At 38.6% G+C, this 72,089-nt stretch overlaps 3 protein-coding genes across 26 annotated transcripts; all 3 read left to right on the plus strand.

The window, feature by feature from the left end:
• The first annotated feature begins 32,864 nt into the window (after nucleotides 1-32,864).
• LOC104228191 (uncharacterized) lies at nucleotides 32,865-44,557 on the plus strand. 24 transcript variants are annotated; one of them, XR_011402349.1, is made up of 10 exons: nucleotides 32,865-33,115; nucleotides 34,255-34,720; nucleotides 39,901-39,958; nucleotides 40,054-40,171; nucleotides 40,260-40,455; nucleotides 40,565-40,606; nucleotides 41,013-41,214; nucleotides 41,358-41,508; nucleotides 41,744-41,863; nucleotides 44,142-44,557. XR_011402349.1 is itself a non-coding variant. In XM_070156449.1 (10 exons), exon 2 carries the CDS (start codon nucleotides 37,597-37,599, stop codon nucleotides 39,154-39,156), a length of 1,560 nt encoding a protein of 519 aa, XP_070012550.1. In that variant the 5' UTR covers nucleotides 32,865-33,115; nucleotides 34,255-37,596; the 3' UTR covers nucleotides 39,157-39,237; nucleotides 39,901-39,958; nucleotides 40,054-40,171; nucleotides 40,260-40,455; nucleotides 40,565-40,606; nucleotides 41,013-41,214; nucleotides 41,358-41,508; nucleotides 41,744-41,863; nucleotides 44,142-44,557. The 24 variants fall into 24 exon arrangements, 19 of the variants coding, with proteins under 19 accessions (XP_070012550.1, XP_009778914.1, XP_070012555.1 ...); XR_011402348.1 differs by having other exon boundaries at nucleotides 34,255-34,527; nucleotides 34,637-34,720; nucleotides 39,901-40,171; XR_011402351.1 differs by having other exon boundaries at nucleotides 34,255-34,527.
• A 17,716-nt stretch (nucleotides 44,558-62,273) lies between these two features.
• On the plus strand, nucleotides 62,274-64,067 carry LOC138877854 (uncharacterized). The gene is made up of 2 exons (XM_070157499.1): nucleotides 62,274-62,481; nucleotides 63,643-64,067. Exons 1-2 carry the CDS (start codon nucleotides 62,274-62,276, stop codon nucleotides 64,065-64,067), a joined length of 633 nt encoding a protein of 210 aa, XP_070013600.1.
• A 746-nt stretch (nucleotides 64,068-64,813) lies between these two features.
• On the plus strand, nucleotides 64,814-65,413 carry LOC138877855 (uncharacterized). Its single transcript, XM_070157500.1, has 2 exons — nucleotides 64,814-65,092; nucleotides 65,261-65,413. The coding sequence occupies exons 1-2, from the start codon at nucleotides 64,814-64,816 to the stop codon at nucleotides 65,411-65,413; spliced, it is 432 nt and encodes a 143-aa protein (XP_070013601.1).
• The last annotated feature ends 6,676 nt before the right edge of the window (nucleotides 65,414-72,089 follow it).

A 72,089-nucleotide genomic window follows, 5' to 3' on the forward strand; every position in this document is an offset into this window, starting at 1 on the left:
ATAGTCTGCAAATGTGCTTTACGTGATTTTCTTCTTTCAGTCTTTATTTATGATTATTACTCACTGAGTTGGAGTACTCACTTTACTCCCTGCACCCTGTGTGCATATTCAGGCGTATCTAGTCCCGCTCTCGAGTACTGATCTTCCCAGCTCAGGTGGATCCGAGGAGTCTCTAGGTAGATGTCGGAATTCGCAGCCCAGAGCTTCTCCCTATCTTATTTCTCCATGTTTTAGTTACTGTATTAAACTATGTAGTTTTTCTCTGAGTATTCCAGATTGTTTAGATGCTCATGACTAGTGACACCCCGGTATCGGGCTGTGTTGGGTTGTATTCCGCAAATTATGTTATTATCTGCTTAAACTTCCGATTATTTTATCATGCTTAGACTATTTCTTACTGTTTAACTGTTAAATACCGAAATGGAAAGTGTCGGTTGGCCTTGTCTTCATGAGAGGCGCCATCATGACCGGGTCCGAGTTTAGGTTCGTGACATCTAGCCTCGCCCAGCTCGAACCAACCCACCGGGGATCTACACCGCTTACCATACAAAGCCTCATACGGTGCCATCTGAATGCTGGACTGATAACTATTGTTGTAGGCAAACTCCGCCAATGGTAAAAATTGATCCCAAGAAACTCCAAACTCTATCACACACGCACAGAGCATATCCTTAAGAATCTGAATAGTGTGTTCGGACTATCCGTCCATCTGGGGGTGAAATGTGGTGCCCAGCTCTACCCGAGTACCTAACTCATGCTGTACGGCCCTCCAGAACTGTGATGTGAACTGAGTACCTCTATCTAAAATGATGGAAACTAGAATACCATGCAGACGAACTATATCCCGGATATAAATCTCCGCCAACCGTTCTGAATAATAGGTAGTACACACAGGAATGTACTGCGCGGACTTGGTCAGCCGATCTACAGTCACCCAAATGGCATCGAACTTCCTCAAAGTCCGTAGGAGCCCAACTACAAAGTCCATGGTGATCTGCTCCCACTTCCACTTCGGAATCTCTATTTACTGAAGCAAGCCACCCGGTCTTTGGTGCTCATACTTTACCTGCTGACAATTGAGGCACCGAGCTACAAACCCAACTATATATATATATCTTCATCTGCCTCCACCAATAGTGTTGTCTCAAATCCTGGTACATCTTCGCGGTACCCGAATGGATGGAATACCGCAAACTGTGGGCCTCCTCTAGAACCAACTCCTGAAGCCCATCAACATTGGGTATACATACCTGACCCTGCATCCTCAATACCCCGTCATCACCAATGGTCACATCTCTGGCATCACCATGCAGAACCTTGTCCTTGAGGACAAGCAAATGAGGGTCATCATACTAGCGCTCTCGGATACGATCGAACAAGGAAGATCGAGAAATCACACAAGCTGGAATTCGACTGGGCTCCGAAAGATCCAACCTCACAAATTGGTTGGCTAAGGCCCGAACATTCATCTCCATGAGCCTCTCTGCGGCTGGTAGATAAGCCAAACTCTCCACCCGGTGACTCAAAGCATCAACCACCACATTGGTCTTGCCCGGGTGATACAAGATAGCGATATCATACTCCTTCAGTAGCTCTAACCACCTCCTCTGACGCAAATTAAGGTCTTTCTGCTTGAACAGATGCTACAAACTCTGGTGGTCAGGATAAATCTCATAAGGAACACCGTACAAATAATGATGCCAGATCTTCAGGGCATGAACAATAGCAGCTTGTAACGACCTATCCGGTTATTTCATTAGTTACCGCTCCATTTCCCCTATTTTTGCTTCTTATTTCCTTGTACAGTTGTATTATGTGTTATCGGGTTGGTTGGCTCGGGTTCGGAGAGGTTTTGGTAAGGTTTGAGACACTTAGTCTCTTTTGAGTAAGGTTAAGTTGGAAAAGTCAACCGGATATTGACTTATGTTAAAAAGAGGTTGAATGTGAATTTTGATGGTTCGGGTAGCTTTGGGAGGTGATTTGGGACTTAGGAGCATGATCAAAATGTGTTTTGGAGGTCCGGAGTAGATTTTGGCTTGAATTGGCGAAATTGGAATTTTGTCATTTTCTGGTTAATAGGTGAGATTTTGATATAGGGTTTAGAATGAATTCCAAAAGTTGGAGTAGGTTTGTTATGTCATTTCTGACGTGTGTGCAAAATTTCAGGCCATTCGGACGAGGTTTGATAGACTTTTTGATCAAAAGCGGAAATTGGAAGTTTTTGGAATTCTTAGGCTTGAATCCGATATAAATTTGGTGTTTTGATGTTGTTTTGAGCATTCTGAAGGTTGGAACAAGTTTGAATGAGGTTATGGGTTATGTTGGCATGTTTGGTTGAGGTCCTGAGGGCCTCGAGGTGATTTAGGATAGTTGACGGGAAGTTGGAGTTGGAGAGTTGCAGCTGAAGCTGCTGAAGTTTGTCATAACCGCACCTGCGACTTGGGGACCGCAGGTGCGGGCTCGCAGAAGCGCCCAGAGGGTCGCAGATGCAGAAAGGGCCAAGGGAGCTGGAACCGCAGAAGCGGTTGCTTGAGCACACCTACGATAGCGTAGGTGCGGTTTTGAGCACTTAAGTGATTTGCGCAGGTGCACACCTGGGATCGTAGGTGCGGGTCTGCAGGTGCAAGATTATGACTGCAAAAGCGGTTTAGCTAGGGCAGAACATGTAAATTATGGACTTCACGATTTTCATCCTTTCTTCACCATTTTTTAAGTTGGTTTTGGAGCTTTTAGGGAGATTTTGAAGAGGGAATTCAAGGGAGCTTCGTTGAGGTAAGATTGTTGAACCAAAAACTCGTTTCTATGGTGTTATTTCACTGATTAGGCTTGAAATTTATGGAAATTTGTGGTTAAAAGTTGAAGAACTAGGGCTTGAAATTGGAGACCTTCGATTAGGGATTTGAGGGGTCATTTGTGGTTGGATTTTGATGTATTTAATATGTATGAACTCATGAGAGTGTAAGGATTCTAGTTTTGTGATTTTTGTTGGAATACGAGATGTGGGCCCGAGGGTCAGGTATGGCCAATTTCGGGATTTTTGATGTAAATTGGTTATTTTCGAGTGGCCTTTGTTCCCTTAGCATATTTTGATGGTATAAATCTATACTTAAACAGATTTGGAGCATCCGGAGATCGATTCGAGGGGAAAAGGCATCGCGAGCTAGAGTTTGGATCGGATAGAGGTAAGTAATGGTTGTAAATGCTGTCCTAAGGGTGTGAAACCCCGGATTTCACATTGTTGTGCTACTTTGAGGTGACGCACATGATAGATGATGAGCATGGGGTTGTGCACCATTGGGGATTGTGACTTAGTCCATCCCGTATGATTGTTTAACCACGTATTTGATTGAAAATTGTTTGCTATCTTTGTGTTTTGGAAAGTATTATTATGTTTTGGGCTGAATGCCATATTTGGGCCTCGTGCCAACTGTTTTGGACCCTTAGGGGGTTTTTACTACTATTCCTCACCGTTTTGACTTCATATTTGTACTCAGTCATGTTGTATTCTACTGTTTTCAAAAATCAACCATATTTACTCTGTTTTGACCTTTTAAATGATATTTTGGACTGAGCGTCGTATTTTACTGTGCCCGACTAGCTTGAGAGATTTCTGACTGAGACAGCATGTGTTGTGAGGATATCATGGGATCGGGTTGCGCGCCATAGCAGTATTGTATTGATTCATGATTATGAGGTCGAGGGCCTGATTTGTTATGCCACGAGGTGGCTTATTATGAGGCCGAGGGCCAGTTTGATTATGCCACGAGATGGCTTGATATAGCACTTGGGCTGTAGGAGCCCCTCCGGAGTCTGCACACCCCCAGTGAGCGTGGGTACCCAGTGTGAGATGTGATATAGCCCGAGGGGCTGATGTTGTTCCATGTTATTGCCCGAGGGGCTGATACGAGTGATTGTGAGGTAGCCCGAGGGGCTGGTTCTATTGGTATTTTGCCTAAGGGGCGGTTATGGTACTTGTTTTTCCCGAGGGGTTGATTTGTATTTCTATCCTTTTCTCCATGTTTTCATCACTCATTTGAACTACTAAAATATGTTTTAAAGAGGTTTTTACTAAACTAAGGTGTTTTTACGAGCTTTTACTACTTTACTGCATTGTTCATGTTTTATAATGTTTTGATCTAGATGTTGTGTTTTACGTGTTTTTTTATCGTTCAGCTGCATTTACTTTTATTACTTACTGAGTTAGCGTACTCACATTACTCCTTGCACCCTGTGTGCAGATCCAAGAGTCTTGGGTCACACTAGCGAGTGCTGATTTGCTTTCACAACAGGCTTGTTCGGAGTTGACTAGGTAGTTGCTCGGCGTTCCCAGCCCAGTGCTTCTCCTTCCTATATTTATTTCCCTTTGTACTAGCTTTGTATTAGACTATGTAGTCTTTTCATACTATTATATGGATTTTAGATGCTCATGACTGGTGACACCTCGATGTCGGGCTATATTTGTTTCCGCACTATTCTATTCTACTCTATATTTTGGGATTTATAGCTTATTAATGACTTAAAATGAATTATTATAACTTTTTAGTTGGTTGGGAGTTTGTGTCGGCTGGCCTTGTTTCACGATAGGCGCCATCATGATCGGGTCTAGTTTAGGGTCGTGACACAGCTAACTCGAGATCATGGACAGGATAATTCTTCTCATGTACCTTCAACTGTCTGGACGCGTAGGCAATCATCCTACCGTCTTGCATTAATACCGCTCCAAGGCCAATCCTCGAGGCATCACAATAGATAGTATAAGACTCCGAACCTATAGGCAATATCAATACTAGGGCTGTAGGCAAAGCTGTCTTGAGCTTATGGAAACTCTCCTCACACTCTTCCGTCCACTTGAACGGAGCACCCTTCTGGGTCAGTCTGGTCATAGGTGCTGTAATAGATGAAAATCCCTCAACAAATCGACGATAATAACCCGCCAAGACAAGAAAACTATGGATCTCTGTGGCTGAGGATGGTCTGGGCCAACTCTCCACTACTTTCACTTTCTTCGGATCCACCTTGATCCCTTCACTAGATACCACATGACCCAAGAATGCCACGGAATCTAACGAGAACTCGCATTTTGAGAATTTTGCATATAATTTCTTCTCCCTCAAGGTCTGAAGCACTGTCCTCAGGTGCTGCTCATGATCTTTTCGCCTCTGGGAGTACGCCAGAATATCATCAATAAAGACAATGACGAACGAGTCAAGATATGGCCAGAATACACTATGCATCAAATGCATAAATGCTATTGGGGCATTGGTCAACCCAAATGACATAACAAGGATCTCGTAATGACCATACTGAGTCCTGAAAGTAGTCTTCGAGATATCTGGATCCCAAATCTTCAATTGATGGCAACCTGAACGCAAGTCAATCTTAGAAAACACTTTGCATCCTGTAACTGGTGAAACAGATCATCAATACGAGGCAAAGGATACTGGTTCTTCACTGTAACTTTGTTCAACTAGCGATAATCAATGCACATACGCATAGAACCATCCTTTTTCTTCACAAACAAGACAGGAGCACCCCAAGGTGATACAATGGGCCGAATAAAACCCTTGTCAAGCAATTCCTACAACTTCTCCTTCAACTCAGGAGGAGTCATACGATAAGGAGGAATAGAAATGGGTTAAGTGCCCGGCAACAAATTAATGCTGAAATCAATATCTATATCGGGTGGCATACCCAGAAGATCATCTGGAAACACATCAGGAAAAAATCCCTCACTATAGGGACTGAATCAATTGTAGGGGTATCAATACTGACATCTCTCTCATAAAATAAATACGCATCACACCCCTTTCCCAACCATCCGATGAGCCTTAAGGAATGAAATAACTCTACTGGGAGTGTGATCTAAAGTACCCCTCCACTATACTCACGGTATACCTGGCATAGCCAGTGTCACGGTTTTGGCATGACAATCAAGAATAGCATAATGGGGCGACAACTAGTCCATGCCCAAGAAAACACCAAAATCGACCATGTTGAGCGATAATAAATCGACTCTAGTCTCAAAGCCACTAAGAGAAATCAAACACGATCGATAAACGCGATCTACAACAAGGGAATCTCCAATAGGAGTAGAAACATAAATAGGGGAACTCAAAGAATCCCGAGATATGCCCAAATGCGGGGCAAAATAAGAGGACACATAAGAATAAGTGGAACATGTATCGAATAAAATCGATGCATCTCTATGACAAACCAGGACAATACCTGTGATGACAGAATCGGAGGCGATAGCCTCAGTACGGCTAGGAAGGGCATAGTATCTAGCCTGGCCTCCCTCTCTAGGGTGACCTATACCTCCCCGACCTCCACTCTAGATGGCTGAGCAGGTGGGGCAGCAACTAGTGATGTGATCATAGCTTGGGAACTCTACGGAGCACGTTGTGGCTGAGAAGTCTATGAAAGTGCACCCCTCCTATGTCTGGGGCAATATCTCACCATATGATGTGTGTCGCCACACTCAAAATAAGCTCTGGGAGGACGTGGCGGTTGTGACTGGCTTGGGCCAGGTCTGCTGGACTGACCACTAAAAGCACCCCGTATAGGAGGCGCACTAGATACTGGGGTGCATAATAAAGGTCCTGAGGTCTATGTGGAGCTGGAAGACCACTGGTTGTTGGAAGAATTGAATGACGGGGCGACTCATATAACCCTTATCATGACGAACTACAGCTGGAGCACGGGCACCAGAATAATGGCCCGACTCTCGAGACCTCTTGGCCTCTATCTCCTCCCTATCCTGAGCAAGAATGCCCTCTACTCTCCTAGCAATGCTCACCACCTGCTGATAAATAACATCCATCTCTAACTCCTGGGCCATGCTAGACCTGATATTGGGAATGAGTCCCTCAATAAACCAGCAAACTCTCTCACGAACTGTGGAAACCAAGGCCGGTGCATGTTTAGCCAAGTTGGTGAAGCGGACAGCATACTCCGAAATAGTCATAGTACCCTGGCGCAAATGCTTAAACTCTACGTGTCATGCGTCCCTGAGGCTCTGAGGAACAAACTCCCTCAAGAACATATCTGAAAACTAGGTCCATGTAAGGGAAGCTACCTCAACTAGGCTGTCAAACTCAAAAGTATGCCACCACGGATAGGCTGCTCCTCGAAGCTGGAAGGCAATGAAAGAAACCTCACTCGATCTTGATATACCCATAGTGTGGAGGATACGGTAGCAGTCCTCCAGAAATCCCAGAGCATCATCTAATACTAGACCACTAAATGTAGGAGGCTTGTACTTCTTGAACCTCTCAAGCCTCTGCTGCTCATCCTCTGAAGTTGCTGCCCTATCCTCGGGCTGAACTAGGGCTACAGGCAGTACCGGTATAACCTCCGGGATCTGATCAACCTAGACCCACTGCTCTAGGGTGCGGGTGGCAGGAGTATGTGCTCCTCCCCTATCCTGGGATGTGTCTGCAGCAAGGGGAATCAACCCTGCCTTAGCTAGAGTGGTGTACATGCTCACGAACTGTACAAGGGTCTCCTGAAGAGTTGGAGTAGTAGTAGCAGTAGGTGTATCAGGTGCCTCGGCTCTGGCTGGAGCTGCTGGTGGCTCCTCTATGGTAGCTCGCGCAGGTGCTCTAGCTGCACCGCATGCGCTTCCTCGGCCTCTACCCCGACCTCGACCTCTGGCGGCTCTAGCAGGGGGTATGGGTGCTTGGTCATCTCCGGTAGCATGTGTCCTCACTATCTGTGAGAGAATAGAAGATATAGGTTTAGAAATTTGATATCAAAAATCTCGCATGACAAGGAAATTAAATGAAGTGAAATTTTCCTAACAGTTACATAGCCTCTTGAAGATAAGTATAGACGCCTCCATATTGATCCGCGAGACTCTAATAAATCGTCTTGTGATTCATAACCCATATGAACCTAGAGCTCTGATACCAACTTGTCACGACCCAAGTTCTCCCTCCGTGAATTGTCATGACGGCACCTAGTCTCTACGACTAGGTAAGCCTAACAATTTGCGGAAAAAGGAAATAAAGATACGAAACTAGCAATTTACGGATAACATAATAACGCGGTTTAAAATGTCGCTCGGCATATACAATAACACTCTCTCAAACGGAACACAAAATACTCCCAAAACCTAGAATCTCATGAATCACAAACTAGAGAAAATACATAGTGTTCTAATTCCAGAAGTCTAAACAAAAGTGATTACAAGAAGTCTATCGCTAAAAGGGAGAATAAAGAGGGACTTCTAGGTCTGCGGACACGGCAAGTATACCTCGAAGTCTCTAAAATCGACTTGCCTCATTGATAGTATGGCTGAGTAGAAGAACCTGGATTTGCACACGGAAAACATATGCCGGAAAGGGCATGAATGCACCACAGTGGTACCCAGTAAGTAAAAGCCTAACTTCAGTCGAGTAGTGATGAGGAAGGTCATGGCCCTACTGGTTATATATATATATATATATATATATATAACTCAGTACACAGAGATAGCAACTGGGGGATCTACCAGGATATCGTCTCGTAGTCCCAAATGTAAATGTGTCGGGGGATCTGCCGAAATACCGATCTGTAGTCCCAAAGTAAATATCCAGTATAGGAGAATCTACTGGGTGTCGTCCCGTAGACCCAAATATAAATGTGCAGGCGTATCTACCGGAATAACGATCTGTAGTCCCAAAGTAAACATGCAGGGGATCTACCGAAATACCGATTCGTAGTCCCAAAGTAAACACACAACAGTCTCAATAAAGAATCTACAGCTCTATTCAAGTTCATACCAAGAAAAGTTGAGATTTCTATTCTAAACATACTGCACAAAATTCAAGTAAGCAGTTAAAGAAAATACGGTAGTTAAGTCATATAGTCATGCTTTCCTAAGCTAAACAAGAAACTTCAAGTACAAATATTGCTCAATTAAAGGAAGACACAGATATTTACTTAATGAAAACAGGATTTTTCAACAATTAGCACGTGTACGCACTCGTCACATCACGTACACGGCACTCATATAACAATAGTACCAAAATCCTAAGGGGAGTTCCCCCACACAAGGTTAGGCAAGCCACTTACCTCGAACCATCTCAAAATCAATCTGAAATCACGCTTTTGCCACGAGTATCCAACTCCGAGTGGCCCAAATCTAATCAAATCAATATCATAACGTAAATACAACTATAAACAACTAATTTAGCTAAAGAAATCAAAGCAAAGGCAAGAAAATACAAGAATGCCCAAAAATCCTCTCCGGGTCCACATCTCGGAATCAAGTAAAAGTCACAAATTATGAACACACATTCACTCACGAGTTTAACCATACCAAATTCACTCAAATTCGATACCAAAATCTCGATCAAAACCCCAAAATTCGGCCTAAAAACTTTTCTCAATTTTCCCAATTTTTCACCCCAAATCCGAAATTAAATGATGAATCCAACATTATATTCATGTATTTTATCCAAAACTGAGTTAGAATCACTTATTCCGATGAATTTCTTGAAAAACCTTCAAAAAATTGCCAAGTCCCGAGCTCTCTAGGTCAAAATATGAAATAAAATCCTAAATCCCGTATTTATAATGCACCTCTCGGATTCCCATTTCCGTTGACAGCCGAAAATCATCGCCCCAGCGAACTTCCACCGCTGACCGCGGTTCTGGTGGCTGCACAGGTAGGCCTTAGTATTTTGGCCATAACTTTCTCTAAATATGTCCAAATGATGGTTTCTTTATCTTTCTGGGAACTAGACACGAAGTGCTACAACTTTTGTTTTTAAATCATCTCAAACTTTCTTGTAGATCAAAACATATAGGCTTCCGAAGTGGGACCAACGAACCTGCGGATTCTTCCCTAAAGCGCCTCAGCGCCCCATTTTCCGCCCTCAGCGGAAGTTCATTCGCCCTCAGCGAAGATTCAAGCATCAAAACCATGCTTGAGTTCCGGTAATGCTCGGATTCGCTCAAAGCTCACCCGAAACACACCCGAGGCCTTCGGAACCTCAACCAAATGTGCCATAAAGTCCTAAAATACCATACCAACTCAATCGAGCTCCCGAATCACCTCAAACAATAGCAAAAATATGAATCTCATACCAATTCAAGCTTAATAGACTTGAAACCTCAAACTTTCACAACCGATGCGAAACCTATCAAACCTCTTTCGAATGACCTCAAATTTCGCACACAAGTCATATTCAACACTACGAACCTATTTCAACTTTCGGAATCAGATTCCGACCCCGATATCAAAATTTCACTATCGGCCCGAAAACTCCAAAAAAATCAACTTTCGGCATTTCAAGCCTAAATAAGCTACGGACCTCCAAAACACAATCCGAGCACGCTCCTAAGCTCGAAATTATCCAACGGAGCTAACGGAATCGATGGAATTCCATTCCAGAGCCGTCTTCATACTGCTCCGACTACGGTCTACATTCTAAGACTTAAACTCTCATTTAGGGACTAAGTATCCCAAAACACTCTGAAACTCAAGATAAACCATCCCGGGAAATTCATAATAGCAGCAATAGACTCGGGGAAAGTAGTTAATAGGGGATCGAGGCATTAATTCTCAAAACAACCAGCCGGGTCGTTACAATGGGGCTTGGTTCGGGAAGCTCGGGGCATGGGAGGAGGAACAACATGACCACTAGATTCGCCACTCTTGGATTTTCCCTTATTCTTATTTTAACCAAAAATATTTTTTAAGGAATCCATCTTAATTAATCAAGTAATAGCAAATAAATAAAACAAATAAAACTATAATATTAAGACTTAAGAGTTGGAATGAGTTTACCGAATTGACGAACAACTTGTTGAAAATTGATTATTGTGAAAGACTTGAAGGTTTCGATTTACCAACTTCACAATTTTTTTCATAAATTATAACAAGATCAATATTTTTTTTTAATTTTTTGGAATAAAGTAAGCAATATTAGCAAGTATAGAAAAAAATTAGAGAGAGATTGTGATAGATTGATATTGATTTTGTAAGAAAAATAAAAGAATGAGGGGCTATTTATAGTTGAAAATAAAGAAAAAGTATAATTATAAAAAGTTTGGGGTTAAAACAAAGTTGGGGGGGTTAAATGGCTATTTTTTAAATAGCCAACGACTATTTTCTAAAACCCAACGGCTGTTTTTTTAAAAAGCCAAATAGCTACTTTTTTTAAAAACAAAATTAACAGTTGGGCCTCGTCCCGGTTCCAATGGTTCAAAGCCAAGAACCGGCCCATAAGATCGGTCCAGGCCCACCTCTAACGGTCCTACCGGTCCCAGCCCACTTAGCATGTTTAGCCCGCGGTCCCAGGCCGGCCCCGGTCCCGGACCGGCCCACTAGCGAAACCTGAATTAAAGGATATTAAGTACTTCTGGTGTCCCTCCAATTCTTGTAAATGGTTATGTAACATTCTTTTCCCTTTAGGAGTATCAAAAAAATTGGCATATTCCACTTATAATGTTTGTTTAGATAATATTCATGTATTTAGTTTTTTTAATTGAGATTTAGTGTGATGTCTTATTGATATAGGCTATAATTACGTATTTTAGTCACTTATTACACTCAAATTTACTGTACTTTAATTGAGTTTGAGTTTTAATCGCTAGTGTCTTGCACTAATTGTGTGTTTTATGCCTTGTAGGAGTGATTCCGAGCTATGTAGATGTTATGAAATGAATTCAAGTGATTTGGAGATTTGAAGTCTAAGTAAAAGCTCAAGTAATTAAGCTGGATCGTGTTCGGGGGTCAACGGATGATAGTTAGAACAAACGAAGAATCGAGTAGACATATTGTGTACTGTCTAATAAAATACACATAACTATTTTGTTAGAACTCCATTTGGACTCCACAATATATGGCTTGAAAGCTAAATCAAAGGGCTACAACGTTCATGTTTTACGTTTTTCCAAATTCCAAATGGTACAGGGTGAAAAGTGCGTGTCAAGAGCGCGGTCGCGCTCAAGCCGCGCTAAGGCCACGCTCGTCAGGCAGAATCAAAGTGGATATGCGCGGTCCAAGTGCGGCCCTGCATGTTCTATTCGGAAAATGTGTCCTTTTTCGCGTAGGAGAATGTGTAATTATTTGGGTCCAACCCTACTTGGTATTTATACATGGAAAAAGGGTATTTTGAAATCTTTGACATACTTTTGACATAATTTAGACCTAAGGAGGCTAAGGAGACCGAGGATTCGACCTAAAGAGGCAAAAACACATTAGGAGCAAGGCGGAGAATTTTTCTACAAGTTTATCACTTCCTTCTTCCTATTTTCATTATCGGTTATGACTTTTAGTATTGTATCCCAAGCAACCATTGTACTATTTTACACTTCTTGGCTTTTAGATGAGGTATGCAGTCCTGTCTTTCTGGCAAGAAAAATAACAGATTGTAGGCACCTTGTTCCTCATTCCTTGACTCCTCAATTAGCTCGGATGACTCTATTTCCATATCATCATCCAAGCCCAATGTGAAAAAATGTTTGGAGTGAGGACCAATGCGCTCAAACACATGAACTTCAGGACTTTCAACATCCTCAACATCAATGATACTAGAGTCAACAAAATTTGTATCCTCAAAGTCCTTGCCTGACTCTAATCTCACTTCTTCAACATCGATATCCTCAAATTGTAGTTGGCTAGGTTGTTGATGTTCTACTCTGACCTCCTTAATTAACACCTCAAATTCACGCTCTTCTTGGCTACTATCCCCAATAGGCTTGTTGAGCATTAACAGCTCCAACCACTTGACTCAATTGAGCCTCCAAGTTGCGAATAGTTGCCTCTTGCCTCTCTATCTATAGTTGTTTCTCATTATTTTGTTCCAGAAGGTACTTTAACATATCCTTGATCTCCTTCCGCTCCGCATTCCCAGGTTCTTTGTTCCAATTGACTTCACAAGAAAAGGTAGAACCATCATAGTAAGGGGTTGGGAAAAAATAAAAAATATAAACACAACTATGAAGGTGACCATTTTTACCATCACACACATTCCACAAATAAGATTGAGTTGGTGCACATAACTCGCTCTCGGGAATATTTTGATAATTTTGATACGGGTGGTTTCCTTTACAAAATTTATGAGGATCAATAGTAGAATTATCTACACCTAAATTTCCATAATCCCAAGATGTCATGTTTCTCAAATCAACGGTTATAATAAAATAAAAAAAATTCAAAACAAAAAAAAAGTTCAAACTCGCAGCCTAGCAATATATACAGCTACAACTACACCGTTAGTTCCCCGGCAACGGCACCAAAATTTTATTACGCCTAACTATGCCTTATAAAAAGGACTAAGCGGTCGTTGCAAATATAATCCGGTTTACAAGTCCGGAGTCGAATCCCACAAAGAACTAAGGCTTAGCTACAGTTGTTCACTATCACCTAGAATACAAGCTTGAACAGTTCCTAACTTATAGATATTAAGATTCTTGTGTTTAACTAACTACTAACAAATTAAAATAATAAATTAACACTAAAGATACTACATGTTGGAGAAAAGATTAAGGAGGTCTAGAGTTATGATTTCCTCAATTGTCAGAATCCTTCCCGCTATGTCTTCTATAATTTCGCCTAAGTATTCTCTACCGATCATGAGTGCTCTGCGTGTTGTATTTCTCTCCCAAGTAATTACGACAATTTACTAGACATACTCTCCCGAGTTACGCTAGCTGGCTTTAATTACAGCTCACTTAGATCGCACCTAAGGTTTCGTTATCCCTAATCCCACCTTTAAACCCTTGGTTATTGATTCCTCACATACGTCGGGAGTGATGTTGTTCAACAACTACCTAAATATGCACTCTCTCCCGAGTAATACACACTAAATAGGCACAGCTAATTGAGGGCCCTTCAAGCAACCATAAGAATAATATAATTGAACAAATATAGAAAATACTACGACTCAATTATATAAAAACATAACAAAAATTTATCCCACAAAAGGTTCCATCAAAACCCTAGTTAACAAATTAGTTATTCATAATAGTATGCAAAATTAAATAAAATACTAAAAGTCATAACCAATAATGGAAATAGGAAGAAGGAAGTGAGAAACTTGTAGAAAAATTCTCCGCTTTACTCCTAATGTGTTCTTGTCTTCTTAGGTCGAATCCTCGGTTTTCTTAGCCTCCTTAGGTCTAAATTTTGTCAAAAGTATGTCAAAGGTCTTCAAAATACCCTTTTTCCATGTATATATACCAAATAGAGTTGGGCCCAAACAATTACACCTTCTCCTACACGAAAAAGAGCACATTTTCCTGACAGAACGTGCGCGGCCGCGCTCAGACCGCGCATATCCACTTTGATTCTGCCTGACGAACACGGCCTGAGCGCGGCTGCGCTCTCGACGCGCACTTTTCACCTTGTTCCGTTTGGAATTTGGAAAAACGTAAAACATGAACATTGTAGCTCTTTGAGTTAGCTTTCCAACCATATATTGTGGAGCCCAAATGGAGTTCTGAGAAAAACGTTATGTGCATTTTACGAGACAGTGCGCAATATACCTACTCGATTCTTCATTTGTTCTAACTATCATCCGTTGACCCCCGAATACGATTCCCGCTTAATTCCTTGAGCTTTTACTCAGACTTCAAAGCTTCAAATCACTTGAATTCATTCCATAACATCTACATAGCTCGGAACCACTCCTACAAGGCATAAAACATACAATTAGTACAAGACACTAGCGATTAAAGCTCAAACTCAATTAAAGTGCAGTAAATTTGAGTGTAATAAGCGACTAAAATACATAATTATAGCATATCATCACTTATATGTCGAACTAACTTTTCAATAATAATAATAATAATAATAATAATAATAATAATAATAATAATAATAATAATAATAATAATAATAATAATATATACAAATCAAATTAATATATTTAACTTTTTTTGGGGGGGGGGGGGTGTCCATTGACATGACATCACATAGGAGAGTAATATACTCATTTCTGGAGCAGCGAAAATACGTAGGCACAACACGTGAATTTTAGCGGACTTCAATTAAAATATACTCCAAAGAAGCATATAAACAAATTAAAGATGATGAAACAATCCTTCCATTTTCCAAAAGAACTTTGGAATGCGAACATGATCTGTAATCCTGTATCAACTTCTCTTCAGGAAAGCACAACCTAAAATGAACATAAGATTTTATTTTATACATTAAAAAGAAGAACATATGCACCAGTATTCAAGTGCAAACGGAACAGTTGTGCTCTTCATAAAATGCAATAAGACACACCTTTTCCTCTTAAAGTCAAGTCTCTGCTTTATCTTTTTCCAAATATAGTATAGCTCAGCTGCATTTTGCATCAGTTCCTTTAACGGGAAAAAGGGTAGAAGGAACAAGAGACATAATATCACTAATTGTTTGTTCATTAAAAAAAAAAGCAGCTGAAAGATTATTTTCTGAAAATTACTTTCTCAACGCATAGAACAGGTTATATCTTTTGAAGATTGAAACAGTTCGCTACTACTAACAAAGATAGATGATTAGAGAAATGGCCCGAGCTCCAATTTTATTAGCGAGATGATAGATGGATAGATAGCAGACTCAATAATATTAGCATTGAAAATGGATAAGTATGGTAAGATAGATTTTCCTTCAAATGGGCCTTAAGTTCATTATCTGCTAGCTTTGAATGAGTGAGTAGCGAATACCACAGGTAATTAAAAAAAATATTAAGACTGCAGAAGTACACAATATGGATTCTCTATGAGTAATTAAATAAAACAAAAATCAGTGGCCTCGTCAACAGTTCATGATATGACTTGACGGGGACTTTTAGGAAAAAAGTTAGAGAAATGGGCATTCTTTTGGCATGAACATAGTGTTCAATTGGGGATATCCCTTTCGGCAAGAAAAAGTGATTTGAAGGAGAAATGAAAAGACATCAGAGGCCAAAAAAGTAAAAGAAAAAAAAAAGGATGTAGATTGACATGGTCTTATGAGGAAAAAAAAGAAGGAAAAATGTCTTGAATACGGAACCGAAATGTTGTCTTTTTTGATTCAAAATATCTAAATAGGTGGAAAAAAATTTAGTTTTCAAATGATACATATCTTAAAATGAAGAGTTTAAAGTTCAATTATTTCCAAATTTAGAGATGTATTATTTATTTTGGAACAAATTAAAAATACTTCATCCAATTTGAAACGAATGAAGTATTTTTTTTGTTTATATGTGCATTATATACAAAAATAAAATATAAGTATTTTATATATTTTTCGGTTAGAGAATGTAATTAGTTTCGGTCCGACTAGTTTTGTATTTTGCCTTATTTTCTTTTTCGTCTTTTATGCCTCATATTTATTCCCGGTTGCCGTAAATCAATTTTCTACTGATGTCAAGTTGGGGGTGTCAGAGCGGGTGGGGTGTAGGGGGATAGCACGAAAAACGGGGATATTAAGATATGGGGTAATGATGAAGTAGCAACTTTGCCCACTGCAGTGTCTCTCAAAAATAAGAAAGCAGAAGCCGAAAGGTAAATTTAGAAGTTTTATATAAAACTTAATTTTGAAACTCGTTTTACCTTAACGTCCGTTAAAATGTGGTTCATAATTATGTTTTATATATTTTGGCACTAAGTTTTTTTTTCTTATTTAAGTATTTTGAGTTCAAAAGGATAATATTTTGGTTCCGGACTCTTATCAAGGTTGCTAGCTCCAAAATTTATTTAAGATGATAGCTTACGAGATTAGACGGAATTAGAAATGAACGATTGAACTAATTAGATTATGAATTCTTTGTTAATATGTTCGAAATTTCATTTATAGATTATCGACAATTTCCTCCCTTTTTAGTAAAACTTTGAATGATGGTCTAGTGATAATAATTTGAAATTTCAATTACACACTTATGAGACGTATTACCCTCATGCTTGTTTAAAAAATATATCTTCTACCACCATTAGACCTATTCCTATACTATAAATGAGAATAACCAGGCAGCTCATGGTTAACATGTCTGCCTGGCCCACGAGGTTAATTTAGTCATTAGCTTGTAGTCCTCCTTTAATCATTTATCCTTCTCGCATTGGAGGTGTATATTCTAGCGCAAAATGTGTTAATGGACGAAAATGTCAAGTTCTGCCTACTTTGTAGAATTAACTTTTACAAAGATTTGTTTTGGCCTTACTTTATCGCCTTATTTTTGTGATAATAGATACTACTTAAGAGTTAGGGACCAAAGTGTGAATAGTGAAAGTTAAAAGACAAAATTGTAATGAAGGAAAAGTTAGGAAGTTAGTCTGTTAAAAGGATCAGTTATTAATCCAACAGTGTTAACGATCATAATGAAGAACATCATTTTCTCTCCTCCTTCTCTCTAGCTTTCTCTCTCTATAATTCACTATCAATTAGCAATCTTCATAGCTTGAATCCTGTAAATTGACATGGTATCAGAGTAGCGATCACTGAAATTGTGTAGATCTGAAGCTTGCTCCTGAAAATCGAAGCTCAACAATGGCGGACGACGAGGTCGATCAATTACCTCATAACCATCCTCTTTTCCTTCGAGATTCTAACATGCTCGGAACATCACTGATATCGCTAAAGCTCACAGGGCCAGAGAACTATACGCTGTGGAGTAGGGCGATGAAGGTCGCACTTTTGGTGAAGAACAAGCTAGGGTTTGTGGATGGAAGTTGCCCTAAGAGCTCATACAGAGGCGAGTTAGCTGCACAATGGGACAGGTGTAATGTGGTAGTACTTTCATGGCTCAGTAGCACAGTATCAAGCGAATTGGTATCGAGTATTATGTACGCTGCGAGTGCAAGGAAGGTTTGGGATGAATTCAAGGAGAGGTTTGACAAAGACAATCTGGCTAGGATTTATCAACTCTGGGCAGAAATTGCGACACTTAGACAATGTACAAATTCAATTACCTGGCTAGGATTGATTGTGAAGAATCAAGGCCATATGTCGATCACTTGGTGAGACAGAGGTTATTACAGTTCCTTATGGGACTGAATGAGAGTTATAGCCAGATAAAAAGCAACATTCTTCAGAGGAAGCCAATACTCACTATAAATCAAGCATATTCAGTTGCAGTACAAGAGTAAAGTCAAAGAGCATTAGGAGTAGCTGAGATAAATAAGGATCTCTTGACTATGTTAGCAGGTAGAGGATAGATGTTTAAAGGGAAGAAACCTAGGTTGATCTGTGAACACTGTCGGTATAAAGGCCATCTAAAAAAAATTGCTACAAAATAATAGGGTATCTAGCTGATTTTAAGAGCAAAAAAAAAAAGGCAACCATGTGGATACAAACCTTATGCTAACACTGTGAATGCAGAAGGAGAAACATATGTCAAAGTGCATATTCCAGGAATCTTTATGATAGAGGAGTACTACAAACGCTTAGTCAATTTTTTGACCAAATCCTCTATTGGAGAAGGATCTGTTGCTGCAACAAGTTCATCAAACATGGCAGGTATAGTGTCATTGCTATCTAATGTATCCAATAGCAGGATATATGATTGGATAATAGATGCAGATGCATCACATCATATAGCATTATACAAAGAAGTATTAGAAAGTCTTAAAGAAATTGAAGGTGAGAACAATTATGGAGTAGAGATACCTACAGGAGATAAGTCAAAGATCACACACTCAGGAGATGCCCTTATTTTGGGTAAACAAAAGATAACAAATATGTTACATGTGCCTGATTTTAAATTCAACCTACTTTCGGTATCCAAGCTAACTAAATAGTTGTGCTGCTTGGCTGTCTTCTACCCTGATTTCTGTGTGTTTCAGGGGCTCTATAATGGCAAGGTGTTGGGGATTGGTAAAGAAGATAGTGGACTCTACATACTTAGAAGGGAAGGAGTGGTAGCAGCTAAGATTTCTAAAGAGGAGACAGCAGATACTAAATTGTGGCATCAAAGATTAGGACATACATCATCAAGTACTTTACAACAACTAGAGGAACAGAAGAATAAAGTTGATGTAGGCTTGCACAAGCTATGTGAAGTCTATCCACTAACTAAACAAAGTAGATTCAAGTTTCCATATAGTAGTAGTAAGTTTGATAGTATTTTCCAACTTGTGCATGCTGATGTATGGGGTCCATATAAGGTCCCAACTTATGACAAGAAGTATTATTTTGTGACAATAGTTGATGACTTTAGTCGATATACTTGGATTTGTTTGTAGCATTCAAAGAGTGAAGTAATAGTAGTGTTGAAAGACTTATTTGCCTTGGTTAAAAACCAATTAAACATAATGATTAAGACTATAAGATCAGATAATGGCACAGAGTTTTTCAACACTCAGTGCAATGATCTGTATGTATCTCTAGGTATTGTGCATCAAAGCAGCTGTCCATATACTCCAGAACAAAATGGAGTCGTGGAGAGAAAGCATAGACACATTCTAGAGGTAGCAAGGGCTTTAAGATTCCAAAATGGTATACTAGTGAAGTTCTGGGGAGACTGTATGAAAACAGCTGTGTACTTGATCAACAAGATGCCTTCAGATATCTTGAAAGGGAAATCTCCTTTTGAATTGTTGCATAAGAAGCCACCAAAGGTGGATCATTTAAGGGTGTTTTGTTGTTGTGTTATGCAAGAACATTACCTAAAGGTGACAAATTTGCTCCAATAGCAAGAAGAACTGTCTTCTTAGGGTATTCAGAGACTCAAAAAGTCATTTAAGGATGTTTGGTTGTTTGTGCTATGCAAGCACATTACCTAAAAGGTGACAAATTTGCCCCAAAAGCAAGAAGAACTGTCTTCTTAAGGTATTCAGAGACTCAAAAAGGCTACAAACTACTTGATTTAGACAATAACACCTTCCTAGTTAGTAGAGATGTCAACTTTAGAGAGAATGTGTTTCCCTTCAAGACTGACCACAATCACATGGAACATGAGGATCTGTTTCTTCTTAATACTACAAACACAACTGAAGTTATGGAAAGAAGTAGCAGGGGTATGCCACCTGATCATGCTAGTGATCACAATACTGATCAAGCTAAATCATCCCAAGAACATGAAGTAATTCCAGAACTTGAGACTTCAATACTTGCATCAGGAGAAATGACACAATAAGAGCCACATGATCAAATGCATCATGCACTCCCAGAACCTATTGCAGATCCCTCAGTCATCCAGCCCAATGATCAATTGCCTCAGACTGCACCTACTGTAGATTCTCTTGTTCTTCAACCTGTACCATCAGTTGCACTTAGAAGATCAGCTAGAGGGGTCAAACCTAGTATTTCGCTGAAAGATTACTATACTATTGGGAACTCCTCTAATCATAGTTCCTACCCTATCTCACAATATGTGTCCTATGACCATCTTTCAACTCATTACCAAGCCTATCTAACAGCCATTTCAATAGAAATAGAACTAGGGTCTTTCTCAGAAGTTTCACAACATGTTAGGTGGGTTAAAGCTATGCAAAATGAGATCAAGGCCCTAGAAGATAACAACACTTGGGAAGTAGTAGACTTGCCCTGTGGAAAAAGGGCAATTGGGTCTAAATGAGTATACAAAATCAAATACAAGGCAAATGGAGAGATAGAAAAGTTCAAAGCAAGACTTGTGGCAAAGGTCTACACACAGCAAGATGGTCTAGACTACTATGAAACTTTCTCACGAGTTGCAAAGATGGTAATAGTCAGAACAGTTATTAGCCTAGCAGCTTCAAAGAATTGGCATCTTTTTAAAATGGATGTCAATAATGCTTTTTTGCAGGGAGATCTTTATGGGGAGGTTTACATGCATCTGCCCCAAGGTTTTCATAGGCAGTGGAGTCCAAGGTTTGCAAATTGTCCAAGTCACTTTATGGCCTTAAATAGACATCTAGGCAATGGAATATTAAGTTAACTGATGCCTTGACAAAAGCAGGTTTTCTGCAAAGTGCATATGACCATTCACTCTTCACCAAGAAGAATGGTGCAGATGTGGTAATTATATTGGTCTATATTGATGACCTATTGATCACAGGTAGTTATGAAGCTATGACACAGGCATCAAAGGAAGCATTGCATTTAAATTTTAAAATGAAGGATCTAGGGGAGTTGAAATACTTCCTAGGTATAGAGATCATGAGGTGTGATGACCCAAACGGTCATTGCTTGTTTTAAAAAATAAATTCCGTATTCCGAAGCCTTAAAAACCTCTTTCTGTCTCACCTCAATTTGCGTGCGCATTCCGAGCGCGTAGCCAAAAAGCCATTTTGTAAAAATCTGTGAAAAATGATGAATTTTGCCTTTAAAATGAGTTTAAGTTGACTTCGGTCAACATTTTAGGTAAACAGATCCGGACCCATGATTTGACGATCCCGAAGGATCCGTAGGAAAATATGGGACTTGGACGCATGCCCGAAATCAAATTCCGAGGTCTCAAGCCCGAGAAATAAATTTTTAAAGAAAATTATTTTCTGGATTATTTATGAGTTTTTGGAAATGAAATGTGTTTAAAATTTGACGGTATCGGGACCGTATTCTGGTTCCGGAGCCCGGTACGGGTCTTATATGTGATTTAAGTTGAGTCTGTGAAATTTGGTAAGAAACGGACTTGAAATGACGTGAATCCGACCGTATTTGAGAAAATTGAAAAATTTGAGGTTCTTAAGTGATTTCATGATTTTTATGCTAAATTCATAGTTGTTGATGTTATTTTGGCGATTTGATCGCACAAGTAAGTTCATATGACATTTTTGAGTTAGTATGCATGTTTGGTTTGGAGCCCCGAGGGTTCAGGTGAGTTTCGGATAGGTTTCGGAAGGTTTTAAACTTAGAAAAAAAAAAGTTGCAGGTTTTCAATTTCTGGTGCACATGGATTTTGTGCTTCGCGTTCACGTGGCTTTACTCGCTAACACAGAAGGCAATCTCCCTCAGGTAAACATTTGCTCTTCGCGAATGCCGAGCTTGGGACGCGAACGCGAGGCTGTGGGGGGGAATACCCTACGCGAACGCGTCCAGACCCTCGCGAACGCATAGGGTTAGTGGCCTGGGGGAGGGATTTCACACTTTACCTTACGCGAACACGGCCACCTGACCGCGAACGTGATGACTCTGGGAGTTAAAGCTTCGCGAAAGCAAGCTTCTGATCACGAATGCGATGGTCAGCTGGGCCTGACCCATCGCGAACGTGACATTCCTATCGCGAATGCGATGAAGGCCTGCCCAGTGATTTTAATATAGAAGCAAAAACGGGCAGAACCTATTTACTTTATATTTTCAAAATTTGGGAGCATTGAGGCGATTTACAAAGAACAATTTCTTCCTGAAAACATTGGTAAATAATTCTAAACCTTTTTCTTTCAATTTCCCATTGCATTTCATCAATTTTCATCCTAAAATCTAGGATTATTATGGTAGAAATTAGGAATTTGGATAGAGTTAGGGCTTTTTGATTAATTGGGATTTAGACCTCGTTTTGGGTCAGATTTCGAAACTAATTGTATATTTGGGCTCGTGGGTGAATGGGTGATCGGGTTTTGGTCTGAACTTTGAGTTTTGACCAAGCGGGCCCGGGGTCAATTTTTGACTTTTTGGGAAAAATGATAGAAAACCTATAATTAAGCATTGGGTATGAATTCTTTAGCATTTATTGATGTTGTTAAATCAATTTAGACTAGATACGAGTTGTTTGGAGGCAAATTCTAAAGGAAAAGCGGTGTTTGAGGCTTGAGTTGGCTGTGGAAGTTCGAGGTAAGTGTTTGACCTAACCTTAGCTTGAGGGATTAGGAGTTGTGTCCTATTTGCTACGTGTTACTTGTTGAGTATGACGTATAGACATGGTGACTAGTATCTATACGTTGGTGTCAAGCATGACCGTGAGTCTTAAATTGAAATTGTTGTGTTCTTAATAAGTACTACGAATGCCTAAGTTGTTGATTCTCTGTGTTGAGCAAGGATTATGATTATTCTCGTGGAAATTGCTTATGGTTGGGTATTGGTGCTAGTTGAGGTTCTTTTGTGAAGTTAGATGTTGGAACAAGTTTGGTTATAGCTGATTTTCCCTTGCCGGGATGTATTTACTTATACCATCGATTCCCTTGCCGGGATACGGTTGTTTTCTTTGTTGTTCCCTTGCCAGGACTCTCTTTGTGATTGGTGTTGAATTATATATGTGGATCGGGTTGCATGCCGCAACAACATTATGTTTGGATCGGGTTGCACTCCACAACAATAATATAATTGGATGGGGTTGCACGCTGTAATAGTGATAAATGATATGGATAGGGTTGCACGCCGTAACAGTGTTTTATGATTTGGATCGGGTTGCGCACCGCAACAATTGATAATAAAAGTGTTTATTGATTGATAACGATTTCCTTATTCTTTTGCTGTGAATTTTAAATAGTTCTTTATGCTTTTCTCTCAAATTACTGTTGGTAAATGATATTCCCTGCAGCATGTCCCCCTCCTATCTTTAATTGTTTATTTCTATTTATTTTCGGCTGTATATGATATAACTGCACAGGTTTATTTGGTAGTCTGGTCCTAGCCTCGTCATTACTTCGCGGGATTAGGCCAGGCACTTATCAGTACATGGGGTCGGTTGTGCTGATACTACACTCTGCATTGTGTACAGATCCTGGAGCGGTAGATTTTGGACCATAGCTTTGGGTGGCTGCCTTCAGTCCAGTCAAAGATCCCGAGGTAGTCCTGCAGGAGTCCGTAGGCCCCGGCGTTCTCTTCTATCTCTATATTATGCTTTCATTTACTTTAGAGACAGATTGTATCTTTCTTCCCAGACAATTGTTTGTAGTATTCGTAGACAGTCCGTGATATTGTGACACCGGTTTCGAGTAGAGATGTACTTGGTATTGTCGTACTTGTTTTTTTGCTAAGTTATCAAATTACGTCTTCCGCATGTATTTAATTACTGTTAATATTTCACTGTTGATACCATGTTGATTTAAATTGTTAAAAAGGGCTAAATAAAAGAGTTAGTGAATCTATAATACTCGGTTTGCCTAGCTTTCACGAGTAGGCACAATCACGACTCCAGAGGGTGGGAAATCCGGGTCGTGACAAGTTGGTATCAGAGCTCTAGGTTACATAGGTCTCACAATTCACGGACAAGCTTAGTAGAGTTTGAGGAATCGGTATGGAGACGTCTGTATTTTTTTCCCAGAAGCTACAGAGTTAGGAAAAACTTCACATTTATTCTTTTCGGTCGTGCGGTTTGGTTACTCAATGCTAATTGAATTTCTACTCTGTTCTTTCGCAGATGGCGAGAACACGCGCTTCCTCATCCATCGATCATTATCCCGAGCCCCCAGCAGCAGCTCCCACGAGGGAAAGAGGGCAATGCCGAGGCCGTGTTAGAGGCCGAGGTAGGGGCAGAGCTCAGCCCAGAGCAGCAGCACAAGCGGCGTAGCCTTAAGTTGACTTTGATGATGTGGTTTCGGCCCAAACAGCTCTGGTAGGCCCAGCTCAGGTCCCATAGGTGTTTATTGCTACCCCAGTACTCCAGGATGCTCTGGTCCGTCTAGTGGGCCTTATGGAGAGTGTCACCCGGGCAGGCTTGCTTCCTGTAGCACCAGCCGTCTCTCAGGCTGGAGAAGGGGCCCAGACTCCTGCTACTCGAACTCCGGAGCAGATGGATCCCCAGTTTCAGACTCCAGTAGCTCAGCCAGTTGGAGCAGTTCCGTTGGGTGTGGTAGCTCAGACCAGTGATGGAGCATCTATGTCTGTCGATGCTTTGTGGAGATTGGACAGGTTCACCAAGCTCTTCACTACTACTTTCAACAGTGCATCTTTTGAGGATCCCCAGGATTATCTAGACAGTTGTCATGAGGTTCTCAAGAACGTAGGGATATTGGAGACCAATAGGGTCGACTTTGCTACTTTCCGCTTGTCTAGATCCGCCAAGATTTGGTAGAGAGATTATTGTTTGGCTAGACCAGCCGGATCACCAGCTTTGACTTGGGAGCAGTTTACTCAGCTATTTCTGGAGAAGTTTCTCCCTATCACTCAGAGAGAGATCTATCGGAGGCAGTTTGAGTGTCTCCAGCAGAGTTCTATGACCGTTACTCAGTATGAGACCATATTCATCGACTTGGCCTGCCATGCTCTTATCATACTTCCCACCGAGAGAGAGAGAGGGTGAGGAGGTTCATTGAGGGACTTATTCAGCCGATTTGACTTCAGATGGATAAGGAAATAGGGAGTGAGATTTCTTTTCAAGAGGTAGCCAATGTGGCCAGGAGAGTTGAGATGGTTCTATCGCATGGGGGTGGTCAAGGGTCTGACAAGAAGCCTCGTCATTCAGGAAAATTCAATGGTGCCTCGTCTGGAGGCAGGGATTTGTATGGTAGAGGCCATCCTTCTAGGCCTTTTCAGTCAGTACTTTAGGTTTCTCATGGCGCTTCAGGTGGTTGTTGTTCTCATATGCAGTGTTCTGATCAGCATCCCTATAGTGCACCACTGCTTCAGAGTTTTCGGGGTGGTCATTCAGGTCGCCAAGGTCAGTCTCAATTTCCTCAGCCGCACACTCAGGTAGATACTTTGAGTGTGGTGAGTATGGTCATATCCGGAGGGCTTGTCCAAGATTGGTGGGTATTCAGTCGCAGCAGCAAGGTTTCCGTGCTATGGTTCAAGCACCAGGTGTTCCACCGCTCGCTCCGCCAGCTAGGGGTGGGGGTAGAGGTGTTAGAGGTGGAGGTAGAGGTATTAGAGGTGGAGGTTAGGCAGCTAGAGGTGAAGGCCAGCCAGCAGCAGGCCGTCCCAGAGATGTAGTTCAGTGGTGGGGCCCAGCCCCGATGTTATGCTCTTCCAGCCAGGCCTGAGGCTGAGGTTTCCGATGCAGTTATCACATGTACTGTTCTGGTTTGTAGCAGAGATGCTTCAGTTTTATTTGATTCAGGATCTACATACTCCTATATGTCATCTTGTTTTGCACCATATCTGGTCATGCCTAGTTATTCCTTGAGTGTTCCTGTATATGTGTCTACACCGGTGGGTGATTTTATTGTGGTAGATCGAGTCCATCGTTCATGTATAGTTATTATTGGGGGTCTGGAGACTCGTGTAGATTTGTTACTTCTGGACATGATTGATTTTAATGTCATATTGGGGATGGACTGGTTATCACCTTACCATGCTATCTTGGATTGTAATGCCAAGAATGTGACCTTAGCCTTGCCGGGTTTACCCCGTTTAGAGTGGAGAGGGACTCCTGGTCATTCTACTAGTAGTGTTATCTCTTATGTGAAGGTTCGGCGTATGGTCGGAAAGGGATGTTTGGCCTATTTGGCATATGTTCGTGATTTTACTGCCGAGGTTCCTTCTATTGACTCTGTGCTTGTTGTTCGTGAGTTCCCTGAGGTATTTCCTTCAGACCTACTGGGTATGCCACCCGACGGGGATATTGACTTCTGCATTGATTTGGCTCCGAGCACTCAGCCCATTTCTATCCCGCCGTATCGTATGGCCCCACCTGAGTTGAAAGTGTTGAAGGAGCATTTGCAAGACTTGCTTGAAAAAGGTTTCATTAGACCTAGTTTTTGCCTTGGAGTGCGCCGGTGTTGTTTGTTAAGAATAAGGACGGATCGATGAGAATGTGTATAGATTACCGGCAGTTGAACAAGGTTACAAACAAGAATAAGTATCCATTACCAAGGATTGATGATTTGTTTGATCAGCTTCAGGGTGCCAAGGTATTTTCGAAGATTGACTTGAGATCTGGCTACCATCAGTTGAGGATTAGGGCATCTGATGTCCCTAAGATAGCTTTTCGCACTCGGTACGGGCATTATGAGTTCTTGGTGATGTCCTTCGGGTTGACAAATGTCCCAGCAGCTTTTATGGATTTGATGAATCGAGTGTTTAGGCATTACTTGGATTTGTTTGTGATAGTCTTCATTGATAATATTTTGATCTATTTCTGCAGCCGGGAGGAGCACGAGCAGCATCTTAGAATGGTTCTTCAGACTTTGAGGGACAGTCAGTTGTATGCCAAGTTTTCGAAGTGCGAGTTTTGGTTGTGTTCAGTTGCATTCCTGGGTCATATTGTATCAACAGAGGGTATTTAGGTTGATCCGAAGAAGATAGAGGCAGTCGAGAACTGTCCTAGACCCGCATCAGCTACAGAGATCCGAAGTTTCTTGGGTTTGGCAGGCTACCATCGTCGGTTTGTGGAGGGGTTTTTGTTTATTGCAGCCCCGATGACCAGGTTGACCTAGAAGGGTGCCTAGTTTATGTGGTCAGATGAGTGTGAGGCGAGCTTTCAGAAGCTCAAGACAACTTTGACTACGGTACCGGTGTTGGTTTTGCCCATAGGTTCAGGGCCATATATAGTTTATTGTGATGCATCTTGTATTGGACTTGGTGCAGTGTTAATGCAGGATGGCAAGGTCATTGCCTATGCTTTGCGGCTGTTAAAGATTCATGAGAAGAACTATCCGGTTCATGATTTGTATTTAGCAGCCATTGTTCATGCGTTGAAGATTTGGAGGCATTATCTGTATGGTGTGGCATGTGAGATGTTCACGGATCACAAGAGTCTGCAGTATTTGTTCAAGCAAAAGGAGCTAAATTTGAGGCAGAGAAGGTGGTTGGAGCTATTAAAGGACTATGATATCACCATCTTATATCATCCGGGAAAGGCCAATGTGTTGGCCGATGCTTTGAGTAGGAAGTCAGCCAGTATGGGCAGTCTTGCTTATATTCCGATTGGTGAGAGACTGCTTGCCTTGGATGTTCAGGCTTTGGCCAATCCGTTTGTGAGGTTGGATGTTTCTGAGCCCAGCCATGTGTTAGCTTGCACAGTCGCTCGTTTTTATTTATTGGAGCATATCCGAGATCGTCAGTATGATAATCCTCATTTGTGTGTCCTTAGAGATACGGTGCAGCACAGAGGTGCCAAGCAGGTTACCTTAGGAGATGATGGAGTTTTGAGATTGCAGGGTCGAGTTTGTGTGCCTAATGTGGATGGACTCCGAGAGTTGATTTTAAAGGAGGCTCATAGTTCCCGGTACTCTATTCATCTGGGCGCCGCTAAGATGTATCAGGATTTGCGACAGCATTATTGGTGGAGGAGAATGAAGAAGGACATTATTGCATATGTGGCTCGGTGTTGTTGAACTGTTAGCAGGTTAAGTACGAGCATCAGAGGCCCGATGGTTTGTTCTAGAAGATTGAGATTCCTGAGTGGAAGTGGGAGCGTATCACTATGGACTTCGTTGTTGGACTCAGAGGAAGTTCGATGCAGTATGGGTTATTGTTGATAGGCTGACCAAGTCAACACATTTCATTCATATGGCAGTCTCCTATTCTTCCGAGAGGTTAGCTGAGATCTATATCTGGGAGATTGTTTGCCTTCATGGTGTGCCCGTGTCTATCATTTTGGATCGAGGTATGCAATTTACCTCATATTTCTAAAGAGCATTTAAGCGAGAGTTGGGCACACGGGTTGAGTTGAGCACAACATTTCATCCTCAGACGGACAGGCAGTCCAAGCGGACCATTCAGATTTTGGAGGATATGCTCCGAGCTTGTGTCATTGACTTTGGAGGCTTGTGGGATCAATTTTTGCCTTTAGCATAGTTTTCCTACAACAACAGCTACAAATCGAGTATCTAGATGGCCCCTTATGAGGCTTTGTATGGTAGGCAGTGTCGGTCACCGATTGGATGGTTTGAGCCGGGAGAGGCTCGGTTGTTGGGTACAGATCTAGTTCAAAATACCTTGGACAAGGTCAGGATTATTCAGGATAGGCTCCGTACAGCTCAGTACATGCAAAAGAGTTATGCCTACCGTAAGGTTTATGATTTGGCTTTCATGGTCGGTGAGCGGGTATTGCTTCGAGTGTCGCCTATGAAGGGCGTGATGAGATTTGGGGAAAAAGGCAAGCTTAGCCCTAGGTTCATTAGCCCGTTTGAGATTCTTGATCGAGTGAGAGAGGTGGCTTACAGACTTGTGTTTCCACCGAGCTTATCATCCGTGCATCCAGTGTTTCATGTTTCCATGCTTCGGAAGTATCACGGCGATCCATCCCACGTGTTAGATTTTAGCACTGTCTCGTTGGACAAGGACTTCTCCTACGAGGAGGAGCCGGTAGCTATTCTAGACTGGCAGGTTCGTCAGTTGAGATCGAAAAGTTTCCCTTCTGTTCGTGTTCAGTGGAGAGGTCAGCCTGCTGAGACATCTACCTGGGAGTCCGAGTTCGATATGCGGAGCCGTTATCCTCATCTTTTCCCCGACTCAGGTACTTCCTTCTTATATTCGTTCTAGGACGAACGATTGTTTTAGAGGTGGAGAATGTGATGACCCAAATGGTCATCACTTGTTTTAAAAACAAATCCTATCTTCCGAGGCCTTAAAAACCTCTTTCTATCTCACATCGATTTGCGTGCACAGTCCGAGCGCGTAGTCGGAAAGCCATTTTGTGAAAATCTGGGAAAAATGATGAATTTTTCCTTTAAAATGAGTTTAAGTTGACTACGATCAACATTTTGGGTAAACGGACCCGGACCCATAATTTGACGGTCCCTGAGGGTCCGTAGGAAAATATGGGACTTGGGCATATGCCTCGAATCGAATTCTGAGGTCCCAAGCCCGACAAATGAATTTTTAAAGAAAATTATTTTCTGGATTATTTATGAGTTTTTGGAAATGAAATGTTTTTAAAATTTGATGGTATCGGGCATGTATTCTTGTTCTGGAGCCTGGTACGGGTCTTATATGTGATTTAAGTTGAGTTTGTGAAATTTGGTAAGAAACGGACTTGAAATGACGTGAATCGGATCGTATTTAAGAAAATTGGAAAATTAGAGGTTCTTAAGTGATTTCATGATTTTTATGCTAAATTCATAGTTGTTGATGTTATTTTGGCGATTTGATCGCACGAGTAAGTTTATATGATATTTTTGAGTTAGTATGAATATTTGGTTTGGAGCCCCGAGGGCTCGGGTGAGTTTCGGATAGGTTTCGGATGGTTTTAAACTTAGAAAAAAAAGTTGCAGGTTTTCAGTTTTTGGTGCACAGGGATTTTGTGCTTCGCGTTTGCGTGGCTTCACTCGCGAACGCGGAAGGCAATCACCCTCAGGTGAAAATTTTTTCTTCGCGAATGCGGAGCTTGGGACGCGAACGCGAGGTTGTGGGGGGAATACCCTACGCGAATGCGTCCAGGCCCTCGTGAACGCGTAGGGTTAGTGGCCTGGGGGAGGGATTTCACACTTTACCTTATGCGAACGCAGCCACCTGACCGCGAACGCGATGACTCTGGGAGTTAAAGGTTTGTGAACGCGAGCTTCTGATCGCGAATACGATGGTCAGCTGGGCCTGACCCATCGCGAATGCGACAGGCCTATCGCGAACGCGATGAAGGCCTGCCCAGTGATTTTAAAACAGAAGCAAAAACGGGCAGAACCCATTTACTTCATATTTTCGAAATTTGGGAGCATTGAGGCGATTTTCAAAGAACATTTTCTTCCCCAAAATATTGGTAAATGATTCTAAACCTTTTTCTTTCGGTTTCCCATTGCATTTCATGGTTGGGTATTGGTTGGGTATTGGTGCTAGTTGAGGTTCTTTTGTGAAGTTAGATGTTGGAACAAGTTTGGTTATAGCTGATTTTCCCTTGCCGGGACGTATTTACTTATACCGTCGATTCCCTTGCCGGGATAGGGTTGTTTTCTTTGTTGTTCCCTTGCCAGAACTCTCTTTGTGATTGGTGTTGAACTGTATATGTGGATCGGGTTGCACGCCGCAATAATATTGTATTTGGATCAGGTTGCACACCGCAACAGTGATAAATGATATAGATCGGGTTGCACACTACAACAGTGTTTTATGATTTGGATCGGGTTGCGCGCCGCAACAATAGATAATAAAAGTGTTTATTGATTGATAATGATTTCCTTATTCTTTTGCTGTGAATTTTAAATAGTTCTTTATGCTTTTCTCTTAAATTACTGTTGGTAAATGATATTCCCTGCAGTATGTCCCCCTCCTATCTTTAATTATCTATTTCTGTTTATTTTCCGTTGTATATGATATAATTGCACAGGTTTATTTGGTAGTCTGGTCCTAGCCTCGTCACTACTTCGCCAGAGCTAGGCCAGACACTTACCAGCACATGGGGTCGGTTGTACTGATACTACACTCTGCACTTTGTGCAGATCCCGGAGTGACAGCTTTTGGACCATAGCTTTGGGTGGCTGCCTTCAGTCCAGTCAGAGATCGCGAGGTAGTCCTGCAGGCGTCTGCAGGCTCCGGCGTTCTCTTCTATCTCTATATTCTGCTTTCATTTACTTTAGAGACAGATTGTATCTTTCTTCCCAGACAATTGTTTGTAGTATTCGTAGACGGTCCGTGATATTGTGACACCGGTTCCGGGTAGAGATGTACTTGGCATTGTCGTACTTCTTTTTTTGGTTAAGTTATCAGATTACGTCTTCCGCATGTATTTAATTACTATTAATATTTCACTGTTAATCGCATGTTGATTTAAACTGTTAAAAGGGCTAAATAAAAGAGTTAGTAAATCTATAATACTCGGCTTTCCTAGCTTTCACGAGTAGGCGCCATCACGACTCTTGAGGGTGAGAAATTCGGGTCGTGACATGAGGTCACCAAAGGGAATCCTTCTCAATCAGAGGAAATATGCCCTTAGTCTGATCTCTGAAGTTGGGCAGAGTGGGGAAAAACCTGCAAGTTCTCCACTTGAACAAAATCAAAAGCTAACTACAGTAGACTATGACAAATATGTAGGGGCAATATGAGATGAAGAATTGCATGATATAGGTGGATATCAAAAACTTATAGGAAAGCTAATATATCTGACCATAACCAGACTAGACATATGCTTTGTTGTTCAAATGCTGAGTCAGTTTATGCAACATCTAGAACAGTCACACCTAGAGGCAGTATTGAGAGTTGTAAGATATATTAAGGGATGTCGAGGAAGAGGAGTATTACTGAAAAAGGAACCTGTAGAACAAGTCACAGCCTATTGTGATTCAGATTAGGCAGTCTGTCCAAACACAAGAAGATCTGTTACAAGGTATGTGGTGAAAATGGGTGATTCCTTGATCTTATGGAAATAAATAAAAAAAGCAACAGACTGTGAGCAGAAGTTCAGTAGAAGCTGAGTATAGAAGCATGGCAGCTGTGGTATCTGAAGTAGTTTGGCTCACAAGGTTGATTTAAGAGCTTGGAATTGAGGTTCAAATACCTGTGAAGCTGTTTTGTGATAGCAAAGCAGCTCTACAAATTGTTGCCAATCCAATCTATCATGAAAGAACTAAACACATAGAGATAGACTGTCATTTTGTGAGGGAAAGAATCAAAAGTGGTCTGATTACACCAGAACATATATCAATAAGAGAGCAAGTTGCAGATATGATGACCAAAGCCTTAGGTACTGCACATCACCAGATTCTTGTGTCTAAGCTGGGAGTGTTAGATGTTTTTCACCCTTCAACTTGAGGGGGAGTTTTGTGATAATAGATACTACTTAAGAGTTAGGGACCAAAATGTGAATAGTAAAAGTTAGAAGACAAAATTGTAATGAAGGAAAAGTTGGGAAGTTAGTCTGTTAAAAAGATCAGTTATTGATCCACATTTTCTCTCCTCCTTCTCTTTAGCTTTCTCTCTCTATAATTCACTGTCAATTAGCAATCTTCATAGCTTGAATCCTGTAAATTGACACTTATTACTTACCATTTTTTTAGTTTTCCATAAATCCTATGTACTTTAAACCTTCTTTTGGTAAATTGCTCTGCATCAATTTTGAAATTTTCATTATCGTGGTGGAACTCATTTGAAATTTCACATACACTTGAACAATAACACTCGCTTATTATCTTTCTAATAAAATTCCACATGGTCTTTTCAATAACAAAATTAGTTTTTAAAGCCATCCGCTTCTCCTGATTACCTCTATATAGCTTATTAAAAGTCATTATCTATTCCTATATTATAAATGGGGATAACCAGGCAGCTCATGGTCAACATGTCTGCCTGACCCAAAATTATTTCATGGTTGTATTTGCAGCCCAACACGTGTAGCCCAATTTTAATAGCTATCAATTCACCGTTTGATTTCTCTTGCTATATCCCACACTTTCCAAGTTTATCTGCGAAGCCCTCTTCTTCAAACGCCTCTTTGCTTCATATTTGTGCTCTCTTGCTCCTCCCCTCTGATCTATTGCTATTTTCTACTGGGTAATCTTCTTCTCAACTTGTGTTTTTTGTATTGATTTTGTTTCAATCTTTGATAATATTGTAGGTATTTGTGTTTTTCCCTGAATAGCGAATAAATTCTGTTCTCAAGGTGTTTGACAAAATTCTTCAATCAGGATTTTTACTAGATTTGTTATACATGTTCCTGCCTGTTATTTTCTTTGGTTGCATTTTGAGTTAGGGCTTTCATGTACTTCTTTAGTGCCTGAGATATACCAAGGGGCAATGGCTGAAGTTTATGCTAAATTGATCAAGAAAAGGGTTATTTCTTGGTTTTGGTTCAGAGAAGAACAAATTTATTTTCGTATCTTTGTGTTTCCAAAACCCAAAAATTGATTTTGAAACCAAATAACTTCGTTTGGTTTTGATTTCTGAAAATGTCTTGTACTGCATAGAGCAAATGGGTCCCATGCAACTGCTTTGTACTTTCATTTTCTTGAGTAGGAGAACTTCTTCTTAAAAGAAAGTGAACGCTGTTTAGGACAACTAAGAGTGCAGAGTAGTAATTTGAGATGGGGCGTATTAAAAGGTTTGTAATATTTATTTTCTTCAGTTTATGTGCTCTGCTAAGTTATGTTGCAAAAGTAGGACAGAAAATTGACTTGGAAGTTCTTGATTCAGCTTCTCTTGACAAGTATATTTCCAAGATATCAGGAATAAGTCAAAAATAATTTTGGCAGAGTTAATATTTTAAATATTGTATAGTTGGTGACAACAATCTTATTACCAGTAAAATTGACATTGAAGATTCACTTTGTAGATGAATTGATTAACATTATTTCCCTCTTAAAGAAACATAGTGAATACTTTGTACAAGAATTGATTAATATCATTTTTCTTTTAAAGAAACATAGTGAATATACTCTTGCAGTTGAGTTGTATAAGTTGCTCCATTTATAGCTATTGTAGTTCTCGTGATTGAGAAGCATCTACATGTTCAATTAAACAACCATTAGATGTTGTTACAATTTTTCTTATATGTAGTGGTCAGAAAATAAAAGTCACATATATTTGAGTCTCAGTAGTACTTTTTATTAATCTGATGCTATTCGCTTCAGATGTTACCTCTGCCAGCAAACTATTTCTATTTACTTCGTGTGTTTTAATTTCTATAATTGCAGTTTTGTAGGAATAATGGGTTCTAAACAAAAAAAACAAACATGTTTGCTTCGCAAAATCAGAAGCTGAGATGAAACTTAGGCGACATGAAACGTACAAAATAATATCTGCGGAAAAAAAAGAAGCATTGTTACTACAACGACGAACAAAAAGACAAGAGTTAAAAAGGAGTAGTCTTTCTGAGAATGTTGTTTTTCCTGGCGCTACTCCAGCTGCAACTGAGTTTCAGCAACAAAATATTCCTCTTAGGAGCTCTTCTTATGTTTTAAAAACAGGTTAGAATACATCCTTTGTTATTTTATTTTTTTAGAAATGTCCCTTCACGCTTTTTGCATGTGAGTATAATTGAATGACGGTAAATGTGTGTTGTGTTTCCCCTATTAGCCAACGAGCGTCACGTTGATGCTTTAGAAGTTACATTTGACAAGCGAAAGATTATAAATTATCCCTTCTACTCATTTGAAGTAGGTAAGTATCAAGGATGCAATTGACTTTTACATAATGTCTTTATTTATTCATAATTTATTACTTTTTGGCGTTAGGGTCAACGTCACATGCATCTAATGAAAGTAGTAGTATGAGCTCAACAATGGTTGGAAAAAAAGATTTGCACCAATCTTTTATTATGATACTGTTGTATATTACTTTATTGGTAATTTTATGCTAATAATACTTAAATATACAGGTTATAACTCAACAAAAAAGAGTTATACATACGTAGGTCAGTTACAATCTGATTATGTTCCCTTGAAGACTGTTCCTAACTGTAAATTTTGTGGTGCAAAAAAATTTGAATATGAACCACCTGGATTCTGCTGTAACAATGGTTCGATCAAGTTAGTTTCACATGAGATGCCTGCTGAACTACAAAATTTATATTTAGGGACTACTGAAGAATGTAAACATTTTCGAACATATATCAGAACATACAATAATATGTTTGCATTCACATCACTTGGTGTAAATTATGATAAAGAATTAGCAAAAAGAAATCGTGGTATTTATACATTTAGAGTTCAGGGAAAGATGTACCATTTTATAAATGATTTGCTGCCTCCGAGTGGAATAGCAAAAAATCTACAACTATACTTCTATGAGAACGATAACGAATTAGCTAACAGAATGGCTTGCTTTGAGAAAATGCATGAATCAATAGTCAAAAAGCTAATGAACATACTGAGAATTAATCCATACTCTATTTTCTTAAAATTCCTAATAGATGTTCCAAATCTATCGAACTACAATATTGCACTTAAATTTGACTCAGGTTTGGATCAACGTGTATACAATCTTCCTACTACATCAGAAGTTGCAGGATATGGGTTGAAAAAGAAATCACCGAAGTTAGTTCTGCACCTCATATTCAAATCTACACTCATAGAAACAGATCTCAAATAGTGAACTACTATTACGGATGTTATGATCCGCTACAATATCCACTATTATACAACCAAAAGACTTCTAAACGTCGAGCCTTTTGTGAACACGAAGAATTACCAAGTATTAGAAATATGTGTTCTGTTGATGGATATCTTGACATGGAAGCTCAAAATCTTGAAAAAGGAAAACGAAAAAGAGATAATATCTCTGTTCGTGAATATTACTGTTATAAATTCCAAATGAGAGAAGATGAAACAAATGAAACTTTGTATTCTGGAAGATTATTTCAACAATATTCAGTAGATGAACACATAAAACTTGAAACACAGAGATTAAATTTTTTTTCATTCAACCCAGATCTCTTTAGGATAGAAATGCTACAAGGACTCATTGATATTTTAAGACTTGGAGAAAGAGACGCTTCAAATATAGGAAAGCAAACATTCCTTCCTGTTACTTTTATAGGCGGACCAAGAGACATGCGTCGACGCTATATGGATGTTATTTCTTTGGTACAACAATTTGGAAAACCTTATCTATTCATAACGATGACTTGTAACCCATCTTGGCCCGAAATAAAAGAGCACTTGCTACCAACTGACGAAGCACAGAACAGACCTGATTTAATTAGTCGAGTTTTTAAGGTAAAGATAGAAGAACTAAAAACCGATATATTAAAAAGAAATATCTTTGGAAAAGTTGCAGCTTTTATGTATACTATAGAATTTCAAAAACGTGGTTTACCACATGCTCATTTCCTTATTATACTTACTAATGAATACAAACTACTCACTCCAGAATCTTATGATAATATTGTTCGTGCTGAATTGCCTGATTGTAAAGCTGAAGAAACCTTATATAAACTTATTCTTCAACATATGATGCATGGACCTTGTGGTAAATTAAATCCTACAAATTCATGTATGCAACAGAAAAAAGGTGGTTGCAAATTCAAATATCCAAGAAGCTTTGCTGATCAAACATCAAAAGGGAAAAATTCTTACCCAATTTATAGAAGACGGAATACAGGACTTGTGAAAGTCAAAGATCACTATTTCGATAACACATGGGTTGTCCCTTATAATCCATTCTTACTTGGAAAATTCAATTGCCACATAAATGTTGAAATTTGTTCAGATATTAAAACTGTTAAATATATTTATAAATACATCTGTAAAGGATATGATAAAATCGCATATCACATACATGACAATGACACAAATGTTGAAGTAGATGAAATAAAAGAATATCAGTCTGCTCGATGGGTATCACCACCTGAGGCTACATGGAATTTATTTGGTTTTCCTATTAATGAAATGACACCAGCTGTTTATCATCTTCGGTTACATCTTGAAGGACAACAATTTGTTTCTTTTAAGAGTGCATCGAGTATAAACTCAATTATGAATAATCCTATGATTAGAAAAATAATGTTAACAGAATTTTTCGCTATGAACAAAACAAATAAAGATGCAATAAAGCTCAATCTACTGTATAAAGAATTTCCACAATATTTTGTATGGTCAGTACAATATAAAATGTGGACCCGTCGAACAAAGGGTAATGTAATTGGACGTGTTGTAACATGTCATCCAACAGAAGGTGAAAGATATTATCTGAGATAATTATTAATGAATATAAGAGGACCAAAATCATATGAAGACCTACTAACTGTAAATGAAGTACGTTGCGATACATTCAGAGAATCAGCTCAAAAAAGAGGACTATTTCATTGTGACAATAACTTAGCTGAATGTATGCTAGAAGCTGAGAGTTATCAAATGCCATGTAGCTTGAGACGCTTGTTTGCTACATTGTTGGTATATTGTGATCCTGCTAATCCAAGAGAATTATGGGAGAAATTCGAGAACTCTATGCCTGAAGACTTCAAAGTTTTACCAGTTATCGGAACAAAAAGTGTTTGATATAAAGTTTTAGATTGTCTCAATGACATCTTACATTCGATGGGACATAACATTAATGAGTATAAACTTATCGCTGAAAATTTCAAGGCTTCAAAGGCTGCCAAAGAAGGAAGAGAAATATTCTTCGAAAGAAACATAATTGTTACTGAAGAAGAGCTATTACTGCGACAAAAATTGAACCGTGAACAACAGATGGCATACAATGTGATTATAGACAGAATATCTTCGAACAGACCGGGAGCTTTTTTTGTTGACGGTTCTGGAGGAACAGGTAAAATTTTTTTATACCGTGCCTTATTAGCTACTGTGCGATCTAAAGGATTTATTGCTCTAGTAACAGCAACCTCTGGAGTTGCGGCTTCGATTCTTCCAGGTGGTCGTACAGCTCATTCCCGTTTTAAAATTCTCATTGACATTGATGAAAATTTTAGTTGCAATATTAGCAAACAAAGTTCACTTGCCTGTTTGATTCGAGATGCAAAATTAATTGTATGGGATGAAGTATCGATGGCAAAAAAGAAAATGATTGAAACTTTTGATCTACTTTTGAAAGATTTCTTGAATACTAATGTGCTTTTTGGTGGTAAAGTTGTTGTCTTTGGTGGTGATTTTAGACAAACTTTACCAGTAGTTCGAAATGGAAAAAGAGAGGATTTTATTCATGAGAGTTTATTATATTCTGACATTTGGCCCCGACTTGAAAAATTGCAACTGTCAGAAAACATGCGTGCAAAAACTGATCCGGCCTTTTGTGAATATTTGATGAGAATAGGAAATGGAAACGAACCTCTTACTTCTGAAAACAAAATTGAAATTCCAAAATCATTTATTGTCCCTTATACTACTGAACAGGAATCTTTGAATGCATTATGTGAAACAACATTTCCTAACATGCATGCTTTCTTCTGTGATGCATCTTCTGTAACTTCCCGCGTTATTTTGACGACGAAAAATGATTTTGTAAATGAAATAAATGATATGCTTATAGACAAATTTCCAAAAGAAGCTAAAACATTCGTTGCAATTGATGAAACATGTGAATCGAATGATCAAAGTCAGTATGAAGATTTTTTGCATTCTTTAAATCCTGCTGGTTTACCTCCTTATAGATTAACTTTGAAAGAAATTTGTCCAATTATATTATTACGAAATTTGAATCCTTGTGAAGGTTTGTGCAATGGCACAAGATTGACATGTTGTGATTTTAAAACACATGTTATAAGCGCAAAAATTGCAAGCGGTGACTTTAAAAATACACATGTGTTTATTCCGAGAATACCATTGATGTCATCAGAAGATGAAAAATCCCCAGTGCAGTTTAAAAGAACACAATTTCCAGTAAGACTTTATTTTACTATGACTATAAATAAATCACAAGGTCAAACATTAGATTTTGTTGGTATATATTTACGAGAACCAGTATTTTCGCATGGTCAGCTTTACGTTGCATTGTCGAGCGCAAAAGCTTCCAATTGTCTCAAGATATTAATTCGGCCTCCAAACCCAGATAGTGATGACGATCATTCTACATACAATATAGTTTACGATGAAATTATTCAAAAGGCTTTTTTTGTGAATCTTTTACATGTTACTGTATAATGTCTGTTCAACTAAAGAAAGTTAAACATACAGTTTAAACACAAGAGCACACGTCTTGTTTGTGGAACATGTACTTAAAAGGTTAGGTTGTGCTTCTATTTCTCCATTTGGGTTTCTCATTTATTTTTTATATTTTGTTTCTTATATCTTAATGCTTCATTTTGATCTGATGTGCATATTTGTTTGTTTTATCTATGTATATTTTTTTTGGTTATATTCGTTTTGTTGTCTGTGATTTTGGGTATCCTTATAATCCGACAAAGCAGAGGAGGTGGTAGGGTAATCGCTAGGTTTGTTATTGAAGGGTTCAATCATATTTCAACAGCTTTAATACTAAAAAAATTTGCAAACTTCAATATTCAAGAAAGGTTGAAAATGAGTATTTTACAAGCACTGGAAACTCTTCAATAAAAAATGTTGAAGAACATTTGAGAAGCACTAGAAGATATGAGGTTCTAATGGATTGGTTATCATTACAGCATGTGCACACTAATTTACGCAATGTGTTTGATATATGGCTTAAAATTGAGATAACTGAATAATGTTTTTTTGTTTCTTTTGTTTTTATTTACCATTTTGAAGCTTACTGTTCATCCTTCTTTGGCATGCATATATGTGAGTTTTTTGCCAAGTAATGTGAAGCATGTTATTTTTTCCACGCAAATTATTGTTATTATTTTCTTCTGTTTTGGTTGTCTCTTCTTGTGAGTGTATTGATATATTTTTTCCCATTTTGTTGCCCAGTCCTGCGCACATGTTCTGATGTTGCACATTTTCATGGATCTTGAGTTTTTTTGTAAAGGTAAAGAAATGGATCTTGAAATTACTGAGATATGTGGATTAAAAATAGTGTGATCGGAGTTTTCATATAAAGGGTAAGATGTTTGTCATGAATAGAGGTGGACTTGAAGAGACAACAAGCAATCTATCGCTGCTTGGCTAAAGAAGTTCAGTTAGTATCTCAGCCTCTGTGACACATGATAAGTCCGAATTCGTCATAGCATTTTTCGCTAATGTGTGTTACTGTATTTATTTCAATTAACTCGAGTCTCATTTTAGAGGGCTGATTATAGTGAGTTCAAAGTACATAATTTCTTGTGCAGGTCTTCAAAGCGTAATCATTTAAATACTCCAGACAAAATACTCAGGCTACAAAGGCTTATGACAGCAGTAAAACTGATTGAAGCCACGTCTAAAAGCTTCCATCTGCAGCCTAATTTCAGACATGACAGTAGCGTCAACTACCAAATAAACGTATTCCTTCGAGCTACTGAAATCCACTTGCAAATTCCATCCAAGGTATTGAAAGAAATATCAACAGATTCTTTTGTATTATGTAGATTTTAAAAAACTTGCGACGAGGTTTCCGAAAGAACATCAAACCAATTAGATTTGAGATTTATTTCAGACTCTGGAATTCAAGCATCAACCACGTCACATTGCAGCAGAGGTAATTTATAGCACCACTTTGTCATCATGAGCGCCTTTAGTTTTTACGGTTATTAGTGGCTGAATGGATAAAATTTAATCGCATTTGTGTTTGAAGTGCTTATTGGTTGTTACTAAGTATATAATAGTTTTGACATGTTGAGTTCTGTTTATTTACTTTTTCGTCAAATGAGAAAAAAGTGATCTTATAGAAGTTTGTAGCCTTGTGTTTTCCCTCATCAAAATCATAGCTTCGCATATTTAAGATTTAACTTGTGATTTACTCATCAGCTATTATAGGTAAGTTATTAGGATTAAACAACTAATTTTTTTTCCCCTTGGAATGGCATTGTCAAAAATTTATTGATATATTTTTTCCTTTTTTTTGATGTTGCACATTTTCATGGATCTTGAGTTTTTTTGTAAAGGTAAAGAAATGGATCTTGAAATTACTGAGATATGTGGATTAAAAATAGTGTGATCGGAGTTTCCATATTTAGCGTGGTTGGAGTTTTCATATAAAGGGTAAGATGTTTGTCATGAATAGAGGTGGACTTGAAGAGACAACAAGCAATCTATCGCTGCTTGGCTAAAGAAGTTCAATTAGTATCTCAGCCTCTGTGACACATGGTAAGTCCGAATTCGTCATAGCATTTTTCGCTAATGTGTGTTACTGTATTTATTTCAATTTATGCAATTCTTTGTAACTCGAGTTTCATTTTAGAGGGCTGATTATAGTGAGTTCAAAGTACATAATTTCTTGTGCTCCTCAGGCTACAAAAGCTTACAACAGCAGTAAAACTGGTTGAAGCCACATCTAAAAGCTTCCGTTTGCAGCCTGATTCCAGACATGACGGTAGCGGCAACTACCAAATAAACGTATTCCTTCAAGTTACTGAAATCCCCCTGCAAATTCCATCCAAGGTACTGAAAGAAATTTTAAGTTCTCTTCATTTATTTTATTACCCTGCTATTCTCCTGAGTATCTGTTTTATTTTCTGTTGACAAAATTTTCAGTGTATTAAATTATTATTATTATTATATCTGATTTTGACGTGATCACAGAACACAACCAGATATTACAATTATAGAAGATAAAGAAGAAGCCCCATCTACTTCATTTTATCTATTGATTTTTTTGCTATTCTGTGTAAAATAGAGAAAGTGCAACAGAGAAATTTCCTCGAGATGAATATGCTGACCCAAAAAATGATGAGGATGAAAAGCGTGACTATCTGGGAGATGAAGACAATGCGGATAACTTAAAGACCAAAATCATGTAAAGTATTTCCTTGCTCCTTAATGCTTTTGTAGAGTTTGTTTAACGCAAGCTATTTCACTTTCATTTAATCTGCCAAGACTTGCTCTACTTTTCTCTTCGATATGTTCATTATTTGCCTGCATGTCATTAACGCCTTTTGCTATTACGGTCTTATATTCAAATAAATAAGGTGGAGCATGTAACTGTAATTGGAAAGACTTAATACTATATTTTATTAATTTAAATAAATCACATTAAGTTTTATTCTTTTCTGGTCTGCAAATGTGAATCGTTCAGTTAGTCCAGTGGCTTTATATAATTTTGCGAGATATTTTTGTGAATGCAACCTGAAAAAGAAAAAATTCTCAGTGCTTGAATTTTCGATGCTGAAAATATTTCTTATTTCATTTCTTTGGTTTGTTAAGTCATAGCAATTATGTCAAATAGCTTAAGGGTTTCAATGTGGTTACAATCTAAAGAATTATAACTCCAATTGGTGGTACAATATGATTTTCTGTGATAAAATGAATTATGTTATCTTTGATGTCTACATATGGTAGTTAGCCCTGTCCTGTTGTTATCTGCTTTTTTGCTACAGGTAGCACAGTTTTCCCATTTAAATTCTTCTGATTTATTTCTCCTCTTTGACCACTTTTGTTATGCCATTCGCACTATTGTTGGTTTTTTCTATGTTTCAGCCCTCCTTTGAGTACCTCACAATGCTATCCTGACCACTATTGGATCTTCTTATGCTTTTGATTACTAATTTTTTCTTTCAAAGTTTTTTCTTGGTAGAACATCAAAAGTTTATCCTGTTATCCATTTCCTTAGGAATCCTTATTTCAGTACTGAAATTTAATTCTTTCTTTATATCTTCATATGTTAGTGGTAATGCATGGGATTTGTAGCTTATGTACTGATAAGTTTTAAACAATAAAACTCTAGAATGCACGTTATTCCGAGACCGAATAGGAAAATTGAATTACTGTGATTATTTTGTTAAAGCTGTGTATTATTAATAAAGCCATTGATATATAGCTTGTCAATTTTCAATTTTGATGGTATGGTTACTACTCTTTACTACAGTGGACTTTCAATGAATAACAATAAGGTAACATTTTTCGTTGCTGGAGTAGTAGACTTGCTCAATACCTGTCTTTTACCATTCTTATGTGAGGACAGTTGAACACGAAAGTTAATAAATGATTAACACTGGAAGATAAACTCAGAGCTCACTTGAGATGGTTGGCATGTCTTGTGTGGACCTCCAGATTGTATTGCTGAATTTCTCAGCTGGTATAGGATTCTCTTCGTGGTTGATTATTAAGTTACATTAGACAGACAAGCCATATGAAAGACCAATATTCACTTGTTGAACCGAGGAAATAGTTGTCATAGAAGTCCTATTTATTTTTAAAGTCATTCGATGTCTTTTCTTACTATAGTTGCAAATTCATCTTTGCGGCAGTTAATGCAGAGCCTGTGAGTGAATCTCCAATTTCTCACAAGGCTTCCAAAAAAGGGTCTTGTAAGGTACCTGCAAATTCAAATAAGAGGAAGAAAAAAGATACATCATCTGAATCTAAAGACGAGGAGCTAAATAGTGGTGAGGAGAGTGACGACTATGAAAAACAATTTAATTTGTTTTTATTTGGGTCCTTCTTGGTTTGATTATGTTTCCATTGTTGTCCTGTTATGGTTGCTTCTTCTATAGTTTCTGCAGTTTGTAGTTTCTGTTGGAATATTTTTTGATTCAGATTGTTTTTTATCCTGTATTCCATCTATTATTCACACCCATTATTTTTTGAGTTTCTTTGCTCCCAATCTATGAGATTCTTCCTTTTATGAGAAATGACAACTGTCAGATTCAAGTGTCTTTTATTGGTGAACATTCTTTCTTGTTCTATTGAACTTTAATTGCTGGATATTAGTTTTATAGTTAGTCTGATTCTATTGAATCTTTAATTGCTGGATATTAGTTTTATAGTTAGTCTGATTCTATTGAATCTTTAATTGCTGGATTTTTAGTTTACCTTTACGAAAAGATTGAATTTTTAGTTAGCGTTTAGTTCATATTCCTAGGTTTTAGTTTACTGCTTTTTCTGATTCTGAAAAATGAAACTTTAATTAATGAGTTTAAAAAAAAATTAATCTTTAGTTAATTATTAGTTTCATTTGTTGTATTGGTCTACTATTTTCAAGTTTAACTTGGTCTTAAGCATCTTTAAGCTGAACTTGAAATGAGTACTGGATCAATGCAACTTCTTTACATGCTAATTCCTGTTTCTTTTGTTAGAGAAATTCAACTAGCACGAGGACTATCATTTACCATTACTGCAAAGGTCAAGGAAAGGGTGCTGCCAAAGCTACAAGAAGTAAAAAGGGCAGTGACCATGGAAGGAGTCGACCTCCATCGGCAAACAAAAGCTCTCAGCCTGAATGGATGAGTACAACTTTTCTGGTTAAGCTAAAAGCTCTGAATATTTCCATTGGCTGCTCAGTTGCACTTTAAAAAGTGAATCATTTTCATCATTATTTTCATTCTACAGTATGAAATTTAGCAAGTGTAAAGCATTTGTGCTTTAAATTAGTAACCTGTATTGACAGATACCATTAACCGCCAAGATAGAAGGCTCTGTCCAACTTTGTATCTGCTCGTCTCTATATCTATGATTCACATATGTCAACAAATTACAAGGTGATTGAATTTTATCCTTGATTAGCAATTCCAATACTAAGTACTCCACCATGGAGTTGATGTTCATGTTAAGCACCAAAATTGATTGTGTAACTATAATGTTTAACCATTGCAGTTCACGTGAAGTTTAATATATCAATTGTCAGAGCAGTTAAAAAGCATTGGAAATTGATAATATATTAACAAACTTTCATGGAATGAATAAAGTATCACCAAGTATTATGGGAAACAACTGCAAAAAAAATTAACGCTAAATAACTATTGGGCCTGTGCTTAGCACAGGCTACACCCACTAGTATAATATAAAGCAAAGAAAATAAAAACTTATAAAGAAAAAAATAAAAAAAACAAAAAAAATATAAAGGAATACGAAGGAAAATTACTCAAAGGTCAACTTCTACAACGATATTCATTGGTCCTCATTAAATTCATACATATAAACTGCAAACCTAAATTGAAAGTCTTGTATTTTAATACATGAGCCTTGCGCATTGATTTCTAAATCTCAAATCATATTTTACTCACTTTGCTCTTCAACAATCAATCCAACAAAACACAATAATGGTCTTTTTCCAATTTTAACTAAACCAATTCAAATCAATCACAAATAAAAAGGAAAAGAAAGACGACTAAAGAAGGGAGCAAGTTCTAATGAATTTTCATAAGGATGACATCCAAAAGAAATGTCTTGTATTATTTTGTAAAACATCTGAACCTTAAGTGAATCTTTTCAAATATTAAACGTCAATGTTAGACGAGCAACAAATTAAGATCTCACAAGTCATGAATAATTGCAAGATAAATCAATAATATAAAACAAACACAAGTAGAACAAAAGAAACAATAAGAAAAAAAAAACTCACATCCAACAATCAACTTACTGCGCATCCTAATATTTCACGAGCAACTATAAATGACATAAGTAATGATCTCTTAATAAATTAACTACTTATTTAACAAAAAGACAAACAAAACAAAAAAGACGAATTTAAAAGAATATTTTTGGGCCATGCTTAGTATGTGCCATCTTTTACTAGTACTAGTGTATACACAAAAATAAAAATAGGGATTTTTTCTTTCCTATACCATATATGAAACTTTATTATCAAAAATGTGCATAGTTTCTAATTTGCCCGCTCTGTCCACATTTTTTCTACAGTTATTATACCAATCATTAAATACTAATTAATAGTAGCTGAATATTCCTAATTTGTCGAGCTAAAATTAAGGAACAGAATATTCTAAAAAGATTTGGCGTAAATCAGATCAAATCATATTCTTCCAGATATTCCTATTTAGGCGCGCTACAATTATGGAAGTAAATATTCTTCCAGATATTTTCCACCATTAATAGCCATTAAAAAGCTTGAAAGCTTTGAATTCAAATTTGGGTTTTCAAAAATCATTATTTGTTTGGATTGGGTGTTGTTGAAAATAATCGGGAATATGGTTTGGAGTTTATATCTCAATTTTGAGGGGTTTTGGTGAAGATTAAACTTGGTTTTGACTGAATTTCAGATTGAAACTCGAAGAAGAAGAAGACATATTGCAGAAATTGTAGATAAATTGTAGATTATTTGTATTCTGATTGTAGATGCTTTATTTTCTGTTTTCACAAATAAAAAACGACTAAAACTCCTACAAATCTTCTGAAAAAACGCAATTATGTCAAAAAATTACAATTATGCTACAATTGGATGAGAATTGGGATATAAAAATTCAATGTACCCAGTTTGTAGATATTTTGTAGATAAATTGTAGATTATTTGTATTCTGATTGTAGATGCTTTGTTTTCTGTTTTCACAAATCAAAAACGACTAAAACTTCTACAAATCTTCTGCAAAAAACAGTCTACAATTTATCTATAATTTTTCTACAATTGTTGCAATTCTTCTTCTTCTTCTTCTTCTTCTTCTTCTTCTTCTTCTTCTTCTTCTTCTTCTTCTTCTTCTTCCTTCGAGTTTCAATCTGAAATTCAGTCAAAACCAAGTCTAAATCTTCACCAAAACCCCTCAAAATTGAGATATAAACTCCAAAACATATTCCTAATTATTTACAACAACACCCAATCAAAAGAAATAATGATTTTTGAAAATTCAAATTTGAATTCAAAGCTTCAAAACTTTTTAATGGCTGTCAATGGCGGAATTGCTGCTCTCTTGTCTCTTTGAAGGTTTGTTCTTCTTCATTGAGAAAATTTGAAGTTGAAGGTAAATGTGTGTATGAACTTTGAAGATTTGACTTCAATTTTGATGAACTTTGTTGTTCTTCATTGATGAACTTCAACTGGAGTAAAATGGGGAACCAACTTTGTTGTAGGGTTTCTTCAATTTTCTGTGAATTTAGAGGGAGAATTTGGTTACAGAAGATGAAAAATAGTAAAAAGAACGTGGCTATGGGTAAAACGTGAGTGGGACTGAGGGGTTAGGAGAGAGAAACATGCAGATTCCTTTAATTAAGGAGTAAAAAATGTACAATTAATTATACCCTTAATTAATTATGGTATAGAATTGGTAATTTGGTATACTAAGTGTAATTAAGTCAAACCTTAAACATTGAGGGTAATAAGGTTTCCTATGTGGCATAGGAATGTAAAAATTCCATAAAAATATGAGAGTGTATACACACGTTGCCACGTGTCATTAACTCTCCTTATAGGTAATTTTTTCTTATGTTTCCACTTTATGTCCAGCCATTAAAAAAGGAGGAAGAGAGCTGGGGGAGAAAATGGTGTTCAACATAGTTTCAATTTTTGACAAGCAAGAATCAACCTTTTAGCTAAGTGGTGAACACCTTTCTTACAAAATCAACTACTTCTATCAAGCAATCTAATCCGTAAAAATTATCATCTTACACACACAAAAAAAATTGGTGTAAAAGGATGACTGTTTATATTATATTAAGGTGGAGGTACAAGTAACATGCGAAAACATGGTTATGGTCCTGGGGATGGGGCGACATCGTATTGGGTCTTGACAAAAGGGGAAATCAGGAGAAAAATTAGTGTTAGTGGTTCTCATATCCTGGGGAGTACAAAAGGAGCGTCCAAGGGGACTTGACAAACAGTTGGAGGGTGCAAGAGTTGATGGTGCCACATCTTTAACAAAAAATTTCTCCCATTGGTCGTCTTCCAAGGCTTTGCGAACAAAAGGTGGTGGTTGTTCAATGATAGTGTTGCCTGCCGAACTATCCTTACGACTTCCAATTTTTGCTAGTAAATCAGCTACTTCGCTTTGTTCCCGATAGGTAAAAAAAAAAAGAAGATAAAATCAAAACTCGCATTATTTAAATTCCCCAATCTTTTTCCACGAGGCAAATGAAGAAATCTTCGGCAGGAGAGTGGTGCCGCGGTAGGGAATGTAAAGAATTAGGCGAAGGATATGAATTGTGGGTTTTCGATCGCTAAAATATCTTAATTTTCTCTTTGCAAAAAATAGGTAATGGAAAACAAGAAAAAAGGAAGAGAAAGAAAAAGAAAAAAGTAAACTAAAGAAGATACATAATTAAAAAAATGTTGTAAATAACAAAATGCTAACTTCTTTTTTGCTTCCCAAACGTAAATACATTCTCTAGATAAGTTAGACGTCTCAAAATAAGACAATAACAATAACAATTTAATGTATTCCACAAATGGGATATGAAGAGGGTAGTGTGCACACAAACCTTACCTTTGTTAGTACTCTGTATTCAAAAAGTGACCAACGGACTTAACGATCGGTAGCAAATCACACTTGCTGTTGTTTGCTTTCTGTTAAAAACAATGCAGAAGGAAGAACGAGAAAACAGAATTTTCGTAAGGAAAATGTGTAGGAAATATCATATATTTATAGCCAAAAAGTTGGGTAATAGCGAAGAGTTGCAACTCAAAGTGATTGTTTATAAAATGGTCATTTATGCAAACCGCCAAATTTAAATTCTAATGTGAAAATCTATTTACCATTACAGAGACGGTTGATTTGGATTAAAATAATATTTAATATGAACAAATAAATTTGGTCCAATAAATTGATCAATAAATCATTTGACCGAATCCGATGTGATGGCCGAGGCTTGACTGTTTCTCAACTCTTTAAGAATTAGAAGAAGTGCAATTGTATGTATACCCATCAAAATTCTTTTCCTCCTCCAATATAGGACAATGTCCCTTTGCTAAAGAGAAAAATTCAAAAAATTTATTTTCCCCTCTATTTCTCATTCACTATATTTTAAGATATTATAAGTTTAAACTCAATAACCTCTAGCTTATGAACGTTAAGCTAATATAGATAATGAGAGTATTTATGAATTAGCTCATAGATTAAAGTTAAGGCATTGACATCAAAATGTCTTCAAATTCCTTTGTAAGCCCTCAAAGAAAGAGTCCGAAATTTTTGTAATGCTTTTTTGGGCAAAAAATACATTTCTACTTCTAAAATAAAGTTACATAAATAACTAAAACGCAGTATAATACTCCATTTTACTTTAACAAAAAGTTAGCCATTAAAGTAAAACGCATTACTATACTGCGTATTATTAAAAAATTAATTTTTTAAGGAAAACGCAGTATAATACTGCGTTTTCCCAATACTGCGTTTCCCTATTAATATTGGGCCCACTTCTGCAGAACCTGCTGGGAATATTTATTTTTAATGCAAAAGGCAGTACAATACTGCATTTAAGGAAAATGCAGTATTATACTGCATTTTGCTTTAAAATTTGGGCCCACCAATAAGTGTTCTGCGGATAACTGACATACCAATAATTCAAATACATAAAACGTGGTATTGTACTACGTTTTACACAAAAATAATTCTGCACCCCAAGCTTATTTAAAGGGTTTGAATTTTATGAAAATCCATTCAATATTTTCCTTCAAACTTCCGTTCATACTTCTCTCTTCTTCTTATCAATCATTTTTTACAATGTCTGAAGAGCCAAAAATAAGGGTTTCATTATATTGGGGGGGTCAGGTTGTGCTGGAGGAAGATTTCCATATTTAGTGACTCCGCAGGGGTTTGCTTATTACTCTGAGTTTAACATCGAAGATGATGAAACTCTTAGAGATTTTTTGCGAATTCTGGATGAATACAGGGAATTTATTCCAGTAAAATTGTTGGAAATGTACGTCAAGGTGGAAGACGTTCCCAATAATGAGGGCGTGCATAGTAGGGATACCCCAGTCATCGGGTGGTTATTCTGGAGCAGTTTTTGCCGGACAGATTGCCGATGAAAGAGCTTGCCTTGATTTAAACTTGTCACCACCGGCGAATGAGCAGCCACAAAATAATTTTTTGACTTTATATAATCCACAAGACAACTGGTAAACTTCAATTTTTCTACGCTTTAGCAATGTTTATTTTATGTTTGAATTGGATTTGTATTAATACTCATATTTTTCATAGGGTGTACCGTCCGGATATGAATTTTACAAGTTATGACCCCGCCCCTAGTTGGAATATGCGTAGTTCTAGAGTATTGGACCACGGTGGTCCATCCGGGAGTCATCACCAACAAGAAAATATCCATCATGAAACGTCAAGACAGTACGACTTGTAAGTAAAGTGATATATCTATTTCTAAAGTATTTATCTAGTTGGGTAACTTATCATTTTATTCTTTTTGTGAAGTGAAAACGAGCTTCTTGATGTTCCTGACCTCACACAGTTGCCCATAGACGACGTATTCACTCGTGAGATGGCAGATGCGCAGAGTCAGGAAGATGATAGTGATTATGACAATAATGCAGATGAGTCTGGAGATGGCACACCCTTCCATGATGAGGGTGATGATGAGGAGGAAGTGAATGTTGAACTTGAGCTGACGAGGGAGCATGTTCCTCCACCTCCCGCTAGACCAAGAGTGATGAGTCCCACGTGCCATTTCATGAGCGTAATATTCCCTACCTTGATAATTTGCCAAGTATGCTGAACGTGGATGCCCTCACAAGGGATGATGACGAAATTCGGTCAGCAATGTGGGATGAGTCTAGACCAGCTGTTCTGACAAAGGGCATGTATTTCCCTGACAAAGCTCGCCTAATTAGGGCTGTAAAAATCTACAGTATAAGAGAGTGTTGTGAGATGATAGTAAGTTAGTCAAATACGGAGGTATACAAGGCTGTATGCCGTAGAGACTTTATGGGTTGTTACTGGATGTTGCGTGCCAGCAAGAAGAAATCAGGTTTGTGGAAAATGGGTATATTTATTAGCACCCACATATGTGAAATGGACACATTCAATAAGAATCACTTCACCCTTGATGTGGACTTGATTTCTCTTGTCTTGATTCCATATTTGGAAGTGTCCATTAGGTTCAAGATTAAAGAGTGTATTACAGCCGTCCACCAAGAGTATGGTTGTACTATAACCAAAAGAAAAGCATATCTCGGTCGCAAACGTGCCTTTGAACTTATTTATGGCGACTGGGATAAGTCTTTTTCAAATCTGCCCAGGTACATGGCCGCACTGCAACACTTTAACCCCGGGACTGTTGTTGAATGGAGGCGTGAGCGGAGTCCGGACAGACCCGAATATAGTTTCAACTATGTGTTCTGGTCATTAAAGCAACAATTGATGGTTTTGTGCATTGTCGTCCTGTAATTTCCATAGACAGTACTCATGTCTATGTAAAGTATGATATTAAGCTTTTGATTGCAGCTGCAGTTGATGCCAACGGCCAAATATTTCCACTAGTTTTTGCCATTTGTGCCAACGAAAGCGAAGCGAAGCGACGTGGACGTTTTTTTTATCCACTTGAAGCAGCACGTTGTCAAACAGCGTTCAGGTATTTGTCTAATATCCGATCGACATGATGGTATTTTAAGTTCTGTACGACACTTGCCTGAATGGAAGGAATCATATACATACCACCGTTACTGTGTGAGGCACCTAAAGGCCAATTTCCAGAAGAAATATCCTGACAAGGTCTTGCATGACTTAATGTGGATGGCTGCAACTGAGCACCAACAGTGCAAATTCACCAGGCGCATGGAAGCGATCCGGCAGATAGATCCACGAGCCTATACTTGGTTGATGGGACATGAATTTCACATGTGGACATTGCATGCTGATGGCGGCAGATGATGGGGAGCCCTCACTACAAACGTGTCAAAGTCATTCAACGGCTTGTTGAAGTCTGCCCGTGGACTGCCTGTCACTGCCATGGTCCGTATGACATTCAAACAGAGTGTGGAGAGGTTAGTTGAAAGGCATGCAGCTGCATTGGCATTGATGGACAGGGGTGTTCAATTTATGATAATACCCATGAGAAGATTTGAAAGGTACAGGAGGCGAGCACAGTGGCATTCGTTTCTACAGTACGATGATGACCGGAGTGTTTTTGAAGTTAAAACCGTTATCCGCGAACACCGTGGGAATAATCTACATACAGTGAATGAATCCAGAAGGTTTTGTTCATGTGGGAAATGGACCATCTACCACATGTCGTGCGCAAATGCATTGAAGTGCTTTCAACAAGTTGGATATGGGGCAACCAACTATATTGATAGGCAATACAGGGTTGCTGAATACGTAGGTACGTATAGCGGGCAGTTGCAGCCATTAGGTGTTGAGCATTATTGGCCGCCGGAACCTTTTAAGATGGTATGTAACAAGGACTATTTGTGCAAGCTGCAAGTGAAAAAGAGAACACGTATACAGAACCAAATGGATGTTGGTGACACCGTATATGCACGTAAATGTGGCATATGCTCGCAGCCAGGACACGACCGTCGTAAATGTCCTTCAAGTGGTGTGCGTGGCGGTGGTAATCCAGCTCCTGGTGCAAGTTCGTCGAAGGTACCCAACTATCAAGGATACCCCTAGTCTTTTGTTTTGGTTTTGTTTTTTTAATATGTGTCTGTATTTGTGTATGTTGCAATATATATCAAATAAAATTATATTCCACAATCTTGTTACATCTTATTTTTTAACGTGACGTTTTGATATGGTTGTTCAAATATTAAACTTATTTGTGTTAGTAAAGAATACCAAGAATGTGGAATAAAAAAAATTACGTATTAAAAAATAAATCTAATATGTAAAGCGTGGTACAATAATACATTTTATATATTGTATTGTCATTCTCAAAAAGCTGGAATGACTGAAGAAAAAGAAGTTTAATTGCAGAATAACTTTAATATGTAAAGCGTGATATAATACTACGTTTTGTTGAGTTGTCATGTCGTTCTGAAAAAGCTGAAAACCATGTGAAAAACTTATTTTGTTGCAGAATAACTTTAATATGTAAAGCATGGTATAATACTACGTTTTGTTGAGTTGTCATGTCGTTTAACTTCAATAACTAAAACGCAGTATAATACTACGTTTTGTGTAAAATATTGACTATAAATAACGGGCGCATGCTATTTATGTTTTGCGCTTAACAATAACCAAAGTTTCTCTTTAAGAAATGTCTGAGCAACCCGTTTATGTCCCAAGGTGCTATTGCAGAGAAAAATGCAGTTTGTATAAATGGTGGCCAGATGGTGGACGCCGCTACTGAGCATGTATGAACAAGGAGGACGAGCAATCCGACAAGCCTACATGTGAATTTGAGGTATGGATGGATGAACCATGTAACCAGGAGTACTACAAAGAAAGAAGTTATGATCTTCATATTACCTGTACGAGGCAAGCGATAAGCGAGCGCCGAACCAACCAAGAAATTGATGAGTCGAAGGCGAAACTCAATGAGGTAGAAGAAGAGAAAAAAAAACTGGAAGACCAACTCCAATGGTTGGAGCAAATAGTAGTATGCGGTCGTGACTAAACAGTGGATTGTACGTGTTGAGCGTACTAGTGTATCTTTATGTTTCCCTTGTCAAGTGTTTTCATTAGTTCTACTGTTTGTTTTTGTTATGTGTATCGTTAGATTTGTCGTGTTTGTGTTTGTGTTGTCATGTTTAAATAAAATTGTTGTTCAAATTCTGTCACAATAACTTGTATCGTTAAACTAGAATTGTTGCCATTATCTACATAATGTATTATTTTCTTCATAGAATTATTCAAATATTCAACGTATTGGTGTTACTAAAGAATACCAATCTAAAAATTTAAAAAAAAATTATGTGCAAAGCATGGTATAAGACTATATTTGTATAGTACTACATTTTATGGAGTTGTCTTGTCGTTCTGAAAAAGATGAAAACCATGTGAAAAAAGTTGTTTTCTTGCAGAAAAATTTAATACTTAAAGCGTGGTATAGTACTATATTTTATGGAGTTGTCTTGTCATTCGTAAAAATCTAGAAACGCATGTGAAAAAGTTATTTCCTTGCAGAAAAATGTAATATGTAAAGCGCAATATAATACTACGCTTTGTTGAGTTGTCATGTCGTCCTGAAAAAGCTGAAAACCATGTGATAAAATAATGTCGTTTCAGAGAAATTTAATATGCAAAGCGTGGTATAATACTACGTTTTACGTGTATGTAAAGCGTGGAATAATATTACGTTATATGTGAAATATTGCCTATAAATAACGAGCGCATTCTAGTTATTTTCTGTGCTTAACAACAACCTATAGCAAATATTTCCATAAAACCAAAGTTTCTCTTTAAGAAATGTCTCGACAACCCCTTTATTGCCCAAAGTGCGATTGTGGAATCAAAAGCATGATGTACGATTGTTGGGAAGAAGCTGGACGCCGCTACTGGGCGTGTATGAACATGTTTTATGGGCAATCCGGCGTACCATGCAATTTTAAGGTATGGATTGATGAACCATGTGAGCAGGAATATTACAAAGACAAGTTGTATCATCTTCATGATGTGTGTATGGGGCAGTGGGACAAAGAGCGCCAATCCAAGCAACAAATTACAGAGTTGAAGGCGAAACTCAAGGTGGCGGAAGAAGAGAAAAAAAAGTTGGAAAACAAGCTCGAGTGGATGAAGCAGAGAATACTAGGCGGTAGTAACTAAACAATGACATGTACGTGTTGAACGTTGTAGTGTATCTTTATGTTTCCTTTGTCCAGTGTTTTCATTAGTTCTACTGTTTGTTTTTGTGTTAGGTTTGCAAGGTCTGTGTTTATTACCATTATTTACATAATGCACTATTTATACAAAGTAAAAACATAAGTAAATCAATGAGTCCCGCATCCTATGTGCTTCAGTGCTGTTGCTGGCCTGAGTCGCATCCCCTGTCGCCCGGGTACACTATCTGGATCATCATCATCAAGTCGCCTCTTTATGTGAGGATGTGCAGTAGCATCGACACCACAGCTGGCAGGATCGGAAGAATAGGCCGCCGGGCCGTCAGCAACCTACAAAACAAGTACTAATCTTAGCATGTGAAAAAGTATATTTGTATTGTATGTGTTAAGTCAAAAAACATTTTCTCACTGTGGTCTCGTCGGCCTCCTAACTGTATGCATTCGTGGTGTCCTCATTAAAGCATGTAGTGGCCTCAAAGATGGGCTAGGACGAAGCCTTCATAAGAAATTTAAAAATTAATTAATGACAGTTCATTAAGGAAAAGAAAACTAATTGAAATTTTAAAGTAATACAAACATACCTGCGCCTGTGGTAGATCCGCATCAACCGTCGGGGATGAGGCATAACTCAACCTGCGCCCGCCATCCATGTCTCGGGTCGGCCGATCCTTAGCTGCGGTAGATGGGCATGCAAAGTACTGGTCTACATCCCCGTCGAATTTACCTGTGATCGACAATGCTCCTGACGGGGTGACATGCGATGCTGGTAGAGATAGCTGAAGTCTGTACGACGGCATGCTGCTGGAAGGCTCATCTACCTAAGGTATATAACTCGGTTGATCATCTCCAAAATCCTCATCATATCCCTCAACAGGTGGGTCGACAGGTGCTTCAACGCCCCCTTGCTGGGGACCACCTACTCTCCGTCCCCCGCGACCCCATGGGGCACCCCTGCCTCATGGGGCACCCCTACCTCGTGCCCTACCCCTGCCTCGTGGGATAGCCCTACCCCGATGGTAGTCCTCTGGAGTCGCATATTGAGCCTCGTAATCCAACCTCGCGCCATCTCTCGCTTGAAACAGGATCCGACGAGCCATATCTGCCACCCGCCGGCCATACTCAACGAGTGCAGCACTATCGGCATGCTTCTGCATCTCCTGTCCCAACTGGTAGACCAGGTGATGCCCAATAGCCTGTGAAACACTTAAGATATTAAAAAAATAACGCTATATCACAAATATAAGATATTAATAAGCCACAAAAACATACCAGTGACTCGTACCTCCCGGCGTATGGTCTGTAGCGCTTGCTAAGTACATAAATGGGGTTCCCGATCATCAGTCGGGTGTGACAATGATACCATGCTGTATACAGATGAATAGTGGCCTCCTGGATAAATGAAGGTGGTGGCGGAATACGGTCACCTCGCTGCTCCCAAATATGGACCTGCTGCTCTAGCCATCCCATAAATATATCGTCCATCCTGACACGGTCATCCCGCTGATAGTGTGTAGGGACCCATGCAGGCTCCCCCGGTATAGGCTGGGGATGGTGAAACTGGCGAAGCACACGCTATGTGGCATGATACTCAACCATATCGAAGAAGATCATCGGGACGGAGGTGCTCCAAAGCAGTCGGTCGACTGAGCAATAATCGGCCAACTGAGCTAGCAACTCGTCGATGTATGGCGTCCAGATGAACTACCAAATAATAACATAAAAGTGAGTATGCACAACACAACTCAATTTATAACAAGTGTAGGTACATATTTACTTGTCCGGCCACCAACATATCTAACACATCCCTGACAAGGGGGAGATTATGATGAGCATCGGTCCCTCGGTAGTTCCCACGCCGGAGAACCCACCTAGAAGCTAGAGGGAGAAACGGATAAGCCTCACCGGGCGCAAGTGGTGGTAGAGGTAGCTGCAACGGCATGATCCACTGCCAGGCCCAAACCTATGATAAAAGATTGACGTAAAATTTATGAGTCATTTCGACCATATAGAATTCGGAGTAATGAACAGAGTATTCCAAAATGTTGTCACCTGTAGAAGGGGCAGAAAACCACATATGTCCACCTGACAAAGCATGCTCGCCCAGCACATGCTCATATACAGGTATGCGAGAACAGCAACACCCCAGCTGTACAGGGGTAAATCATCTAGTTGCTGCAAATGATGGAGAAAGCGCATACTCACTAGACTTCCCGAAGTGTTCGCGAACAAGACACCCCCGAAAAGTAGGAGCAGCGCCAACCTCGTGTACCGCTCAATATGGAGATCCTCCGTCTCGCCAGTAATGTCTGGGTGCAAAAACGCCATATAATCTCTGATGGCTGACAAAGCAACGCGACTACCCCCTCTCTGTACAGCGTCACCCTGAGGTCTGTAACCAGTATACTGCCCCATCATATCCAAATAATGTCCACGCGTCATGGATCTAATGTACTAGGGTAGTGCAATGGCCCGTCCATCTACGCGTAGCCCGTACAAAACCTGAACATCCTCCAGCGTGATGGTGGCCTCTCTAGTGGGCAAGTGAAAAGCGTGCATCACCGGTCGCCACCGCTCTACCAAGGCCGTGATGAGAGACCAATCAAGCTGCATCCGCCCAATCTGAAAAATTGTATATAAGCCCATAGCATGTAGGCGCGCGACTATGCGGGCATGGAAATGATGTTGCGCCATGAAGTCCCACAAATCGCCAGGTCTTCTTGCGCGGAGAGGCTGATCCGATAGATATCCCTCCTATTCAAAGGAGGACCTATGGTCGCCCTGCAACACTAATAGCTGATCCTCGGCTGGTCCAGGATGCGAAAGCAGAAAGTCTATGTCGTCTACTATAATTTAAAGAAAATTAATTGTGTGTGTTAGTTTAATAAATTAAATAATTATTTTTAAAATTGGACTGAGTAATTATGTATGGGTTCTAGGCTCGATATTTGAGGCCCGATAGCACCAAGTTATCCTTAATTATTATGCGTGTCAATTTCAACATTTTTAGAATTTTGTTAGTTTAAGGAATTAAATAATTATTTTTAAAATTGGACTGAGTAATTATGTATGGGTTCCAGGCTCGATATTTGAGACCCGGTAGCACCAAGTTATCTTTAATTATTATGCGTGTCAATTTCAGCATTTTTAGAATTTTGTTAGTTTAATAAATTAAATAATTATTTTTAAAATTGGACTGAGTAATTATCTATGGGTTCCAGGCTCGATATTTGAGGCCTGGTAGCACCAAGCTATCCTTAATTATTATGTGTCTCAATTTCAATATTTTTAGAATTTTTTAGCTTAATAAATTAAATAATTAATTATTTTTAATATTGGACTGAATAATTATGTATGGGTTCCAGGCTCGATATTGAGGCCTAGTAGCACCAAGTTATCCTTAATTATTATGCGTGTCAATTTCAGTTACCGATGGAATTTTGTTAGTTTAAGGAATTAAATTAAAAATTATTGAATTGGACTGACTAATTATGTATGGGTTCCAGGCTCGATATTTGACGCCCGGTAGCACCAAGTTATCCTTAATTATTATGCGTGTCAATTTCAGCATTTTTACAATTTTGTTAATTTAATAAATTAAATAATTAATTATTGAATTGGACTGAGTAATTATCTATGAGTTCTAGGCTCGATATTTGAGTTAATTTGACAACATATATCAATTTTTTACTTTTGTAAGATTATTTTTATAAATTAAATACTTAATTTTGTAAAGTGTAATTGGATAGAGTTTGCAGTTACTACATACTTAAACTACAGAGACTCTACGCTAAAAGGCTCTACATTTTACTACGCTAAAAGACTATATATTTTACTACGTTAAAAGGCTCTATATTTTACTACGCTAAAAGGCTATATATTTTACTACGCTAAAAGGTTACTATTACATATAAAAACAACAAACATAACATACAAATATGAACAACAAACTAAATAAATAATATTTAGTTATTATTTAAGCAAATAAAAACATAACATTAACAATAAAAATTATTTATCAAATTTTAATAATTTTTTGTCCCAAAGCTAATAAATCAATCCGGGTATAAATAAGATACAAATTTAAACACAAACATAACATAAATTAACATGGAAACATATTCAACAATACAAATATGCATGTGTTATACGAGTTTTGACATAAACAAAATCGAAATACCTCGAAGTTTTTTGAAATTGATTCAAATCGAATTTTTGCACCCGAATGAAGGAAGCCAAAGTGTGTCTTGTGTGCGTGACCTACACTCTTTGCTTTTTAAGTGATGGGTGGAGCCCAATTTTTATTTTTTTTTAATTTGACGGGGGGACCAGCAGTGGAGCAGGGGTATTTTTTTAATGGAGATAACGTTCTGTCGTTGTCTTGGGGAGGAAGAAGGGTTTTATTTTATTAAATGAAAATGCAGTATAACACTGTATTTTCCTTAAACGCAGTATTGTACTGCGTTTCCCTTTAATTAAATATAGGTGAGTCCAATATTGATAGGGAAACGCAATACAATACTGCCTTTAAGAAAAATACAGTATTATATTACGTTTTCCTTTAAAAAATTAATTTTTTAATAATACGCAGTATTATATTGCATTTTAGTTATTTATATAACTTTTTTTTAGCAGTAGAAATATTATTTTTGTCCAAATAGGCATTAGAAAAGTTTCGAAACCCTCAAAGAAAAGAACCCCAAACGACAAAGCGAAGACTTCGCCCACTTTTCCATCACCTCCTATTAAACTATTGGTTGAGTGATTGTGTTGAGCTCTCAGCAACCGACACTTGTGCATGTAAGAAACCCCACACACCTATATATATTTATTCCAACTATTCCTTTCTTTTTCTGCTCTTTCATCTTTATCTTTTTGCTGGCCACATGCGTATAACCAACTCATGACCTTGTCATGGGCCCCATCTTTCGGCCACTTGTAATCAGTGTTCTAGTGCCCATAAAGCCCTTCCACCAACCACATTCTTACTCGTAGCTTCTGAATTTTAGCCGTTGGTGCCTAAATATCGGGTTCCTCCTCCTCAACTTGTCTCCATTTACTAAATTACCACCTTTTCCATTTCGCTTTCAATCTCTTAATATTATATAAATAAATAATTTCATATGATAGGTTACAATTCAATTAAATAAAATTATCTTAAGGTGTCTCCCAAAATATATATAACTAAGAGGCTATTTGTAATGACAATTTGTGTCCCCTATATATAATAGTATCTGCTAGAATTGGATCATCAATCTTCTTATGACATGTACTATTTGTGTGTTTACCACTATCTGTATAAGCATGAAATTTCATCGACAGATTAAATGACGCATTGTGATTTGTACAAAAAGTGAATGTAATTGCTATCATTATCTTTTGTGGTTCAACTGATATTAATTGTTGAATAGCGTAAAATATAGTATATACTTATATTAATTATACTTAATTGTTTCAAAGGTTAAGGTAGTTGGACGTCTTGAGGCCGATTGAGTCAAAGATATTGAATCCCCCTCCAAAGAACCTCGACTATTCCCTAAGATGTGCCTATTGTTCTAATGCTCCAGGGCATGACATAGAGAAGTGCTGGCGTTTGAAAACGGCAATCCAGGAGCTTATTGATACCAACCAAATTGTAGTACAAAGCCTAGACGCGCCGAACATCAACCAAAACCCTTTGCCAGCCCATGCAGAGACGCATATGATTGAAATAGTTCACAAGGACGGGGAGCCCAGGAAGTCTTCTAAGTCCGTCATGATGATTCGGGCCAGTGAAAGTAATTTGGTTAAAGCTCTTGACTCTACCAAAGCGAAGCCCTTGATAGTTAAAGGGGTGACAGAAAAGCCGAGCTCACTCAATTTGAAACCACCAGTGTTGGTCGTGAAAGGGTTGTCAAAATATGTTAGGGCAAGTCCGGAAAGTTCAAAAGTGGTAGTACTAGGGATTCCAAGTAAGCCTGTCATAGTTGTGAAGGGGGCTCCTTCTACCCCTATCATCATTAAACCAGTAACCCAGCTTCCCGTGGTGGATGCCAGGGTTGTTCCATGGAATTATAAACAAGTGATAGTGACATACAAAGGAAGCGAAATAGAGGAAGAAGTTAATGAAACTGGAGGATTGACTCGTTCTGGGAGATGTTTCACCCCAGAAGAATTTAGAAAAGCCAAGCCATTCAAGGATAGCCCAATGCCAGTAAAGAAATCAGTCACTGAGGAAGAGGCTGAAGAGTTCCTGAAAAAGATGAAGTGCAGGATTATTCCATTGTGGAGCAGTTAAGGAAAACACCAGCTCAGATTTCTCTTTTGTCTTTGTTGATACATTCAGATGAACATCGCAAGGTCTTGATGAAGATTTTAAATGAGCCACACGTTCCTGATAAGATCACAGTGAACCACTTGGAAAAGATAGCTGGCAAGATCTTCGAAGCAAATAGGATCACTTTCTCGGACGATGAACTTCCTATGGAGGGTACAGAACACAACCGAGCTCTTTATCTCACCGTGAAGTGTGAAGATTCTGTTGTCTCAAGGGTTTTGGTTGATAATGGCTCTAGTGCGAATAATTGTCCCCTGTCTACTCTGCAAAAACTGAAGATTAGCACCGAAAGAATCCACTTGAACAGTGTGTGTGTTCGAGGATCCTGAAGATCCGTCTTCTCTGCACCAAATGGTGAAGTTCGAATAGGACAGGCAGGAAATAGTTGTGCACGGTGATGAGGACTTGTCAGCTTGTAATGATACAATTGTTCCGTTCATCGAAGATGAAGATGATAAGGGACCTTAGGTCTATCAGACTTTCAAAACAGTGTCTGTTGAGAAAATTCCTGAAGGAAAATGCATTCCGGGTCCTAAGCTATCCTCCGTGTCCGTCATGGTTGCGAATGAAATGTTCAAGAATGGTTTTGTACCGGGCAAGGGTCTAGGCTCATCTCTGCAGGGTATTGTGCATCTAGTGCGCCCCAGTGGGAATCCTGGTACGTTTGGTTTGGGATTCATGCCCACCGAGAAGGACGTGAAAAGGGTTAAAAATCTGAAACAGAAGGCATGGTCACTCCCCAAGCCCGTCCCACACATCTCTAAGTCTTTTGTCAAGCCAGGGGCCGAAAAACCTCCAACCTCCTCAATCCCAAAACATGTGGTCGATGTTGATGAAGAGTTGATCAAGAGGTTCCAAAGTCTATTCGAAGAGGTCAATATGGTAGAAGTTAGTAAAGGCTCTAGTAAAGCAAATGTGCAGCTCGTTGGCCCAAACGTGAAGCTTAGCAATTGGGAAGCTACTCCTCTCCCCACTAGGAAGGAGTTTTGGTAGTTTGCTTTGTTTTCCTTTCTGTTATCTGGGTTATTCCAGGGTTGTAATCCAGATTTTTAGTTTTTGCTTGTTTTGATGTTCAAACCCTTCTATCCTTTTATTTTCAATGAAATGCAATTTTTCGTTTTTCGTTATTCTTAATAGTGTTTTATTTTGTTCTTTTTTCTTTTGTACAATTCTTTTTATGTTGGTTGCAGTGACATGACATGCATGAAGAGTTTTCAGCCGAGTCTTAAAAGCCAATCTAATTCTGAAATAATAATCCAAGAAGTAGAATATGATGATGAAATAGAATATGATGAAGAAGCAACATTTGAGGAAATCAGTAAAGAGCTAAAACAATTTGAAGAAAAACCAAAGCCTAATTTGAGTGAGACCGAAGCAATCAATTTAGGGGACCAGGATGATGTTAGGGAAACCAAGATAAGTGTGCATTTTGAACCGCAAGTTAAGGAGAAAATAATCAAAACATTGTCTGAGTACAAAGATATCTTTGCATGGTCATATGATGATATGCCGAGCCTGAGCACTGATCTGGTAGTTCATAAATTGCCAACTGATCCAGCATTCCCTCCTGTCAAGCAAAAGTTACAAAAGTTCAAGACTGATATTAGTGTGAAGATCAAAGAAGAAATCACAAAGCAACTTACTACAAAGGTCATTCGAGTCACTCGATATCCCACTTGGTTAGCCAATGTTGTGCCAGTACCAAAGAAGGATGGTAAGACTAGGGGCTGTGTTGATTACCGTGATCTTAACAAAGCAAGCCCAAAGGATGATTTTCCATTGCCGAACATTCACATTCTGATCGATAATTATGCCAAGCATGAGATTGGGTCTTTTGTGGGTTGTTACGCGGGATATCACCAGATCTTGATGGATGAGGAAGATACAGAAAAGACAACATTCATCACGCCATGAGGAACATACTGTTATCGGGTAATGCCATTTTGTTTGAAGAATACTGGGGCAACTTACATGAGGGCGATGGCCACCATATTTCATGACATGATACATAGGGAGATCGAGGTTTATATAGATGATGTGATCATAAAGTCAAAGAAGCAGTTTGACCATGTCAAGGACCTGAGGAAGTTTTTCCAAAGGTTCCGCAGGTACAACCTCAAGCTCAATCCAGCGAAATGTACATTTGGTGTCCCGTCTGGGAAACTGCTAGGATTCGTGGTCAGTCGATGCGGTATTGAGTTAGACCCGTCGAAGATCAAATCCATTCAAGAGTTACCACCGCCAAAGAATAAAACAGAGGTGATGAGTTTGCTTAGAAGGTTAAATTACATCAGCAGGTTCATTACTCAGCTCACGACAACCTGTGAGCCCATCTTTAAGCTGCTGAAGAAGAACGTTGCGGTCAAGTGGACTGACGAATGTCAAAAAGCATTTGATAAGATTAAGAGGTACATGTCGAATCCACATGTGTTGGTCCCACCAGAGCCTGGAAGACCTTTAATTCTCTATTTGACAGTCTTGGATAATTCTTTTGGCTGTGTATTGGGTCAACATGATGTCACGGGAAAGAAGGAGCAAGCAATCTATTACCTCAGTAAGAAGTTCACTCCTTATGAGGTTAAGTACACTCTGCTTGAGAGGACATGTTGCGCCCTGACTTGGGTGGCGCAAAAGTTGAAGCATTATTTATCTTCCTACACTATTTACCTTATTTCTCGCATGGATCCTCTAAAGTATATCTTTCAGAATCCTATGCCCACAAGAAGACTTGCAAAGTGGCAGATTTTACTTACAGAGTTTGACATCATCTATGTGACTCGGACCGCAATGAAAGCCCAAGCCTTGGCCGACCACTTGGCCGAGAATCCGGTGGATGATGAATATGAGCCACTGAAGACTTATTTTCCTGATGAAGAGGTCATGTGTGTTGACAAGGTTGACCATGATGAAAAGCCAGGTTGGAAACTCTTCTTTGATGGAGCTGCTAACATGAAAGGGGTCGGAATAGGGGTTGTACTTATCTCTGAAACAGGGCAGCACTACCCTGTAACAGCCCAGCTTCGATTTTATTGCACCAACAACATGGCTGAGTACAAAGCATGCATTCTAAGTTTGAGGTTAGCTATAGACATGGGAGTCCAGGAAATACTTGTTCTGAGAGATTCAGATTTGCTGGTTCACCAGATTCAAGGAGAATGGGAGACTCGATATTTGAAGCTCATACCGTACCGACAGTGCCTGCATGATCTTTGTCAACGATTCGGGTCGATTGAATTTAGACATATTCCCAGGATTCATAATGAGATTGTTGATGCCTTGGCTACTCTAGCGTCAATGTGACATCATCCGAACAAGGCTTATGTTGACCCCGTGCATATCCAAGTTCATGATCAACATGCTTATTGTAATGTGGTGGAAGAGGAAATCGATGGCGAACCTTGGTTCCACGATATCAATGAATACATCAGGTCAGGGGGATTTCCAGTACATTCTACAAGTGACCAAAAGAGAACCATTCGTTGTCTGGCTAGTGGATTTTTCTTGAGTGGAGGAATCTTGTACAAGAGGACTCCGGATTTAGGACTGCTGAGGTGCATAGATGCTAAAGAAGCTTCAACTATCATGGCCGAAGTGCATTCTGGAGTTTGCGGGCCGCATATGAACGGGTATGTCTTGGCAAAGAAGATACTTCGAGCAGGTTATTATTGGCTTACCATGGAACAAGATTGTATTAGTTTTGTTCGAAGTGTCATCGATGCCAGGTACACGGTGATTTGATTCATTCTCCCCCATCTGAGTTACACATAATGTCTGCACCTTGGCCCTTTGTTGCTTGGGGCATGGATGTTATTGGACCAATTGAGCCGGCAATGTCAAACGGGCACAAGTTTATTCTGGTGGCCATTGATTACTTTACCAAGTGGGTCGAAGCTGTAACTTTCAAGTCCGTGACCAAAAAGGTAGTGGTGGATTTTGTTCATTCAAATATCATTTGTCGGTTCGGAATTCCCAAGGTGATCATCACAGACAATGCTGCTAATCTCAACAGTCATTTGATGAAAGAGGTATGCCAACAGTTCAAGATCATGCATCAGAACTCCACTCTGTATCGCCCCAAGGCAAATGGAGTTGTTGAGGCTGCTAACAAGAACATAAAGAAGATACTTCGTAAGATGGTGCAAGGTTATAGGCAATGGCATGAAAAGTTGCCTTTTGCCTTACTGGGTTATCGCACTACTATCCGCACTTTAGTAGGTGTAACTCCTTATTCGCTGCTATATGGAACTGAGGCAGTTATACTTGCAGAAGTTGAGATTCCATCCCTTCGGATCATCGCGGAAGCCGAAATTGATGATGATGAGTGGGTCAAAACCCAGCTCGAGCAGTTGAGTTTGATTGACGAGAAAAAATTGGCTGCAGTATGTCATGGTCAATTGTATCAGAAAAGAATGGCAAGAGCATACAACAAAAAGGTGCGTCCTCGGAAATTCTAAGTGGGCCAGATGGTATTGAAACATATCCTTCCTCATCAGGTGGAAGCCAAAGGCAAGTTTGCCCCAAACTGGCAGAGGCCATTCGTTGTGACAAGAGTGTTGCCCAATGGTGCTTTGTATTTAACAGACATAGAAGGTAAATGTGCAGATATGGCTATCAATTCTGATGCAGTTAAGAGGTACTATGTATGATTTATTTTCTTACCTTCAGTTGTATTTTGTACTTGGCATATTCAAAGTTGAAATGACGAAGACATTTTGTTCCGCTACCCAGACACTTTCATCCTTTGTTACCCCTTTTGAGCTTTATTTATTTTCTTTCATACCCCTCTTTTGGAATTAGTAGTATAAGTAGAGAATGAAAAAAAATGATGATGAATGAGTGAAAATAAGAAAAACAAAAAAAAGGGAAAAATAAAAGAAAAAAAGAGGAAGAAAAGAAGGGAAAAAAAGGGAAACAAAAACAAACAACTTTCTTTTTGAACTACGTTCGACCTGATTCCTTTTAAGGATACGTAGGCAGCCTCACAGTTCGGTCCCATCAAAAATAAATTAAAACTCCCCGGACCCAAAGAAACTGGGGCAGAAGTTTTGGTTTTGAAAAGATCTGATTCCAAAAGTTGTAATTTTGACCCCTTTTCATCTTAAGTTAGTTTGAGCCTTCATGCCACCCTTTCTTTCTAACCCTGTCCAAAAGCCTACATTACGGTCCAACGAAAGACCTTCCGATCAATCTTTGAGGATGCCAGGTCAAGTGAGATAGAGGTATGATTTACATAATGGGTAACATTTTGTTCATAGGCGCAAGAGAGAAAATTTAAAATGAGAGAGTCTTATTGGTGAAAACCCTCACGGGCACCGTAAGGCGATAGTGAGTTGAGAGAAAATTTAAAATGAGAGAGTCTTATTGGTGAAAACCCTCGCGGGCACCGTAAGGCGATGGTGAGTTGAGAGAAAATTTAAAATGAGAGAGTCTTATTGGTGAAAACCCTCGCGGGAACCGTAAGGCGATGGTGAGTTGAGAGATGAACAAATGAGAGAGGCTTGTAGGTGAAAACCCTTCGGGACTCTACAAGTCGAATGAGGCTCATGACTTTACCGAGAAATTGGATCAGTGAAAGCCCAGCTTTGAAGTATGAAGACAGGACATGAACTGAAAATATGATTGGTTGGACGAATTAGGCTGATAATTCCGAAATGCATGTCATGATCATTGGAACTGGCTGCTTCCCTCAAATAAGTCTTCTTTTCTCATTCTTCTTCATATAGTCGTCTGTGCTCAAAACTTTCCTTTGTTCCTTTTGTCAAAATTCATTTCACTTTGCTCTTTGAGTCTATCTTTATGGGTCTCTTTTGAGTCAACCCTTGTTGAACAAGCAGGAAAGGATTTCAAAGCCTACTACCAGCTTCTAAATTGCACAAAGCGGAGTCCGGCCAGGTACATCACAATTGACTTGATTTAGAATAAGCAGTATGGTGATAACTGAGGTTCAGGCAATCAAGTGAATCTTGAATTTTGAGAAAATACAAGGATTCAACAACTTTCAAAATGAAAACACAATGCAGCAAGTGAGTGTGAGAGATTCAGGTTATGCAGAGGTTTTGTGGTCCATATCCAATCAAAAGGTCAAACAACTTCTTGCTAGCCCGAAGCAGCTAGTCAGAATGAAGCATGGCAGTGGCGGAAGCAGACACTCAGTAAGGATGCCACAAACTAACCACCACGTTTTCAAACTAACAAGATTTTATTTGTCTGAAACAGGGGCAAGAAATTTTTTAAATCCACAGGGATCTCCCATGAAAAAACATGGTTGAGGGAGCAAGAAATTATGTTCAGAATCCTCAAAGATGAGAGCATGGCTCAGGTAAGTTCATTCTCAGTTTTTAGGACCTTCCTGGATAATGAGATTTAATTTAAAATTTTCAGGACCCTCTTGGATAATGGGATTTAGTTTTTAAATTTTCAGGACCCTCTTGGATAATGGAATTTAGTTTTTAAATTTTCAGGACCCTCTTGGATAATGGGATTTAGTTTTTAAATTTTCAGGACCCTCTTGGATAATGGAATTTGGTTTTTAAATTTTCAGGACCCTCCTGGATAATATGATTTAGTTTTAAATTCTCAAGACCCTCATGGATAATGGGATTTAATTTAAAATTCTCAGGCCCCTCCTGGATAATGAGATTTAGTTTTTAAATTCTTAGGATCCTCCTGGATAATGAGATTTAATTTAAAATTTTCAGGACCCTCCTGGATAATAGGATTTAGTTTTTAAAATTTTCAGGACCCTTCTAGATAATGAGATTTAGTTTTTAAAATTCTCAGGACCCTTCTAGATAATGGGATTTAGTTTTTAAATTTTCAGGACCCTCATGGATAATGGGATTTAGTTTTAAATTCTCAGGAACCTCCTAGATAATGGGATTTAATTTAAAGTTTTCAGGACCCTCCTGGATAATGGGATTTAGTTTTAAATTCTCAGGACCCTCCTGGATAATGGAATTTAATTTAAAATTTTCAGGACCCTCCTGGATAATGGGATTTAATTTAAAATTTTCAGGACCCTCCTAGATAATGGGATTTAGTTTTTAAATTTTCAGGACCCTCCTGGATAATGGGATTTAGTTTTTAAATTTTTAGGACCCTCCTAGATAATGAGATTTAGTTTTTAAATTTTCAGAACCCTCCTGGATAATGGGATTTAGTTTTTAAAATTCTCAGGACTTTCCTGGATAATGAGATTTAGTTTTTAAATTTTCAGGACCTTCCTGGATAATGGGATTTAGTTTTTAAATTTTTAGGACCCTCCTGGATAATGGGATTTAGTTTTTAAATTTTTAGGACCCTCCTGGATAATGGGATTTAGTTTTAAATTCTCGGGACCCTCCTGATAATGGGATTTAATTTAAAATTCTCAGGACCCTCCTGGATAATGAGATTTAACTTAAAATTTTCAGGACTCTCCTGGATAATGAGATTTAGTTTTTAAATTTTCAGGACCCTCTTGAATAATGGGATTTGGTTTTTAAAATTCTCAGGACCCTCCTGGATAATGGGATTTAGTTTTTAAAATTCTCAGGACCCTCCTGGTTAATAGGATTTAGTTTTTAAATTTTCATGACCCTCCTGGATAATGGGATTTAGTTTTAAATTCTCAAGACCCTCTTGGATAATGAGATTTAATGTAAAGTTTTCAGGACCGTCTTGGATAATGTGATTTAGTTTTAAATTCTCAGGACCTTCCTGGAGAATGGAATTTAATTTAAAATTTTCAGGACCCTCATGGATAATGGGATTTAATTTAAAAAATTTAGGAACCTCCTGGATAATGGGATTTAGTTTTTAAATTTTTAGGACCCTCCTGGATAATGGGATTTAGTTTTTAAATTTTCAGGACCCTCCTGGATAATGGGATTTAGTTTTAAATTCTCAGGACCCTCCTGGATAATGGGATTTAGCTTTTGAATTCTTAGAGCTCTATAGTTAACATGATCCGATTAACACTCACATATGCCCAGATCCCAAACTGGGGCAGAAAAATTTCTTTTGTTTTGTCTGTTTTGTTGCAATATCAGGCGCTCACCTAGATAACGAGGGAATACAGTTTCGAGTTTTGGTAATCAGGCGCCCACCTGGATAACGAGGGAGTACAATTTCGAGTTTTGGTAATCAGGCGCCCACCTGGATAACGAGGAAATACAATTTTAAGTTGTTGGCGATCAAGCACCCACCTGGATAACGAGGGAACACAATTCAAGTTGTTGGTAATCAGGCGCCCACCTGGATAACGAGGAAACTCATTTTATACCAAAGTCAAGCTATTGGCAGGCGCCCACCTGGAGAACGAGGGAATTCATTTCAGAGTTACTTCAATTCGTAAATTCAAGAAGCATCAGAAGCCCGCTTGAAGAACAGGTTCCATTTTTCAGTTTCATATCGAAGATCAAGTAGAGATTCAAGGAAGATTCAAGACAAGAAGTAGATAGGATCTTGTATTTTTCTTTTACTTTTGCTGTAATTTTTCCTTTTATCTTCGATGTAATGGCAGGAACCGCGGACCGGAACCTCGACGGCACCTCGACCGTCTCTCTACCTCGGTATACTCCATCATCTCACGCACTTTCGAGCTACAAGTGGCTTGATTCCTTTATAGCCAAGGATATGTAGGCAGCTCAGATATCAGGGCTCGGTCACATTTTTTTTTTTTTTTAGTTTTTGTCTCTCTAAATAAGGGTCGGTTCAAAAACATGTCTTGTTGTTCTTTGTCTGAAATCGTCAAAGAGGGACAGCTGTAGACATATAATTTTGACCCGCACATTAGAATCACCTCTAATAGTCCTAGTATTTTTTTAAGACATTTATTTGAGTTTATTTCTATAGGATTTTACTTTATTAATAATTTTAATTCTATTTTTTTGGCACAAAATTGAAAAAAAAATAAATAAATAATAGTTTCATGTTCTATTTTATTCTATTTAGTTTAGGTTACAATATTTTATAGCCATATCTTTTGTTTTTACCATGATTTTTTCACTTTTATTTTGAATATAATAATTTGTATAAAAATGATATTAAAAAAAATGGTTTCATAGTATGATATATTTAATTTAATTTTATATATATATATAGTTCAAGAAATTGGGTTTGTTAGTCAATGGACCTTAGGAATGGAAGAAAAAACAAATTTTTGGCCCAATTTCAGGCAGGAACATGGCCCAAATCGGGCAGCCCACTCCCTCTTGACCCATGACCCGTCACCCGCCCCATTTCACTTAAAATCTCGACCGTCCATCATATTAATTCCCACACTCCTTGTAAACCCTAAGGTTACTACATCCCAAACGCAGCCCCCCCCCCCCCCCCCCCTTCACACGCCTCTGCCCATCAACAACACCCCGAAACCCGCCGGAAAAGTCATTTTTCCGACGTTCCACGTAAGCCCTAGTCCCCCCATGGTCCCCCCTCGTCTTCTCCTTCTTCCACGTCATCCCTTCCGTACCAAATCACATCATTTTAGTCCGATTCATGCGTATTTCTTCTTTTATTTCTTTTGTTTAAACAAAAATCTGAATCCTTGAGATAAATGTCGGAAAATGGGAGCCGTTGGATTAAAATTTTGATCCAAGACTTCCATTTTCTGATTTTTTGTTTAAAATGGGATTTTCGGATCTTGGAGGGGGTCCACACGGTTCTGGGGATTTCTTGTTGAAGAAGAAGAAGATTCGAGAGAGATATATATATTTGGTTTTTGGACAGAATGAAAAAAAGGAAGGAGGGGTTTTGGTTTTGATTTGAGTCTTCCTTTTCTAATTTTCAGTTGATTCGTATAAAAAAAAAAAAGAGAAGTTCTGTTTGGTTTTGATAATCAAAAAAAAATTATTTCAGTTTCTGGTTTTAAATTCGAGGATGAGGATCAGTTGAGGTTTGGAGTTTGATCGAAGGTTTATTTGCCGATTCGACGTGACAAATTGCCATTCGAGTCTTGTTGAGTTGAAGCTCGTTTTCCAGTCGAGTTTGCCGTTCGAGGTCGAGTTCAGTGGTTCGGGTTCCGTTGCAATTCCTTGTTCGAGCTCGTTCTTTGTGAATCATTGTAGCTATTGGAGTGTTATCAATCGAGGTTAATTTCAGGTTCCCCTCTGATTCTTTCTTTGTTCTGTATTTGGTGCTATTAAAACATGATACGAGCCGTAGGGAATCCGTTTCTGGAGGGCTAGATCGTTGGTCGCATTTCCTTAGAGGTTTAATATGGGAGTAACCTTTGATACTGATTTGCAAGAGCAAGAGATTTGATATTCTGTTTTTCGCTAGGCACTCTATTTCTATTGAGTAATGTTCTGATATTATGCTTGATTTCGTATTCTTGTCTGTTTGATCTGCTTGAGGGTGATTCTCAATGAGATTTAGATTGGTTAAATTATGGCCTAACTTGAATTGGTTTAGTTGCGTTGATTTAGCAAAGTTCGACCTGTTGTTTCGCTCACTCTTGTATGCTAGTTCACACTGATTCGCGTCAAGCTTCATTATTCAGTAAATTCAGTTTGATCTCTTGGCATGCTAATGGTAAGTTTGGTGGTTTATTCTAAATTAAGGAAGTTGGAATGACTAATTAATATTGGCAGTGCTCCTATTGTCGTCTTGGTTTATTGTTTAAATCTGTTTGTCTTTATTGTTAGCGTCGAGTTTCAGTTCAGTTGGAGGGCAACCTCCCTGTTTCAAGAACTATGTGCCTGTTAGCTCTTTCAAGGGCTTCTATTCGCGTGGCTGACTTTGAGTGTAAATGATCTGTTTAGGCGAATCTGTTTCAGCATCGAAATGATAATGTTGCTTGGATATTTCACTTCATTGTTGAAAGCATGTCTAGTTGTTTAGCCGTGTTAGTCCTCTGTCTAATTGTTATTGTGAGATCTAAGCTAAGTTTCTTCAATCCCGTCCAGCGCTTTGAACCATCAGTGAATTTGCTCATGATAGATGGCGGCACGACCGTTTCTTTTTTTTTTGAAAAACAGTTTCAATGTTCACTCGACTACTGAACCTTTTCTTTGTTTGAATTGAGTTAATCCATTTGAAGGTGTGAGCATTATATCTTCTGCATTTGATTAACTTGTTTTAGCCTTTGTGTGATCTCCCCAAATTTAGGGTGATAACTTGTTGCATCAAGGGAATGTGTTCACCTATGAAAAATGCTTTGAAGTGTCTTCTGTTAGTCTTCAATAGAAGGTTGTTATATTAAGGTCTTAATGTCACATGGGACTTTGGAGGTATAAAAGCAAAAATATAGAAAAGTAAGAAGGTGAGGCGGTCGGCTAGATTTAGATGGCTCTAATCATGTTTTAATTCACCAGGCCTTTATTTCACTGACATTTCATA

This window comes from Nicotiana sylvestris, chromosome 9 (genome assembly GCF_000393655.2).
Source record: "Nicotiana sylvestris chromosome 9, ASM39365v2, whole genome shotgun sequence".
In the NCBI taxonomy this organism is placed as follows: Eukaryota; Viridiplantae; Streptophyta; class Magnoliopsida; order Solanales; family Solanaceae; genus Nicotiana; species Nicotiana sylvestris.

Bases quoted from the DNA above. Each gene is read 5' to 3' on its own strand.
- LOC104228191 (XM_070156447.1), top strand. From the start codon at position 37,597: ATGGGACATAACATTAATGAGTATAAACTTATCGCTGAAAATTTCAAG.
- LOC138877854 (XM_070157499.1), top strand. From the start codon at position 62,274: ATGCCGAGCCTGAGCACTGATCTGGTAGTTCATAAATTGCCAACTGAT. The intron at 62,482-63,642 runs GTAAGACTAGGG...TTCCTGATGAAG, and splicing joins GCCAGTACCAAAGAAGGATG to AGGTCATGTGTGTTGACAAG.
- LOC138877855 (XM_070157500.1), top strand. From the start codon at position 64,814: ATGCATCAGAACTCCACTCTGTATCGCCCCAAGGCAAATGGAGTTGTT. The intron at 65,093-65,260 runs GTCAAAACCCAG...CTTCCTCATCAG, and splicing joins AAATTGATGATGATGAGTGG to GTGGAAGCCAAAGGCAAGTT.